At 37.9% G+C, this 72,089-nt stretch overlaps 1 protein-coding gene across 1 annotated transcript; it reads right to left on the bottom strand.

Moving 5' to 3' along the window:
- Positions 1–37,400: 37,400 nt before the first annotated feature.
- Positions 37,401–63,726, bottom strand: LOC107570786 (polypeptide N-acetylgalactosaminyltransferase 9-like). The gene is made up of 4 exons (XM_016257045.1): positions 62,696–63,726; positions 49,951–50,131; positions 38,349–38,515; positions 37,401–37,534 (listed from the first exon to the last, which is right to left on the bottom strand). Exons 1-4 carry the CDS (start codon positions 62,934–62,936, stop codon positions 37,401–37,403), a joined length of 723 nt encoding a protein of 240 aa, XP_016112531.1. The 5' UTR covers positions 62,937–63,726.
- Positions 63,727–72,089: the final 8,363 nt, after the last annotated feature.

Below are 72,089 nucleotides of genomic sequence, written 5' to 3'. Positions count from 1 at the left end.
GTGTGCACACACTTTGGATGCAGAGCACTAATTCCAAGTATGGGTCACCATACTTGGCCACATGTCACGACACTTTCACTTTCTGTAAACCACGGCTTCACGGGGCTTATTGCTTTTATAAAACAGTTATTCCATATACGTAGTACGGTTTCACAAAATAAAACAGAGCAAATCAAGTGTTATGATATTAATAAAAACAGTATTTTTCCACCAAACAATGTAGTTCCTCAGAAACAGTTGTGGTTGCAACAAAGGTGTATGTTTGTAGAGTAATTTACAACAGCTTCGAATGCGGCTCAACCAATCAGAATCAAGGAACGGAACTATATGTTTTATCCACCTTTTTCTTGCAGCAAAAATGGGCTAGAAATTTGTAAATTCTATGGGTCTAGATAGGCTTCCGGTCTCATCTGCCTATAGCGGCCAATGAACCGGAAGTCTCACCCATAAGCTTACTTCCGCTTTGAAGAAAAAGGTGGATAAAAAGTATTTTAAGCACAGCGCAAAGGCTAAATTAGTTTGGAATGATTCACTAATTAAGATCCTAAAGCTGTAGCTCATCTGGTGAGGCATGACGCTAGCAACACACAGGTCCTGAGTTCAATTCCCAAGGAACACACTTGCTGATTGATAACATTTATACCTTGAATGCACTTTGGATAAAAGCATCTGCCAATGTAAAAAAACTTTACTTTGACTTTAAAAGATGTTTTAGTACATAAAACATAGGTTGATTTAATTCTATCTATAATAAATGACAGTATATATGTGCAATATGTGCCTAATTTCTAAAAAGAAATCAGAACTTCAGTGATAGCGAACACACATCCAAAATTAAAAGTTTATCTTAAATGTCATACTTTTTGAGCTTTAATGACAATTAAATTCAGCTATACAAACAGTGCAAATGACTTACATTTCAGCTGTGATGGTGTTCGATTTGTGTTTCAAAAGAAAAAAATATACTGTACACAAGAATTTTTTTTGTTTTAGATGCTACGTGCTACATACTGTACACAAGACTTTAGGTACGGATAGCTATGAAAAGGAATGAGATCGCACTGGCTCTGCACATCAAAAGCTCTTAGGGTATTAGATATTACTGAAAAAAACAAAATAATAAAAACTTTGCAGTAGCCAATATGAGGCATCACAGGGATCAGCTCCAGTAATAGTGGGCTACAGGCCTAGTTTCTCTCTCCAAATAGCTATCAGTCAGAGGCATGAATAATGAATGGGATTTCTGCTGTCCTGAAACTCTCACACAATAGTGACCTTGACCAGATTTCATACGAAATGAAAAAGTCCACTCTCCTCCGGCAGGGTATATCCATTGCTCTCAGGGGTTTAGGACTGAGCTGTAACAAAGCTCATTTCACCAAGTTGGTTTTAAGCATAAAATGAGTATTTCACTGTAGAGGTTCATGATTTGAGAATTGCAGTGCGGTAGAGCTGGACAGCATCAAAATGTTGGGTGCTGTATGACACCAGCCTCTGCACCATGGTGTGAACTCTAAATCAATATCTTCCAATAATTTGTAATTAATCTCTTTTTTGTTGTTGTTGTTGATAATGCTTACTTATCTGCAATAACTTTACTGGCATTAAGTATTAGTGCACTTAAACATTTTTTTAATTGCACTGGAACAGTGGCATCTACAAACAAATAATGCTAGAGATAATGCTTTTCTCAGATGTAACACTATACTGATTTACATTTCATTTTATTAGTTAACATTAACTATAAACATGTTCCACAATGTTTGACAACTAACTAGAAAATGTCTAAATGTCGTCTTCATTTTGAACAATATACTGTATATCTATTGTTTCATATTTTGAAACCTAACACAATTCATCTTGTTTAGACTGAAAACCATGCGACATAAATATGCCAATTAGTTTGCTATTTAATGAATGTGCCACTTATTTTGGTATAAAACTACATTTTATATAGGTATGTTGTAATAACATTTAGAAATTGAAACTGTAGTTTGTATGTACAAATACTTTTTGGCATGCAATAAATATTTGAACAAAAATATGATATTTCATACTTGTAGAGCTGAAACTGAGACACAGACAAACAAGTGCTATTAAACATTATATTAGTACTGTTTCAGTTTTGGTTTGCACTGAGTGTCTATATACATTTTATTAGTTCATCTATTCCCTAGGGATCAAACCTTACCCATGATCATCTTGTTGTTACAACAGTTTGAACTAAAGTTCTGAGTAGCAGCACACTGTCGTCTAGGTCAGAAAACAAAAATATCCAAACCCTTTCTTGTGTTGGTGAAAAACAATACTAATCCAATCATGTGACAAGTAGAGCAACCACATAGAGAGCTCAGATACTACAGTAAAAAAATATGGAAGCTTGTTTCTGCAACATAATTAAAAAAAAAAGGCAATTGTGACTTTAACTTTGAATTGAAATATTTTGAACTGCAATAACTTTTTCTCTGAATTCTCCGAGTTTACATTTCACAATTAATTTTTTTCTTTATTTTTTTTTTAAAGACTATCTCACAATTCAGCCTGTTTTTCTAGCGATTGTGAGTTAATATCTCACAGTTCGGAGTATTGTTTTCTCAGAAATGTAAGTGCAATTCTGAGTTTATATCTCGCAATTCTGAATTGTGAGAAAAACAGTCCACATTGTGTGATATAAACTAACTGTGCAATATAAAAATGTCTGAATTGTAAGATAAAACTTTTGTTAATTCTGTTACCTTTTTAATTGTTTAATCCTGTGGCAGAGACAAGCTTCCATATTAAAATGGAAACTAAAACTATAAAAAAATTGATTAAAAGTTTAAATAACTTTTCAAAGTGAATAGCAACACGGGACATTCTACCAGAAATGTACATTATCTGTCCTTGACTTGTTACAGTGAATAAAAAGTATTACCTTCAGAAAAAATGTCTAAAACTGACTGATGGTTGATTTCTGTGAGTTGTCATTCATTAGGTTCTCAGATATTTTTTTAATTTTTCAAAACACTTTTGAAAATTACAAATCCTGTCCTTGTCCTCAGCCAAATTGGACCTACAGCTTTCATAGTTTTGTTATGCTAAAAACTGTTATTTAGAAAACAAACTCCATCAATAACAAGTTTAAGTTGTTATCATTCACATCAACTGATTAAAAACATGAAATTATACATAAATTCTACAAAAAAAATACTATTTTACAACAGTCCCCATGTTTTCGGTCAGTCCTGTCACGTTTACATAAAACTCAACATAAAATGTGTGTAATGCGCTTTTAAAGGTATGGCTCACAGGAAGTGACATCATCTGGCTGAGGTGAAGCGGACACTGATCAAGGGTGAGTTCTGTCATTGAATTGTAGGATTTTAAGCTTGTTTTTGTATGTTTTTTTTTTGAGGAGGACGAGCTAAAGGGTCAGGCCCTGTCACGGTAAAACATCCCAGAAAATAATGAAAATCTTTTAAATCCAAAACATGTCTAAAAAAGTTACTGAAATTCCTTGATTGCATGTTAACAGTCTTTATGCTAGCATGCTAGCAGGTTGAGTAATGGCAGTTTAAAATGGCCGACCGTCAGGCCCTGTCACATCCCTGTGTGACAGCCTGACAGTCCTGTGACACGGCCTTACAAATGAATGGCATTGTTTTTTTTATTAACTTTATTGCATATAATATGTATTTAATGCATGCCATAGTAAAACATTATTTGAATAAATAGACATTACACTGTAAATCTGAAGCTTTTTATGCTCATCGACAATTAAAAAAAAAAAATTGTATCCCTCTTTTACCTAGGCCTATGTAGCACTGCACGTTGTATATTAATTATATTTCAATACATATGAAGAGTTTATTTGCAAAAACAAATAAATCATGTTTTTTCATTGTGCATTTCAATTAATCTCAATCAAACTTTAGTTGGGTTATTTTGATTAGGTTAAAAAAGAACTACATTAAATAACATTAACATTAAATATGGTAATGAGGAAATACAGCATACAAATTAAGCAACCACATCAGCAGCACACAAAAGAAAATACGCTGCTGCTGCATTCATTATATCTTTTGTGAGCCTTTCACTGATTTTATCATCCTATTTTATAGTCTGACGTTATCACTGAGTGCTAATATGCACACCTACTGACTGCAAGCAGGAATATATATCTGTCAAACCAGTGCAATGAAAGGAAAGTTACAGCCCACGCTTGATTTACTCCAGGAAGTCACAAAAGAGAACAAAAACAAAAGAAAGAGGGAGGGGCAAAAATAAAAAACTTTACAGTATCACATTGTCAAGACACACACTGGAGAGCTACATAAGGCTCAGCTAAAAAACAACAACATATAAAGTGCCACAGTAGACAGTGTGAAGGGAGCAGACAGAAGGGGAAAAATAAGAAAAAAAAAAAAACTAACTTTGAGAATATAGACAGGAACATGGAAATGTAAAAAACAAAAAAACAAAACAAAACAAAAAAATGCTGCATTGCCTCAAAGCTGAATGTCAAATTTGTAAAACCCTGTCCCATTACTAACACAGCTTCCAGAAACTGCTGGGATTAATTACAAAAGGGACTCTCTTTGGTATATGAGACAGGGTGTGCGGAAGGGCAACAGTGATCAGTTCTTTCATTACCCACAGGATACGTCTGGATCTTTTCAAACAGATGAAAGTGCCAGACATAAAATCAGAAATGATAAAGGAAAATCTTGGTTGTTACTGCTGTATAACAGCCTTAGACTGACAACCATATACAATAAAGCAGCATCAATGCCACATTTAAAATGTCAGGTTTGACAATGTTAAATACATTTTTTATTTGTTTATTCCAAGACTATGTAAACTATGTATATTATGTATAGAATCTGCACGCATCTTAGAGTAAACAAACAGAGCAGTAACAAAGTCTCCAAGAATCTGGGATTCAGAAATGTGATTTAAACAAAACAGCAAAGAATATAAAAGTACGTTTTAGGATTTTTAACATTTTTAAACAAAGAAATCACAACAATAATAATTATTACTTTTTCAGATCAACTTTTCACTCAAATTGTAATGCCAATAATATAATTTATCAAGAAAAGTTCTGTGCTAAATATGAAAAATTTCACTTTTAGACATTTGGATTCTACAGTATATGTTATACTAAGTGTTGCTTTTGTTTATGTGTCATGTTCGCTACTGTGAGGGAGCGCGGAGCGAGGAACGAGGAGACGTGGAGTACATCAACAAGGAAACTTTAATAACATCAAGGGAACCAGGAAAACAGGAACCAGGAGTCTGACATTACTCCCCCCTCCCGGAAGGCCGTAACAATTCCACCAGGGAGGGGGGGAGCCCTGGAGGCTGGTGCAGGACTGGAACATGGGGAATACCTCCAGGGCAGATCAGGCAGTCCAGGGTGCCATGGAGGAGCAGGCAGACAAGGAAGCCATGACGGAGCAGGCAGACTAGGAAGCCATGGCAGAGCAGGCAGACTAGGAAGCCATGGCGGAGCAGGCAGTCCAGGAGGCCATGGTGGAACAGGGAGCTCAGGGAGCCTGGCCTCGGCACTCTGCCCGGTCTCCACGGATGGACCCCTACTACCCCCCACCAAAAAATCCTTAGAGGCCTAACTCGGGAACTGTGGCCCTCCCTGGGCTTGACATGGGGACTGAAGCCCTCCTTGGGCTAAACTCGGGGACTGAAACCCTCTCTGTGCCAAAGACGGGGACTGGGGCCCTCTCTGGGCGAAACTCGGGGACAGGAGCCCTCACTGGGCTAAACTCGGGGACAGGAGCCCTCACTGGGCTAAACTCGGGGGCTGGAACCCTCTCTGGGCTAAACTCGGGGTCTGGAGCCCTCACTGGGCTAAACTCAGGGGGCTGGAACCCTCTCTGGGCTAAACTCGGTGACAGGAGCCCTCACTGGGCTAAACTCGGGGACAGGAACCCTCCGTGGGCTAGACTCAGGAACAGGAGCCCTCCGTGGGCTATACTCAGGAACTGCAGCCCACTTTGGGCTGGATTCGGGGGCTGGAACCCACAATGGTGTGGGCTCTGGGGCTTGAGCCGACACTGTAGCAGGCTCTGGGGCTGGAGCCGACACTGGAGCGGGCTCTGGGGATGGAGCCGACACTGGAGCAAGCTCTGGGGCTGTAGCCGACACTGGAGCGAGTTCTGGGACTGGAGCCAACACTGGAGTGAGCTCTGGGGCTGGGATGAGGGTGGAAAACAGTCTTTTTCTCCTCATCCTCCTCCTTTGATTAGAGGACATAGGCGCGGCCAGCGGGCTGGAGAGAGCCACGGCCGGCGGGCTTGACTGAGGAACGGCCGGCGGGCTGGTTTTGGCTCGGGGCCGGACGCTCTCCAGACACCGGAGGATTCCTTCCCTCCAGCTTAGTCCCGTGGTGTCTGGGAGGTCCACGGGGCGATGGTAATTGGTCCTGTCCAAGAACAAAGAGTTGATGGTAGCGTCATCTAAAGCCGTCGCCGCGGCGAGCCTGCAGAACTTCCTGGCACACTCGACGAAGGGGAGATCTCTACAGGCTAGCGCCATCTCCATAATCGCGGAGGGAAAACACAAGAAAACAAAAGACTTTCAAAAACGGAAAAAAACTTGTGGAGAAGAGGCGCAGCTCACTTTATGTTTTGGTCCGGTATTCGGTCATGTTTGCTACTGTGAGAGAGCGCCTACATTTTTTGGAAGGTAATGGTACCTTTACTTGAGTATATTTTTTCAGTACTCTTTCCACCACTGATTATTATTTTTTAGCTTGGGTTAAACAAATAAATGTTGCTTGGTTGGAACAGCAGCTACGCTAATTATGTCTCTATTTGTTTCTCTGTTTTTGCCACGGGATGTAACTAGGATTTACACAAGCTTCAGTCTGGATCCAGAACACCTGAGAAGAGATGATGCAACCCCTCAGAGGACCTCAGATGGTGCCAACCCTGAAACAACATACAGAACTACCAAACTTTGCTATAAGTTTGATTGCATCATATAATAATTGCTGTTAATAGTGTTCATCGTCTGTTTGATTACGTCTTTAATTGATTTTTCCATACATTTCTGCCATATGTACATTAACTGACAGTCACCACTGATAAGCTACCACTAAATATTGTAGAAACTTAATTTTCTGTAAAGCTGCTTTGCAACGATTTGTATCGTAAAAAGTGCTATACAAATAAACTTGAATTGAATTGAATTGAATTGAATTGAACTGAACTTGGGAGCCCCAATCATCTCTGTCTTTAAGAGAAAACGCCAATGAAATTTGGCAAGAAATTTGGGCTGAGCCACTCCCCATGCTTACGGGTATAAATAGGCGACAAGTGAATCCACTCTTTTATGCTAAGGAGCCGAGAACTTGTCCCTGGCTGCCATGGAAAGCGCCACAACCTGAACCCCGTCACAACCCTATGTAGTGGTTCCATGGATCACAAATCTCACGGTTCGGATCACATTACGGTTTTTGACCCATGGATCGGATCATTTTTCGGATCAGCAAGAAAAGAAAAATATTTCAATTTAACTTGCTTTCCATGTATTACTTAAAGCGAAGTACTTCTTTGATACCACAGCAAATACTACTAGATTAACTAAGAAAGTTTAAACATGATTAAAGAGACAAGAGAACAGCCAGTAAAAATAAGAACAAATACACAAATTACAAGCATAGATAAATACAACAGAATATGTTACAAATAAGGTTGGTAGTATTCAAATACAGAAATTTAATAATTAGGGAAAATAACACTGCATAGTGTTCACTGTTTAAATTAAATATAGATTTTTATCACAGCTGTTTTGTGGTTTGATGCTCATTAATGACAACACCAGTATTTATACACCGCTGTCCCTTTAAGACCTGATGCACAGATCCGATATAATGATACACATGACATCCGATTTCTTTCTCAGATGTTTTCATTCACTTGAGACATAACTGACTGCATTTACCTGAATGATTGTCGAGATGGGTATTTTGTCATAATGTTATGTGTGTGTGTCTGTTCAGAGGATTCAGAAGAGGATTCAGTTCGGTGTTCGCGCTCCGTCTTAAATGTGTGTGCGCACTTCATGTGTGTGCGGTTGTGCACGTAGAGCACAGTGCATTAGTAACGAATCGAGTTCACTTTCGCCTTTTCTCTCTGGAATTGTTTAAAATTCGCTTGCTTGTGTAAATACGAACAAATGATAAACTTATATTCTATTATGGTTAAATTTTGCAATTAATCCGCGGCTCACATGCGTGCCGAACCGTGGGGCTTGGTCCATACGGATCATGGATCAACTACGGTCCGTTTAACCACTAACCCTATGGCATCACAAGTGTTGACAAGCAGCCACGTGTCAGACAAATGCCACGCAAAGGTTGTAACCTTCCCACCGCCCCAGCACAAATTCGCTACCCTTGGTACTCACAGGGACCATAGGGGAGTATAACGCTGCTGCTGATAGCCAAGCTACTGTTCCTTTCACCACTGGATAGTGGATGCCATTGCCTTGGTGTACCAATCCCAAGGCGAGCCATGCCCCCTGGGTGTGAGGGCTCACTCCACATGGAGTGTTGCCTGATCTAATGCGTTGTCACACGGCGCCTCTCTGACAGCCTTCCCTTTCTGCTGACCTCCATAGCAGACAAAGAGCTGCTTACAGCTTCTAAAGCTCCGGGTGCGGTCCACGTATATGCGCAGCGCTCTTACGGGACACATCAATGCCAAGGCTGGATCTGCCTCCTCCGAGGGCAGTGCTTGCAGGTTCACCACCTGATCACGAAAAGACGTGGTGGGAACCTTGGGCACGTATCCAGGCCGGGGTCTCAGGACAACGTGAGAGTAGGCCGGCCCGAACACAAGGCACACTTCGCTCACCGAAAATGCTTGGAGGTCCCCCCGGCCCTCTTGATGGAAGTGAGCATGGTCAAGAGCGCTGTCTTAGTAGACAGGAACTTAAGCTCAACTGATTCCAGAGGCTCAAAGGGACCCCTCTGAAGTCCAGCCAGGACGATAGAGAGGTCCCAGGAGGGCACCAGGGGTGGCCTAGGAGGATTTAACCTACTGGCACCCCTCAGGAACCTGATGATTAGATCGTGCTTTCCCAGGGACCGGCTGTCCACTGCATCGTGATGTGCTGCGATAGCAGCCACATACACTTTCAAGGTGGAGGGTGCGCTCCAACCTTTCTTGCAGGAAAGAAAGCACTACTCCAATCATGCATCTCCAGGGGTCTTCTCAGCGAGAAGAACACCAGTTTGTGAACAGACTCCACTTCAGTGCATAGGCTTGCCTCGTCGAGGGAGCTCTAGCCTGAGTGATGGTGTCCACCACTGCTTGTGGCAGACCACTCAAGTCCACTGCATCCCGTCCAGGAGCCACAAATGGAGGTTGTATAGATCTGGATGCGGGTGCCACATGGTGCTGAGCCCCTGAGAAAGGAGGTCCTTCCTCAGAGGGATGTGCCAGAGAGGGGCTGTCACAAGGAGCATGAGTTCTGGAAACCAGGTACGGTTGGGCCAGTACGGTGCAACCAGCAGGACCTCGTCCTTCCTGACCTTGCACAGTGTCTCTGCGAGCAGGCTCACTGGGGGAAACGCATACTTGTGTAGAGCCTGAGACCAGCTGTGTGCCAGCTATGCCGAGGGGGGCCTCGGTCAGGGAGCAATACAGCTTCAGCCGCATCTGACTCCAGAGGAGGAGATGGCGGGCAAGCTGTGACATGCAACTTGATCATAGTCCGCCCTGTCGGATGATGTATGAGACAGCCGTAGTGTTGTTCGTGCGGACCAACACGTGCTTGCCTAGCAGCAGTGGCCAGAACTGCCGCAAGGCCAGATGCACAGCCAACAGCTCTAGGCAGTTGATGTGCCAAATTAGTCGGGGCCCTGTCCAGAGCCCAGAGGCTGCCTGCCCATTGCATGTAGTGCCCCAGCCCGTACTGGAGGCATCTGTCGTGACGACAACATGCCGGGACACTTGTTCTAAGGGCACCCCGACCCGTAGTAAAGCAAGGTCCGACCAGGGGCTGAAAGAGCGGCGACACAACGGTGTGATGGTTGTGAGCTGCGTCCCGTGACGAAAAACCAATCACCCAGCCGCGAGGGCTCGGGACTGGGTGGTCGGTTGACCTTCAGCCCGATGCTCACGGCTACCCGGGCAAGCATGACAGTCAACTCCGGGTCCGATTCGGCGGCAGCCACTACACCCGAGGGGGGCAGCCCTGCCGAACCTTCATCCTCGGAGGACGATAGCCCATCCCCCGATGCTGTGATCGACAGCTGATCTTCCGGGGGCACACCGAATGAAATGCTGGCAGCCCCTCGAGGCGGACCAGTGAATTCACTTGGGAACGTGAATGGGACCTTCGCTGCGTGAGGAGTAAGAGGTCCTTGGGGACTCTTACTGTAACCCTCAGATCTCCCAGAGCACCAGTCGGCGGTCCTCTGTTCGAGCCAGAGAGACCGGGACAGGTAGCAGCAGAGGGTGCCACTTTTTTTACAAAAGAGAGGCGAGATCGCAGCGAAGCCATGCTCATACGCCCACAACAGGCACATGAGTCATCCACGAACGCAGCTTCAGCGCGTTGGATCCCCAGACAATGAACTGATGTCCGTCCCCAGAAGACAGGTAACGACTACAACCAAGAGGACACGGATGGACCGGCATCTTTAGAAATACGCGAGCCGTCTGTGATTTTCTCTTTTTGGAAATTTGCTCTTTCAGTTGAAGTGCCCAGGGAAATCCCTGCAGACAGGGACACGGCTTTTCGCACCGTAACGCCAACAAGAACAGTTCCAGAGATGAAATGGGCTTTGTGGAGATTCAGCACGTTCATCCACTCGGCTACGAAGCAAAAATCTGCACCTGTCACCTATTTATACCCGTATGCACTGGGAGTGGCTCAGGTATGCAAAATCCACTAGCCAAATTTCATTGGCGTTTTCTCTTAAAGTCAGAGATGATTGGCGTTCCCAAGTGAATCCCCTAATGTCGTCACGACATAACTCATAGTGACCAACAGATAGGGAACATTGTGGAACATGATGATAGTTAATATGATGATTACTCTGTGAGGCCTTTATAGATCCACAAAGAATGACCTTGTGGATGTACAGCATGAAAACCAATTGGTTAAAATAATCGAAAAAGTGCTCAGAAAAGTTAGTTCTGAGAAAAGTTCTAGCATCGATTTTTTTGAAGAAGAGACTTGGTTTGATATCTTATAGCTAAAGGAATATATTGATATTTTGTAGCTAATGCAATGAAATGAAGCCTCAACCATGCTAAAATACAGTGTATTGTACAGCATATATCAAAGCAATAAGCCCCGTGAAGCTGTGGTTTACAGTGAATTTATAACAGGAGTGTTGTTAGGCATGACACAGAGCCTAAAAACCCCTTAGCTGTTATAAAACTTCATGGTTTCATAAAATAAAACAAAGCTAATAAAATCTTATAATATAAAAAAAAATTATTCTTCCACCAAAAAATGTTGTTCCTCAGAAACAGTTGTACTTGCAACAAAGTGGTGCAGAAACAAAGACAGTGTGGAAAAGACTTGGATGTTTATTTTTATAGATCAATATTTGCCTATTTTTATAAATCAATATTTATATTGTACAATTGTTGAAGATCAGCAATCAGACATGTTTGCGCTCGTCTTTGCTGAAAGAGGAGTTTCTGATTCTGTACAGGTTAGCTTTATTCGCACATGCCAGAGGCAAGGATGCTGCTCCAGCATCTTCTTTCGTTGTAGTTGGAGTGCCAGTGAGATTGCAGGGGCGATTCACATTTATGCCCCGTCACTGACATGATTGCTCTCGCCGCTAGGCCGGCATCAGAGAGTTTTTGTACAGTCGTGCTTTGCAAGCAGTGGCTGATGTAGATCGTCTCAGTGCCAGCTGCTTTACAAATCCGTGGCAACACAGAGCCAAGAAAGCTCATCCCCATGGCCTCTCTAGTATACCTTACGTTGGGAGACACTATAACAAAAATATTGCTTGCAATGGATAACAGAAAGGGGAGCATAATATGCAGCAAAATAAAAATTTTAACTATCTAAAGTTAAATTAAGTTACCATTCATCCTTTGTGTATTTTGTCCGCTTTGGATGGAGATAGAAGGCCAGTGGATTGGGTGGCAGCAACGACATGTGTTTCTCCAGCTAAGCGACTTCGAACATGGCTCAACCAATCAGAATCAAGGACCAGAACTAACCGTTTTATACAATGTACAATATGTGTATAAGGATCAAATACAACCTGAACTAACTGCTGTGCCAAGAATGACTATGCTTCTTTTTTTGTTGTTTTTTTTTGCGGTACGGTGGTACCATTGATTGTGTAGTGGAGGCCTGGCAGTGAACCTCTCGCTGTGAGCTTTTAGCTGCGTTTTGTAAGTAGCCTACTGTGTTTGTACTTCCAATTGACTGACTTCAGAAATGCACATCCCTCATACTTCATTAGCTCTAATCACTACAAATATTTCATCTGCAATTCTTCATCAGCTTCCAGTAGATTAGTGTGGTAAAAGGTGAGTCAACAATTATGTAAAGCAGCTACAGAAAGTCTTCAATGGTGCATGCAAACTAATATAAAACTGCACAGGTCTTTAGTTCTGACAATATCACATCAAAGGCTCTAAAAGGCACCAAGAAAAGCATATTGACATATTTTACCAACATCACACACATTAATTTCTTCTTTTGTCACATACAGATGCTGTACATGTCAACACCTGTTTCAATAAAAACAGAACACTTTTAATTCACTCTCCTTTTCCATGTTCCATTAGCTTTCACTTGATTTCTTACCTTAGATCTTTAAAACAAATTAGAGTATGCCTGCACAAAAAATACTGACCCACACAATTCCTGACATTTGGCTGCAGATACAAATAATTAAACCATTTAGTGAACCACAGTTTTAAATTCATTTTAAAACTGTTAGTGATTTGGCCTAATGGTTAAAGATTCAATCTCATCTGACCCTGTACAAAGGGAAATCTATACACTATCACCATGTGCCCTTCAGCAAGTCACTTAACCTCTCATTGTTCATGTAATAACTGTACTGTGAGTTGTTTGGGATAAAAGTGTCAGCCGAATGACAAATTTTAAATAATTTTTATCCTGAGATTCACTTCCTGAGCTAATGTAAACATCTGAAAAACTATTGATTAAGCAAACGAAAGATGATTCCAATAGTGTAACTGAATGGTATACAGAAAGGCTTTCATTGGGAGGAACGAGGCCATGAATCCTTGGAGGTTTGCTTGAAATGTTCTCCTGGAGAGATCAGTCCAGTGAAAGCTGTGTATTGATTGATGTCTTCATTGAGACACTGAGGTCAGAGTAAATAGAAGTCAGTCTTTAAGTGATGACCCACTATCTATCTACAGTATCTATCTATCTATCTATCCGTCCATAAATAAACTTGGATAAATATGTTTAAAATTAATGTGATCAAAAGATATAGACTTAAGAGAGTGTGTCTTATTTAAAAGATTAATTGGAAATAAATGTGAATCCCATTATTCATTATTTAATAAGTGAGATCTCTGTCCATATTTAATTTGAACACTAATTATAAAATTTGTGTTTTATTGATTTTGAGAGTGCTTTTCTGAACAACTGTGTGATACATGTAGGATATTATCTCATGGAAATCACTCATTCACAACATCACCATGGTAACCACTAGGGGTGTAACGATTCAGTTGTTTTCTCGATGCATCGATTACAAACCCTGACGATGCATATGCATCGATCTTGAAACATGGATTTTGAATCGTGAATCGTCGATTTCGGACAGTAATCGGTTTAAAACGCTAAGAATCGTGAATCGTGAATCGCGATTTCTATAGCGATTCAATGCTTTCAAAATATATACACATTAAATTACTACAAGCACAAATTAATGGAGACCTTGAACAGTGTTCGTACCTTCGCATCTCTCCTTCACGCACTCCACTATTTACCGCCTGTGACTGTCACAGGATTGCGCTTGTCCTGGTTTTCTCCAAACATACCGCTTAGAATCAGACAGCATCATTAAACTAGCATCTAACAATGGACAAAAGTGTGTTTTTCTGTAACCTATGGTTCTCTAACCATAAATGCTGCTGTGTAATTTGCCCCCTGACTAAGCATTTAAAGAATTTAGGGGAAGCATTTAAATAATCCTGTGAATGCACTTAAAGAATGCAGGATTGAATCGTTAATCTAATCGAATCGAATTTAATTGTGAATCGAATCGAATTGCATCATTCTGAATTTGCAAAAATAGTTCTTGAATCGAATCGAAAACCTATGAATCGGTTCGCTGTCTACCCAAAGATTCACAGCCCTAGTAACCACCATTAATGCATTTCATTGTAATGAAATAATTAGATGTAGATTTAAACTGATCTGTGTCTCTCTGCATAATGTTTAGGGTGAATCCCAATTCACATACTATTCATTCTGTATAGTATGCAAGACTAGGATTACTGCATCCCAAACCGATGCAAGGTTTTTTTTGTAAAACACAGTTCCCTTTCATGGGAACTTCGAACTGCGTCCTCTAGGGGTCGCTATGGGGAACGCCTCGTCGTGACTCGTATCTGAAGCATACATTGAAAAAACACCAACTCGTTGGCCGGCGACAGCCATGACGTCACTACCGGTGCGACTACAGTATAAATCGGTGCCGGGAGCTACACATCGTTCTCTTCTTCGTCTTCATTGACTGTTCTGTTTGAAGCGTGCATTTTCAAGGAAAAAGTAAGAGCTATCTATTAATATTATGGCGAGCACTAGTAGAGCATTTAGAAGGTGTGTGCATCCGTGTCAGCGCTATTTGACACCAGATGACACACACGATCTATGTGTTGTTTGTTTGGGCGAGGAGCACTGCAGTGTCTCGTTCCCTACTCAGGGAACCATGGTTACATAAGTAACCCGAGACGTTTTGCAGTTTGTAACCCTGCATGTCTGTTAGGGTTATGTTTAGTTTTGTTCTGTTTTCATTGTGTTTTCAGTGTATCTGTTCCCCTGTGACCTAGTTTTACTTTGGCCCCTAATTGTCATTTCGTTCACCTGCGTTTCATTAATTAACTCATTAGTTCTTTTGTTTGCTCCCCTACAAATACTCTCAGTTTTCCCTTAGTCCGAGTCCGTTCTCGTTTATGAAATGTTGGTGTACTTGCCTGTCTCCTGGATTTGTTTATTAAAATACCTTTTGTTTATTTCCTTCGTCCTTGTGCGTGTGTCCTTCACCAACCCGTAACAATGTCATTGAGTCCCTACTTTTAGTGTGCAGTTTAAGTATGAGAACTGGGATTCAGCCATAATCATTAGACAAACCAAAGGTAACTAGTAAACATATCCGTCAACTATACTGAAAAAAACAAGTGAAATGTACTACAATTGACTTTTCTTTTGCAGGTTTTTGGACTTGTTTTCACATGGAATTAAAAAAATATAAATTTTTCATTAAAGAAAATTTAGTAAATAAGTACATACCTTTCTGACTTTCTAATTTTGTATAAGGCATGTGTTTAAACTAATCCCAATTTTAGAAATACATTTGTAGATTGTCCATGCACAATCATTACCGAAGCAACAAAAGCCATAAACATCCTACAACCAAACCATAAGCTCTACTCTTCAGCACAATGTTAACTACAAAAACTACAACAGAACCTCTTTTAAATGTCCAACATAACTGAATATAAGTCCAGCAGGACTTTGCCTTTGCTTAGTTATACAATTCAATGTAACAAAAAGGATTCATCCAGTCCCAACACAAATTAATTAAGTGAACTTCAATTTTACATTGTAGCTCTGCAACACACATCTAACAGTCAACTAAAACACACACATTTTCTGGCTCTGTAACACACACACACACACACACAGTTTTTTTTCACCCACTGTGAACAAGTGCAGCCAAGTCCAGCAACTTCAACAAGGTCACATTCTGGCCCACATAATCCATCTCAGTTATCAGTCTCTGCCATCCTATATTGCCTTAATATGAAGAATAGAATGTTTTGGCACCTTTGTTTATGAATATATTTATGGCTTCAGTTATCACATCCATTGAAGCAAAGGTGAAAGCACACAAATGGCCTGTTGTACACCATTTACATCCAATTCAGCAATCATCTCTGGGAGCTTTCGGTGCTTTTTTACATGAAAGGACAATAAATCGTTATAAGAAATTTGAAAGATGAAATTAAAAGCCTAAATAGCCATAACTCCTGTGTACATGCACACACACACACATTTGTTTTACTATATTAGTGAGGAACTGGTGATATTTTCTGTCCCCTAAAACTTGTCTGGTTCCTACAATACAGATGATTTCAGGTTTTATCTTCCTCTTGGGGACATTTGGTCTCCACAATGTACGCAAAACCTTCTACACACACACACAGCAAAAGACAAAATCGATAAAGCGGAAGTGTGTAATATGTGTGCCACTTATGAAACCAAAGGGAAGGGCAAAAATAATGATTTTCAGGATTTTTTGCAGGTCTTCCAAACACTCCTACCACCCCATTTCCATTATTTGGTCCCACTTCAAACTCTAAACTCTAAATTATACGGAAAATAGCTGTGACAACTCAAGCAATCACAGACACAGTGTTTACAGTCTTCAATAAGTCAACCTTAGGAATGGCTTACTTACAGTTCAGCACACTAAACTGCGACATAATGTATTTTTAAAACTGAAAAAAACACACACTTTAAAAACATATAAAAAGATCAAAGTATTACACTCACAGAAGAAGCTGATAAACAACTACTGCACACTTGTTCAATCTAGAACCACATTTACAATGAATTTCAGATTCTCTAATGTATCACTGTCTCCCTTTAAATCAAGCAGAGCTCCTCAGAATCCTGAGGCAGAGAAGAAATTGAAGGAGAGAGAAAAGGTGTTAGAGATAGAGATCAAGAGAGGGAGGCGTAGAGATGAGAGATCAGAGAATGAGCATGTCAAACACCGCGGTGAACAATGGGGACTGGAAGAATAGGACACAGGGCAAAAGGTTACAGCGGTGGAAGGTTGGACATACTTTTCGGAAAAACAAAAAACAAAAGCTGGCCTACAGATGACAATTATCAGTCAAGCATCCAATGACGCACACACACAAACACAAAGCATTTTAGAATTCAGCAGCAGATGATAAAAGACCTAAGTCATGAATAATCAATAATGCTCACCAGAGGCCTTCTCCTGTATTCATACAATCACAGCTAATCCTGCCAGTCCACAGAACACTGTGCTGGGCCACTCTATAAAGGTTAAACTTGTTTTATGAGTAATGAAATTCTGTCAGGAGCCTGATACTTTAATGCAGGCATGTATGTACAATGCATACTGAAATACACACCGATCGTGACTAGGAACGCAAAGGTAGATCTCGTTCATTTCAGGCAGCTGAAAAATTCTAAAAAAGAAACACCAAGATGCAAATAAAATTCACAGAATGTGCATAAAACAAGGTGGTGTGACATTGCGAATTAAATAGCTGAATTTTAATTGAAGCAGCAAATAAGATTCAGAATGGACATTCATACTGTAAGGAAGTGCAATTACAATTAATTTTAAAAACATAAAAAATCATTTAAACGTATTTTTTGAAAGAAAAGGGAAGATGGCATGAAAATATCGGGAGAAAGTATTTTTTTAAATATATTTTAACCATCCAAAAATTCAATTACACAGGTAAAGAAGTTATTATACAAAAGACATATCCACATATTTTCAAATACAAAAGCACACCATGTATATACATATCAATCAGTAGAGTGAGAGGTATCTAACGTTGCCTGTTCCCATATCTGCTTATTTTCCAGAAACAGTATAAACAGATTCAAATTTTTATGGTAGTTCTTCAGTTTGCCCTTTATACTGTAGCTTATTCTTTCCAATGCAATATACTGTAATGTGACAGATCTTTCAACCAGTGATCAATGGATGGGCCTTCTATGTTCTTCCAGTAAAATGCTATAAAACTGTCATTTTAACTAGAAAAGCTCATTTGGCAATGCAAACTTTGAATGCTGGCTTGACAAAGTCTTGTTTGAAAAGTTTTACACCGTTTCATTGCTGTCATTCCAATTCAACTTTGCCTCAACAAGTCATGAATAATGAATGAGTTTAGAACACTGTGCTCTATGCTGAAGAAAAGGTTTTGTGTAAGGCACAGTAGGTGCAATTTATGACCTACTGGACTGGCTGTACTGTAACTTCATGCCAAACACACACACACACACACACACACACACACAATACATCTTGAATCTGACAGGCCGACAAGCTCAAATTAGGGTGGAATTACAGGCTGTGGTATAATTTGTTATGTGCTGTCCACAAGTGTCACTCACACTGAAGACTGAAACACCTTAAGAAAATTACATAATTTGCAAGCTAGTGCATACAGACGACAAATTAAATTACACATATGCAACTGTAGCTATGTGGAGTAGACTGACTGCAAAATTCACCCATGCCAAAATCTGCTGTAATCAAAACTTATTTTACTTGTCCATGAAATATAACACAGAACGTGCAGAATTATAAGTAAATGCATACACTAGCATTCAAAAGTTTGAAAAAAAGAAAGTGAAAGAAGTCTCTGCATTTTTTTGATACAAAAATACAGTAAAAACATTTATATTGTAAATATTTTACAGTATAAAAATAAGTTGTTTTCATATTCTAAAACATGAATTTTCAAAAGCCATTACTCCAGTCTTCAGTGACACATGATTGGACTGGAGTAATGGTTGCTGAAATTCAGCTGTCATAACAGGAATCAATTACATTTTAAAATATATTAAAATTAAAAACAGGTATTTCAAAATGTAACAATATTTCACATTAATGCTGTTTTACTGCAATTGTGAAAAAAAAAATTAATGCAGCCTTTGTGAGCATAGGAGACTTCTTTTAAAAAAATATATACTACATAAAAAATATCCCTTGGCCATTGCAGTACAATGCGCAACATGACTTCCATACAACGACTGCCTATAATATTACTGATCCCCTCTGTGCATAAAACATGGCTTGAGTTGAAAAGATTTGCCAAACCTGTCGGGAGGTAGACATGAGGTTGAAAGATAACTCGTCAGACCATAATACCTTTTCCATTGCCCAGGGCTCCAGGTTTTACGCTCAATACACCAGGTTATGTCTTTGTGTGTTGGCCTTAGAAACAAGAGGATTCGGAACAGCAGCCCTGCCATAAATCTGAGCTTTGTAAAGCTCATGACATGCAGTGTTCTTTTTTTTCTAGTGAAGAGGATTGAGGTTTGTGGTCATATTTGAGGAGCGACTTTTCTGCCACTTAGCAACTGTCCTGTGAAACATCCATCGACTCCTCTTGGGAAAGGCAAAAACTTTAAGTAAGGAATTCACTGCACTTATGACAGCACTGCTTATCTGCACACTCCGTCTGGGTTGTTTCAGTTCCTGCTTTAATAAAGAAATTACTAAGTAACAGCAAAACACTGAAAAAAATCTGAGCTGAGCACAGTCTGCATGGCATTTGGGTATTGTATGCAAGGCACAGCACTATATGAACACCTAGTGAAAGGGACAATTCACTCACAAATGTCAAAAACCCTTATTAATTTCTATTTTTAGTGAATTTTGCTGAATTTATGCTACATTTGAAAAACGGTTGCCCTTAACACATGATATACTTTCAGTGTTTCTGTGACCGATGCTCTTGCAGTTAATTTATTGACTAATTTGCCTCTTTGGAATTCTGTTAGTTGCCTCCATTTGCTTTGAAACTAATATATCAAAGTGCTAATTGTCAAACCTCCAGCACAGTGTACTGCCAATATGAAATCAACTTTCCTTTGAGGCTGTGCTTGTAAGTGTGGTTATGTCAAGTTACTTCAAAGTTTAACATTTGATGTTTCTATAAATAGAAAAAAGTTATCAACTAAGCATAAAATGTGTGGGTTTTTTTTACAAAATAAACACGGGGGAACAACATGGGAATATAGTACAATACGATGTGAATTTAAAGTCTCGAGTCAATCTGACAACATTAGCGTAACGGCTGAAGGAATAGGGCAGTGCTGACATGTGGATGGTAGTTCATCATGATTCAGAAGAGATTTTATTTTTGAGCTAACAGTATGCTAAAGAGGTGATGAGGAATCACATTTTCCTTGATCGTTTTGACATACAAGACATTGGTGTGCATAACATATGCTAATTTCAAAACTTAAAAAAATGTTAAAGAGGGTGTTTCTTAAAAGCAGAATTCTAATCCAGAAAGAGGGTGGAAAATTGGCACGAAAAACAAAATAATGACACTAAAAAAACTTTTAATGGTAGGGAATGCTTAAGGGGGAATACAATCAATTATAATGTGACCCCTTTTAAATACAAAACTAAAATGCATTTAATTTCACCGTTTCAATTCACATCAGCTCACACAGAATGAAAACACATTTAAATGAAATAGCAATCCAAGTTTTGCACGAGGGAAGCGATAGTGAAACTCTAATTTTGGCTCCAAAATGAGGTATGCATCTCCTGTCTTTCCGACCGCTGATCTGGCATCATGCTCCTGAGACGGTGGCCCCATTCAGTGATCATCTCTCCATTAAATGTTTATGTTGTGGAACAAAGAGGAAAAGCTCATTAATGGTTAATCCATAATTCCCAAATGGAGGTCATACTACTCTAATGGGAGGCCTTAATGAGAACTCATTGCTGTTGAGTTGAAGGAGGTGACAGATGAAGGATGCTTGAGTTCATTTAAGGATTGAGAGAGCGGTGGGTAAAGCAAGTCTCAGCACATTAGAGTCATTTTGTGTTTTTTGAGGCAGCAAACAATGACTTTATTCTTCTGGACTGTGGTTTGAACGCCGGTTCTAACCAGACCAGAACTAAACAGCATGTACCAGCGTAAAAAAAATAAAGACTTCTCAGCAGGGAAGCCCATTACCATCAGAGAGGAAAAAGGTTATTTAATTTGGGGCACATCTGATTCATCCATTTCTGAGATCATTAATCTATCAGTTCATTTTTGACAGATGCTTTAGATAAAAATCCATCAGGCTGCTTTCCTCACTGAAGTCTAAGCTACCATTGATGTCATGATGAATATTCTATGTTAAATCAAGGCTTTGTCATGTGAAGCACGCCAGTGATATTCTGAGTGGCGAGACAATGCCTTATAAAATAATAAAAGACTGAATCCCACTTACCAGCCTGTGTTGAACTCCACGTGGGCGTCAAAGAAGCCCACAACAGGAGCAGTGGCTGCATTCCAGCCGTGAATCCTGGCTCGTATGAGTCCCTCTCTCTTACTGTTCCTCACGATCTTCACCAGGCCGGGATAACGCTTGTTCACGTATTGATCCAGATTGAACTTCAGCTCCACTACAAGAGAAAAACAGAGCATGTGAAGGGAGGAAATCCAAACCTCCTACATCAATAACAGGGACTTCGACATTTGATTTTTATTATATGAAGGTCACATTGTCTTGGAAACCCTTTTTTCATGCCACATTGTGCTTCTTTTGTTTTTGTTCCTTTTATGCATGGGTTTTATTGTGAAGGCATTGATTATAAATGGTTTTTGATCTTATAAATTCATCAAACACTATTGCAAAAATTATTGCATTTTAAAAATCATCTAATAATCTAAAAAAAAAAGAGTGAAATGAACCAAAATGTAAATAGTTGTGTTGCTTATATCTGTTTTTATGACAATTTTTAAGCGACAGCCGAAAACTCATCTCTTTCGTCATCCTAAAATAAAAAATAAAAAAATAGCTTTCTCTTTCCTTAATCTAGCTCTTTCCTTAACCTGTCTAGCTTGTTCTAATAAAAACAATGGGCCTCATTCATGAAACTTGCGTAAATATATCAGTAAATTCTGAGTAATTTGCACGTAAAACAGACCTTCCCGAAAACTCTCCTTCACTCTCTGATTCACAAACGCTTCGTAAACGTCCAATTTGATAGTTAAACATGTGTATGTTAATGAATTCCAGTCATTCTTGTGCACGCTCATTCACAATTAGCATAATCCCCGCTTATGAATTCCAGCTACACAAAATGCGTCTCCAGGAACGCAGAGGAATATTCTGGTCTACTTTCTCAGGTTTGGCTCCAGTATATTGCATAAATGCAAAAAAGACTAATAGGCCATATGACTAACAATCTCATATGCCTAGTATGCCATATGCATAGTATCTCATTTTTAAGAATTTTACTAAATATAAAAAAGCAGTAACCAGTAATATTGACTTCTCCATTGTTGTAGTTGTTGTACAAATAGGATGGTTGGTCGCTATTTGTCCCACCCATCCTCTATTTACGGCTGGGTAAATAGTGACAATGACGAGCGCTGCGTTTTACAGTTATCAACTAAGCTGCAAAACAATTTTAAAAATTAAAAAAGAGGGCAAAGGCAGATGAAGTTGTAATTATTAGTGCATCAAAATTCAGTGTCATCAGTTTGCCAAAAAGAACACAGAGCGTTTTACGCACCATTTACACGTGGTAGGTAGCAGGTGTACATTTCTTTCGTACCAACTAACATTTTGAAAATACGAACATTTTCATGAATTCGAAAGTTTGCATCAGAACGGCTTTACGAGCGATTTACACAAAAAGTCGCTGCTTGTGTTTCATGAATGAGGCCCAATGTCTGAAACTTTGTATCATGAGCATTTCCTGTGTTTATTTGCCTCTTTAAGATGAATCGCTTGTTGTATTTCCTCAATTGTAAGTCGCTTTGGATAAAAGCACCTTCTAAATTAATAAATCTAATATAAATGAGATGAGAAATGAAATGTGATGTTTAAAGAAAACAGAAAAAACCAAGACAAATACAAAGTAAAAATCTGATTCTTTTTATTTTGCGCTTTTTTTGTGTGTCATCCGGCTCCAAATTTGTTAAATTAAGCACTAAGTGTAAATATTCATTAATTTTGTATTTTTTTGGTTACATAAAATGCTAGCTATGAAATCTTGTCTATTAACGAGACACAATTGAGATGGGATGCAAATGTCCCCCAAACAAGACAAAACATTATATTGCGGTTGTAAATGTATCGGGTTACCATGAAACCAGGGTCTTGTTCTGGCGTCCTGGGGTGTTACAAAGTATTTGTGAAATCTAGCTAACAAAATATATATTGTGTGTTGGAGTGGTCCAGACGCTACAACAGTTATATGCACAGTGAGAGTGTGAAAAGCATGTTTTATGGCTAAAATCTGAAGAAACACCCCTGTAACACCCCTTTCCATTGCACAAATGCTCTTAATAGCGGAAAAGATTCTATAGATTTTTTTAAATGTTTTTTACACTTACAAAAAAAAAGGTTATTTTAAGAACGGTTTACTTAAAGGTTCTTTGTGGAACCAAAATAGTTCTTCTATGGCATCACTGCAAAAACAAACAAAAATATAGCTGCAAGCAGCAATCACGGGGCCAAGCACTCCAGAGGCAAATTGAGAAGCTAAGAATGGCATGGAGCATCAGACCAAATGCAACAATGAATAATAAAAGCAATTTTAGGATGATTGTAATTGAAATGGCTGAAAAATCATAAATACAACCACTAGTAATATGATTTATTGGCTTATCACTTTTGACCAATAGGTGGCGCTGTTACCAAAATAATGTTGCATGGTCAGTGTGAGGTGACAAATGCACTTACAAAGTTTGGTGTCAATATGTCAAATATTTGCAGAGATACAGCCTCAGATGCAGTTTGGCACTATGCCTAAAATTTGTAGTAGCGCTGTACAAAAACGGATTCGTTTATCGACACGAAATCCATAACTCTTTGTCAGCACAGTCTGAAGATCATCTGACTCGATTTTGGTAAAAATCGGACCAACGAGTGAGCGAGGAGTTAAAGAGCGAGGAGTTAAAAAAAGTAGATTTTCATCATAAATCAAAATGGCGGACAGGAAGTTCAGCTTACTCTGGCATATTTGGTATTTATGTTGTAGGTATAAGCCAAGGAATATTTTGATATCAGTTTCATTGCAATAGGCTAATGCAAAAAAAAGTTATTAGCATTTTTATGATTGTAATTATTAATGGTTAATGAATGGTTTATTACTCTTGACCAATAGGTGGCGCTGTTACCAAATTGATGTGGCATGGTCAGTGTGAGGTGTCAATGGCACATACAAAGTTTGGTGCAAATATGTCAAAGTTTTGCAGAGATACAGCCTGCAAAATGCATTTTGGCATCTTTCCAGCAAATTCGTTGATGCGCTAAACGAAAACCGTTTCGTATATCGACACGAAATCCATAACTTTTTACCAGCTTGGTCTGAAGATGATCCGAGTCAAATTTGGTGAACATTGGACTAACGGTCTAGGAGGAGTTCGAAAAAGTAAGTTTTCAACATGAATCAAAATGGCGGACAGGAAGTTCAGCCAATTATGGCAAAATTTGTATCGCTAATCTCAGCATGATCCAAGGAATCTATCAACATAAGTCTCATTACAATAGCCCAAATTTTTCAAACGTTATTAGCATTTATGTAAATTGCTTAATAACTTTTGACCACAAGGTGGCGCTGAACCCAAAATGTTTGTGTACTATCAGGGCACGGTGCCGAAGATGCATACCGATTTTCGTAATAACAAAGTCTAAGCGTTCTTAAAATATTGAATTTTTTGACTAAATTCAAAATGGCTGACGCCCAAAATTGCTGACATGGAAAAAATTGGTATGGATCGACTCGGCATGATGCACCGAATCTAAAGAGACCGGTTCTGTGATTTTTGGCCAAACCATTCAGAAGTTATAAGCAAAAATATGACCACTAGGTGGCACTGTGCCAAAACACTGCAGGTAGTCTCAGGTCATGCTCGTTATAACACACACCGAGTTTGGTCTCAATACGCCAATCCGTTGCGGAGATATAGCCTCACCTCCATTTTTCGTAGAATTCCTTCGTGCGTTATTTGAGAACGGTTGGACAAATCAACTTGAATTCCATAACTTTTGCCAGCATGGTCTGAAGATGATCTGAGCCAATTTTGGTGAGAATCAGACAAACCATCTAGGACGAGTTTGACAAAGTAATTTTACGAACAATTAAAAATAGCGAAAAAACCTAAACCTTGCGATTTTTGAATTTTGGTGTTCATTCGACTCAGCATGAGCCAAGGATTCACAGGAAACATTTCCATTTGTGCCTTACGGTTCAAAAGTTATTGGCATTCATAAATTGCAACTTTGGACAAGTGGTGGCACTAGAGAGTTGGAGTGGTTAATGTTGAGACTGTCCTCTATCAGTGTGCCAGATTTCACAACTTTCCCGCAAGCGGTTCTATGGGCTGCCATAGACTTGCAGCGGAAGCAGAATAATAATAATAAGAAACGGAACAAAAACAATAGGTGACTACGCACCTTCGGTGCTTGTCCCCTAAAAAACTTTTAGAACCTTTATTTTTAAGAGTGTATCCCCTTTCGCTCATGATTTTGAACGAAAAAAAGCATTCAGGTTCAAGGAAGAAGCTTGAGTTGAATTCTATACGATAAACTTAATAGCATAAATGAAAAATGAAGGTTTTCATGGCACTATAGATGACATGGCAAATAAATCTGCCTGAATCTCCCCACTCCTTTAGTCTCTCAGAGTTAGCTATCTGTCCTCATTCAATAAGAACTCTGGGAGGTAAACAAATGGAGTGCAAGGAGAACACGCACACACTCAAAGAGACGAACACACACATACACACACTCAAGGAAGATAGATGAGTGTTTGGGCTCTTTCCTGCAGGTTGCTGAGTGCTCTAGTTTCTATGGGGAGAGGAATAAGGAGGAACAGAGCACTCACACATCTACCTCCCCTCTCATTCATCAGCTTAGAAGAACGATTAACATTTCAGTGTGTCGGTGCAATGGAAAACCCTGGCACTGGATTTAATCACCAAAGAATATGATTAAAAATTATTTTACATAAAAGGTGAGATGTTTTTATGTTTACCCATAAAGATTCATAGTCCACATACATACTGTAAAGTTTCAGGAGTGACACCTGCATTTAAATACTAAACCACCATCAACAGAGCTGTCATGTTTTATGTTTGGAAGGCTACCTCACAGAGTGCGCTTGAAGGGTTGCCATGTCCACTCATTATAAGCGCTGCTTATCAAACGCCTTTGGGCTTGTTATTTATTGCAACATTATAGACCATAGAACAAGTATGACCATTTATTTTAACATTATATCTGCACTTTTCCCCCTAAATTGCCATTGTGTTCTGAAAAAAATCTCATTCTCATTACTATTATAAGCAAATATTATAAATATAAATGCAATTTAGTAAAATGAATATTACAATGATGTATACTGATTAGAGCCCGACCGATATGGGTTTTTTGGGGGCCGATACCGATATTAGGGAGTAAAAAAAGACAGATACCGATATATCGGCTGATATTCTTTATGTGTAGGCTATGTTATAGTATAGTCAAAAGTTTGGACATGTGTGCCATGATGCGCAGATCAGCTCTAGTCTCTAATGTCACTGAATCTGCTGTTAAAAATGAACCATCCATTCATCATATCATCATGCAAAACTAAGAATTAGAATCATTGTAATGTGACGATCAAATATAGGTGCGGGTGGGTGGCGGGCGGATAATTTTAAGCAGCGGACTCGGGTGAAGTTTGAGCTCATCCGCTCATCTCTACATTACACTGACCTGGGTCGCCAGTAGCAAACAATGGAGCGCGCTCTGCTGGACATACTAAGTAATTATACCATTCAGAAGCATTTAATCTGCGTTATATGTTCTGTAAAAAAATTTATATATATCATATCATCATGCAAAACTAAGAATTAGAATCATTGTAATGTGACGATCAAATATAGGTGCGGGTGGGTGGCGGGCGGATAATTTTAAGCAGCGGACTCGGGTGAAGTTTGAGCTCATCCGCTCATCTCTACATTACACTGACCTGGGTCGCCAGTAGCAAACAATGGAGCGCGCTCTGCTGGACATACTAAGTAATTATACCATTCAGAAGCATTTAATCTGCGTTATATGTTCTGTAAAAAAATGTATATATATTCATATCGGCGGCATATTCACTGATACCGATATATCGGCGACAGGCTCATATCGGCCGATAATATTGGCTAAACGATATATCGGTCGGGCTCTAATACTGGTATATACACATAATACACACAAAATACTGTCTTCTAACAGGCTCTCATCACAGTACACACACATTTTTTTAATTACTCAACTTAATTTTGTTTCTTGTTTTTGATTTTGGGGTGAAATGTAATTTTTTGAGAAACATTTCTTAAGCATTTTCCTGAAAATCACCCAAGTCCAATAAAAGTGTCTACTAAATTAATAAATATAATGTGAAAGTACAGTACATAAATATGTTAATAAATTATATTCACGCTGACTGCTTTTAATGTCAGCTCTGCTCCAGTTATTATAACACGGCCATATTAGGGCGGGCACAAAACGCAATTCAGTGTGTGTCGAACAGCGTGCACACACACACACAAATGTGCTGTTAGAAGTTATAGGATTCTCTCTGGTGCGTTCTGAATGAGATTGAATTAAGAATCATGAGGCAGAAATATTTTATAATCATTCACCAATCAATGACGAAGAAATATCCATCCATCATACTGTGAATAGAACAGCAGAAATAAGTTCTGGAACACAGCAGATCAAAATTGAGCATTATGAAAATATTTGAAATGCAAAGAAAGCCATTTTCCTCATGGATGCTCATGTATGTGTGTGCCATTGGGCTTCAGTAAAACAGGGATCATCCACAAATAAAAAAAAAAAGTTCAATTTGTGTTCCATAGAATTAAAAGAAGAAAGTGTCGAATGGTTTTGGAACAACATGGTGAGTAAATGATGATACCATTATTATTTTGTGACGAACACAAATTTTATCCACAGAATTTGGCCTAACGTATGAGGATTTAAATTGTGTAGCTTGCTATATACAGCCAGATGTCATTTACTAGCTGGAGACTCAAATAAAAGAACATCCTTGAAAAGTATTAAACAAACTCTTCATCTAAAGGGCCTACATTTCTTTTCATTTGGACTGAAACCCATTATTATCTGTTTACAAGCGACGTCTAAATGAATTGAATTTCAAGGGTGCAATACCACTCCGTGTCTGATGAGATGAGAAAAATAGACACGATGTCCCTTAATATTATTCACAAGGTGAGAATGAATGCTACCCTGCGTAACAGGATTCAGCTGAGATTAATCCAAACAGACAGGGATGATGGAGGGACAGAAAAGGAGGACAAAAACCTTATTGGCTTCAGTGAAAAGTGTAACACGAGAACGGCACTCTATTAAACGTCTTCATAATGGACAGAAGACTTAGAGAGACAGAAACACGCTCGCTAAGGTCAATTCATTATTCAAGTGGTGAGGGCGCCTGTACCTCCAGCCGTTTTTTGGGTGCGAGCGCTAAACCGGAGACGACAAGCTACAGCGCAGAGAAAAGGTCAAGTAGGCAACCTTTGCATGTTAACAGTTTAATGTCAGCTGGAAGAAGCTGATGCATCAGCAGGAAATTAGCATATGAAATTAGAAACGGTCAAGGCCACATCCAGAGAAGCTGAGCGTGTGAGATAACAGCAAATTGGGAAGATAGCGGTTCTGCAGTCATCTGTTCTCCACAACGCTCCACCTCTGTAGGTATCTCTTCTTTTTTTTGCAAACAAGATTGAGAAGTACTGGCGTTTTAAATTGATATCAAGTATATCTGCTAAAAGGGACATTTTAACAACATTCACTGGAATATTGAAATGTATCATTTTATAATGCATAATTAATACATTCAAAAGTTTGGAATCATTAAGAATTTTTTTTGCTGGTTAATTATTTACTTTTAAAAGAATCCTTGCCAAGGCTGCATTTATTTGATCAAACATACAGTAAAAACTGTGAAATATTATTATGATTTAAAATAACTTTTTTTTTTCTCAGTCTTCAGTGTCACATGATCCTTCATAAATTATTCAAATATGCTGATTTGGTGCTCAATTACTAATAACGTTTTGTATTATCAATGTTAAAAAACATTTTGCAGCTTAATATATTTGTGTCAAACCATGATAATATTCATAGGGTTCTTTGACAAATAGAAAGTTAAAAAGAACACCATTTATTTGAAATAAAAACATTATAACATTATGAATAAATAGCAATTAATAAAAATACTAAATGTAGCTATAAAAATGTTGTTTTTGATTCTAATAATATTTTACTACTATAATACTACTATAATACTACTGTTTTTACTGTATTTTTGATGAAATCCTTTATTTCGTAAAGGCTAAAAATAGAGTGCAACGATTTCCAGAAACTCTATTCAATCGAGGACTCCGAGAACTACTGAAAATCAGAGAAAATGTTTTTAAAAAGTTTAATTGTGATCAGAAGAAGAACCAATTCACTAAAATGAATTCCACATAGTACTTCAGAGAGTGGCCCTGTGTCAAATGGCACACTCGATGCGGACTTGCGGTCTCATGGCCTTCGTTCACGCGTGTCCATGAGGTCCACGAGCCTGTAGGGTATCCCATTTATCATTTTATGATTCAGAAGGTTGCTCATGAGCGCCCTCTTTGCAGCCTCTATGTGCCCTCAATCCCGAGCCAAACCTGCACTCACATGAACAAAACCCAACAGTGATGAAGTGGGTTCTAGAAGAGAGAATGGTTCATTATTGCTCCACCTTGCTTAGTTTTAAGGCTGTATGCAATAAATAACGTGACACAGAAAACATATTTTTATGTGACACCAAAAAAATAGTTCATTACCGAAAAAAGCTAAACTATTTTGAGAACAGCTGAGCTGCTGCTGTCACACTAATGAAAAATGTTCAGTTAGAAGCATCACTACTTTTAGTTAGTCCGATACTTCGGAGCAGTTTGACCAGATTAAAACGACTGCACAACATACAGCGTCAGTGGGAACTGTAAATAATGTCTCAAAGAAAAATGAACATCTGTCTTGCCTTTTAAAGCTTATTTATAAACCTTGAGTTGTGTGCAAGAGTACACACCTAAAGGTTTACTCTTGCGGTGTTTGTCTCTTGCTGTTTATTTTTCCTCTTTTTGTTAGTCTTTAAGCGCAGTCTCTAACCAAGCAACAAAAATGTTTGTTTGCTCAGACAAAACACAGACTGTTACGGCATACCAAAACAGGTTAGTCATACTTTATCTGAGGATGCCGTGCTCTGTTTATTCATTTTATGTACACTTTCTTTATAAAGGCTTTTACGTCTGGAGCAACAAGAGAAACCGGTAAGCAGCTGTATTGGTTTCAGTGAAAACAAAGCAATAAATCATTCATGGAAACATAAAGGGATGCGTCCTTACCGCTGTCACTGTTGTCGTCCACCAGTATGATTTCTTTGAGCAGGTGTGCCGGGGTATGGTTGACCACACTGTGTACAGACCGCAGGATGACAGACAGAGCTTCATTCACAAAGATGAAGACGACAGAGATCTGGGGAAGGTCATCAGAGTAGGTCAGCTGCTTACACCTGGACAGAAAACAGACATCAGTGTATCAGTCTGCAGCTTTATAGTCAGAACATTTAATATAGGAAAATAACATCTGACCATAATCATTTTTGTGGTATATTATGCAGGTTTTATTGTGTATGTCTCTACTTTTTTATTTGTATCATTATTATTTATAAATAATATTACTATTTTATTGTATAAATAATAATAAAAAAGAAAGTCTCAACCTTTAAATATTTCACGTAACACTTTCCCCACCACCATTTTTTTTTTAAGTTGCCAGTCACCGCCAGCATTTTTGATCATTTTCAGAAATATCATAACATGCAATACATCGACAGAGTCTCTGCTTTAAAAAAAACAGTTGTATAGCTTAATGCATTCTTTCTGATCAACACATGAATATAGGCAAGTTTCATACATTTTGGCTAAAAAGCTGAGAAAAGCATTTTTGTCAAAGACTACATCCAGATCGGATTCAGAGACCAGATTCAGATGACCAAAACATAGACAGAGTAGATCGCTTCTATCAACCCTGTACAGATTCCTGGGTCGACAATTAATTTGGTAATGTTCGGCAGTTTTGATTTATATTCTGTTTAAAGTTTGATGATCATGATATTTGATATCATGATATTAGCTTGTTTCTGCTTATTCTTCATCGTGCATTGATTCAGAGTTTCCGTACTCTTTCTGAAGATGTGCAATAGCGCACACTGCCATATAACAATGATCAAATTCCGTCAATGGCAGAGAAAGAGTTAAAAATTAAATGCAATGCAAATGCCAAAATGAAAAATGCCACACATAAAGGGAGAGGCATCATCTTTCTCCACACTGTGAGCAGGACTTGAATATGTTTACTAACTTGTTATCACAGCTCCAGTCATAACCATATTTCATGATATGACATAAGGCCCGTTCACACCGAGGACAATAACTGCAAAGATCACAGAGACATTCTGTTTATTATAAGCACAGGATGCACAAATGCTAGAGCTCTTTAAAGCAGGATGGATTCTGATTGGCTGTCAATTTGTTTATCAGCTAGAAACAAATGTTGAAAGTGATTCCAACAATATTGTTCCTCTGTGTCATTACAGTTGTGTTGTGGATGCTGCATTTAAAAAAAATTTTTTTAAGAATGATTATTAAAACTATATCCTGTTATCGTTAGTTATCGTCCATGTTATGAATGGGCCTTTGTAATCTTTTCTGAGAAAAGTCAGATTTTGTTGAAGCACCATTCTGGATTACTCTCAACTGCATGCGTTGCATGAATATATTTATTTTATAGAGGTATTATATTATAGCCGGAATGATGCTCTGGATGAGATGACAATTCTGGTGCAAAGCTACAGTATATTAGAAACATAAAGCATTTCATTACATTTAGGACCCCTAGAGGAGTTCCTATATTAGTACAAGACAACTAAAATACAACCTGACGTCTCAAAGCTAAAGATTGGTTGTCTTGCCACTAATAAATGTGTGCATATTTACTGTGTTGCACAAAACCTGACAAGCCACTAAAACCCTAAATTCATTCCCAGATTTACCCCTCTTCTTGTGGGGAAAATTGAGGCATGCCAACATAGCCTTTATTGCACATTGTAAATGCTGACTGGTTACTATGGCAACCATAAGTTCTTGATCAACATCTCACTGTGAAATCCCTCCCTCGGCCATCCAAAGCTCTGGAAAAACAGCATGAGGCTCCTGCCCGTATGGACTTACTCTCAGCTCTTTTAATATGGCTGAGGATTATAGGGCTCAGGAATAGGTTATATTTCATAAAATACGATTACAGAGACTAGGTTTGGCATTTAGCAGATTAAAATTCTCTAGGCAATCACATTACTGAGTTGTCTGCTCACAAAAAGGTATACTCAACAAATAAGTAATCAAATTATATACAACCACGAGAATAAAAGTACATATGTGCATCAATATTGCATAAACTCATTTTAAGCTGGAGAATGAACTTGTTACAGTATATACAATTGTGACAGAATTGTAACTATTTTTTTTGAAGGAGCAAAAACAGACACTCCTATTTGTTTAAAATGTAAGTTACTAACTTCTTGTTTGTTGAACTACTGTTTAAAAGCAATATCACGTTTTTAATGGAGCTGATATTTAGGGAAAATGGCAATTGTGCTTGTGATAATGCTTTAACTATAACATATGTTGCAAAATATAAAAATCAGAAACCTATTATTGGGACATTTTTACCCCATAGCTTGAATTGAGGACATTTTTGTCTCAATCTCCCATTGATTTCAGACCCAGCATGGTGTGCTTCAATCAAAAAAACCAGACTAATCCCAATTTGAGGATGAAAACACTTTAGTAAGAACACATTACAGTTAAATTCCTTACATAAGTTTTACTGATTTTAAATGTATTAATTTCATCATATAAAGAATGTGCTGCGTTTACAAAAAGAGGGTGCTGCAGCCCTGTTACAAAGCAAAAAAAAAAAACTCTTGAATACAATAGATACAGATAACATGTTTATTTACTTACATAAAAATATTTATGATCCCTTTATATATTTATATTAAGGGTTAAATGGATCCGTAGTTGATCCAGGCCCCACGGTTTGACATGCATGTGATTCGCGGATTAACTGCAAAATGTAACCATCATAGAGTGAACGTTTATTTTAGTTATTTATTTATTAGCAGAACTATCTGTATATGTAAAGCATTCAGTACACTGATAGCATTCAGTCTTACCCAATAATGAGGACCTTTTTCATTCATACTGCAAAACAACAATTACTGATTACAGATGACTAATGGTCCACTAAAATAATGACTGTGGCAATTTATGCATGGACATTTCCTTCATTATAATCTCCATAAATTATTTTCTGTAACGATTTGAGGAGAGAAGGTAATTGTGCCTAGTCTAACACAATCATACTATCCCGCTAACACAAATACTAGCTGTTTATGCTGAATCCTGAATATGGTAATGCATTTTTTGGAATAACAAGCATAAAATCCCTATCTGATAGATATCACTGAAATACTGTAGGTGTCCTGAGAAATCACACAAGTCTCTGTTTTAGCCCAAGGCTCTGTAAACAGCAAAAAGCATCTGAATGTGGTGTGTTATAGCCCATCAGAAATCCTAGAGTCGTGCCTTTGCCTGTCAGTCATACTACGCACTGGGGTTTGCTGCATTGTCTTTGAAGGACGGAGATTTGGAGAGGAGGGATACGGTTGATGGGATGGGAGGCGGTCTAATTCAATGGCACAGTCTAAAATAGAGAAGTTAGCAAGATGCCTATTAGGCTAACATTGTTTACAGCAGCTATAAATTGTCCTCTATAGTAACATCTAAGGACCTAAATCAGCAGAATGAGTCCAGTGTAAATCGATGTAAAAAACATTCTTACATAAAATGCTAGCTTCAGTGCAACAGTCTATGCAAGAATGCATTTATGGGTTTCATCATGAATAAGGCCCGATGAGACCATCAAAAACGTTTGAATTATATAAAAAATACAGACAATCAAGTCTAAAAAGGACAAATCTAAAAAAAAAAAATTGACTTTTTTCCCCCTCTCGGACATGGATAATGTTCATTGAACCCCCTGCTGCCAGTCAATAATATTTAATGGCTCTATTCCCCTCAGTGAAAATCCCCTCCTCAGCCAATCTGGAGCAAGAGCTTTCCCTGTGTGAATGCACAGTACAGTACACACTTGCACCCACACACTCACATGTGTGAAAGAGCCACATACTGTAGTCTTTGTGAGTCATAATGGTGATGTTTAGTGTTTTAACTGCAGGTGGAGAACAGTCAGCCTGAAATGATGCAACACTACCAAAACACAAAGCACATTAGGTGTTAAAAAACGTTTTCAAATCCCAGCTTGATCTATAAAAGTACATGCAAAGTGCACTAAGTAAAATAAACAAAAATACACCTCTAAAACGGCTAAAATCAATTAAACTAATAAAAAAATCAATTAAACTAAAACTGATGTAAACAGTGATGATTATACTTCACCTTAAATTACATTTGCTCATTTAGCAGGCACTTTTATCCAAACTACAGTCTAAAGAAAAGTCTAACTATATCCAATTGATCAATTCTAGGACTAAATCGTGGGCAATAGGGCATGGGGGAAAAAAGAAAGCAAGCATATTTATGGAGCATTGCTTATGTCAGCTAGACTGTGCTAAAGCAAGCATGAAGCTATGGCTAACATCCAGTGCATAAAAACAAAATATTATGATAGTTTTAACAGTGACAGCTGTGCAAATATCATTCAAAGCTATTTATAACAGTCCTCTAATACCGTGCGGTTCTGCAGCCATAGCAGCATAAGGAAGGTTTGATTGATCAGGCCATTGAAGCATTTTTTCTTTGCTTCCCAGCAGGTTGCTGTTTTTCCAATCCCTTCTTTTTTTCTTCCTCAACTGCTCATGCAAAGCACCATGAATACAAAGCTGACGTCACCAGCAGTATTTTTCCACAAAATGTGCATGAATACATCAAATAAATCCAAGTAAATCCTTCTACGCGTTATCACAGGAGCATTCCGGTAAAACAGCCAAAAAAACAATGCAACGTCACGTCAACACTTTTTAAACTTTGACTTGTTTGAGTAATATTTATAAACATTCAAAAAGATAATTTTACCTTAGAAGCTTTAACCTAGTAAAAAAAAGAAAAAGTAATATATTTAAAATCCATTTATTTCATACCAAGTAAAGTTCAAATCTATTAACATATTTACTGACATATCACTCAACACTGATATAAAAATTGTCAACTTTATTTGGAGTATTATTTGAGTAGTATTTGGTACTACTTGTGCATTTCTTAAGCCTAAAACTTAAGCCTAAAATGTGCAGTTATTATAACACGGCCATATTAGGGCGGGCACAAAACGCAATTCAGTGTGTGTCGAACAGCGTGCACACACACACACAAATGTGCTGTTAGAAGTTATAGGATTCTCTCTGGTGCGTTCTGAATGAGATTGAATTAAGAATCATGAGGCAGAAATATTTTATAATCATTCACCAATCAATGACGAAGAAATATCCATCCATCATACTGTGAATAGAACAGCAGAAATAAGTTCTGGAACACAGCAGATCAAAATTGAGCATTATGAAAATATTTGAAATGCAAAGAAAGCCATTTTCCTCATGGATGCTCATGTATGTGTGTGCCATTGGGCTTCAGTAAAACAGGGATCATCCACAAATAAAAAAAAAAAGTTCAATTTGTGTTCCATAGAATTAAAAGAAGAAAGTGTCGAATGGTTTTGGAACAACATGGTGAGTAAATGATGATACCATTATTATTTTGTGACGAACACAAATTTTATCCACAGAATTTGGCCTAACGTATGAGGATTTAAATTGTGTAGCTTGCTATATACAGCCAGATGTCATTTACTAGCTGGAGACTCAAATAAAAGAACATCCTTGAAAAGTATTAAACAAACTCTTCATCTAAAGGGCCTACATTTCTTTTCATTTGGACTGAAACCCATTATTATCTGTTTACAAGCGACGTCTAAATGAATTGAATTTCAAGGGTGCAATACCACTCCGTGTCTGATGAGATGAGAAAAATAGACACGATGTCCCTTAATATTATTCACAAGGTGAGAATGAATGCTACCCTGCGTAACAGGATTCAGCTGAGATTAATCCAAACAGACAGGGATGATGGAGGGACAGAAAAGGAGGACAAAAACCTTATTGGCTTCAGTGAAAAGTGTAACACGAGAACGGCACTCTATTAAACGTCTTCATAATGGACAGAAGACTTAGAGAGACAGAAACACGCTCGCTAAGGTCAATTCATTATTCAAGTGGTGAGGGCGCCTGTACCTCCAGCCGTTTTTTGGGTGCGAGCGCTAAACCGGAGACGACAAGCTACAGCGCAGAGAAAAGGTCAAGTAGGCAACCTTTGCATGTTAACAGTTTAATGTCAGCTGGAAGAAGCTGATGCATCAGCAGGAAATTAGCATATGAAATTAGAAACGGTCAAGGCCACATCCAGAGAAGCTGAGCGTGTGAGATAACAGCAAATTGGGAAGATAGCGGTTCTGCAGTCATCTGTTCTCCACAACGCTCCACCTCTGTAGGTATCTCTTCTTTTTTTTGCAAACAAGATTGAGAAGTACTGGCGTTTTAAATTGATATCAAGTATATCTGCTAAAAGGGACATTTTAACAACATTCACTGGAATATTGAAATGTATCATTTTATAATGCATAATTAATACATTCAAAAGTTTGGAATCATTAAGAATTTTTTTTGCTGGTTAATTATTTACTTTTAAAAGAATCCTTGCCAAGGCTGCATTTATTTGATCAAACATACAGTAAAAACTGTGAAATATTATTATGATTTAAAATAACTTTTTTTTTTCTCAGTCTTCAGTGTCACATGATCCTTCATAAATTATTCAAATATGCTGATTTGGTGCTCAATTACTAATAACGTTTTGTATTATCAATGTTAAAAAACATTTTGCAGCTTAATATATTTGTGTCAAACCATGATAATATTCATAGGGTTCTTTGACAAATAGAAAGTTAAAAAGAACACCATTTATTTGAAATAAAAACATTATAACATTATGAATAAATAGCAATTAATAAAAATACTAAATGTAGCTATAAAAATGTTGTTTTTGATTCTAATAATATTTTACTACTATAATACTACTATAATACTACTGTTTTTACTGTATTTTTGATGAAATCCTTTATTTCGTAAAGGCTAAAAATAGAGTGCAACGATTTCCAGAAACTCTATTCAATCGAGGACTCCGAGAACTACTGAAAATCAGAGAAAATGTTTTTAAAAAGTTTAATTGTGATCAGAAGAAGAACCAATTCACTAAAATGAATTCCACATAGTACTTCAGAGAGTGGCCCTGTGTCAAATGGCACACTCGATGCGGACTTGCGGTCTCATGGCCTTCGTTCACGCGTGTCCATGAGGTCCACGAGCCTGTAGGGTATCCCATTTATCATTTTATGATTCAGAAGGTTGCTCATGAGCGCCCTCTTTGCAGCCTCTATGTGCCCTCAATCCCGAGCCAAACCTGCACTCACATGAACAAAACCCAACAGTGATGAAGTGGGTTCTAGAAGAGAGAATGGTTCATTATTGCTCCACCTTGCTTAGTTTTAAGGCTGTATGCAATAAATAACGTGACACAGAAAACATATTTTTATGTGACACCAAAAAAATAGTTCATTACCGAAAAAAGCTAAACTATTTTGAGAACAGCTGAGCTGCTGCTGTCACACTAATGCAAAATGTTCAGTTAGAAGCATCACTACTTTTAGTTAGTCCGATACTTCGGAGCAGTTTGACCAGATTAAAACGACTGCACAACATACAGCGTCAGTGGGAACTGTAAATAATGTCTCAAAGAAAAATGAACATCTGTCTTGCCTTTTAAAGCTTATTTATAAACCTTGAGTTGTGTGCAAGAGTACACACCTAAAGGTTTACTCTTGCGGTGTTTGTCTCTTGCTGTTTATTTTTCCTCTTTTTGTTAGTCTTTAAGCGCAGTCTCTAACCAAGCAACAAAAATGTTTGTTTGCTCAGACAAAACACAGACTGTTACGGCATACCAAAACAGGTTAGTCATACTTTATCTGAGGATGCCGTGCTCTGTTTATTCATTTTATGTACACTTTCTTTATAAAGGCTTTTACGTCTGGAGCAACAAGAGAAACCGGTAAGCAGCTGTATTGGTTTCAGTGAAAACAAAGCAATAAATCATTCATGGAAACATAAAGGGATGCGTCCTTACCGCTGTCACTGTTGTCGTCCACCAGTATGATTTCTTTGAGCAGGTGTGCCGGGGTATGGTTGACCACACTGTGTACAGACCGCAGGATGACAGACAGAGCTTCATTCACAAAGATGAAGACGACAGAGATCTGGGGAAGGTCATCAGAGTAGGTCAGCTGCTTACACCTGGACAGAAAACAGACATCAGTGTATCAGTCTGCAGCTTTATAGTCAGAACATTTAATATAGGAAAATAACATCTGACCATAATCATTTTTGTGGTATATTATGCAGGTTTTATTGTGTATGTCTCTACTTTTTTATTTGTATCATTATTATTTATAAATAATATTACTATTTTATTGTATAAATAATAATAAAAAAGAAAGTCTCAACCTTTAAATATTTCACGTAACACTTTCCCCACCACCATTTTTTTTTTAAGTTGCCAGTCACCGCCAGCATTTTTGATCATTTTCAGAAATATCATAACATGCAATACATCGACAGAGTCTCTGCTTTAAAAAAAACAGTTGTATAGCTTAATGCATTCTTTCTGATCAACACATGAATATAGGCAAGTTTCATACATTTTGGCTAAAAAGCTGAGAAAAGCATTTTTGTCAAAGACTACATCCAGATCGGATTCAGAGACCAGATTCAGATGACCAAAACATAGACAGAGTAGATCGCTTCTATCAACCCTGTACAGATTCCTGGGTCGACAATTAATTTGGTAATGTTCGGCAGTTTTGATTTATATTCTGTTTAAAGTTTGATGATCATGATATTTGATATCATGATATTAGCTTGTTTCTGCTTATTCTTCATCGTGCATTGATTCAGAGTTTCCGTACTCTTTCTGAAGATGTGCAATAGCGCACACTGCCATATAACAATGATCAAATTCCGTCAATGGCAGAGAAAGAGTTAAAAATTAAATGCAATGCAAATGCCAAAATGAAAAATGCCACACATAAAGGGAGAGGCATCATCTTTCTCCACACTGTGAGCAGGACTTGAATATGTTTACTAACTTGTTATCACAGCTCCAGTCATAACCATATTTCATGATATGACATAAGGCCCGTTCACACCGAGGACAATAACTGCAAAGATCACAGAGACATTCTGTTTATTATAAGCACAGGATGCACAAATGCTAGAGCTCTTTAAAGCAGGATGGATTCTGATTGGCTGTCAATTTGTTTATCAGCTAGAAACAAATGTTGAAAGTGATTCCAACAATATTGTTCCTCTGTGTCATTACAGTTGTGTTGTGGATGCTGCATTTAAAAAAAATTTTTTTAAGAATGATTATTAAAACTATATCCTGTTATCGTTAGTTATCGTCCATGTTATGAATGGGCCTTTGTAATCTTTTCTGAGAAAAGTCAGATTTTGTTGAAGCACCATTCTGGATTACTCTCAACTGCATGCGTTGCATGAATATATTTATTTTATAGAGGTATTATATTATAGCCGGAATGATGCTCTGGATGAGATGACAATTCTGGTGCAAAGCTACAGTATATTAGAAACATAAAGCATTTCATTACATTTAGGACCCCTAGAGGAGTTCCTATATTAGTACAAGACAACTAAAATACAACCTGACGTCTCAAAGCTAAAGATTGGTTGTCTTGCCACTAATAAATGTGTGCATATTTACTGTGTTGCACAAAACCTGACAAGCCACTAAAACCCTAAATTCATTCCCAGATTTACCCCTCTTCTTGTGGGGAAAATTGAGGCATGCCAACATAGCCTTTATTGCACATTGTAAATGCTGACTGGTTACTATGGCAACCATAAGTTCTTGATCAACATCTCACTGTGAAATCCCTCCCTCGGCCATCCAAAGCTCTGGAAAAACAGCATGAGGCTCCTGCCCGTATGGACTTACTCTCAGCTCTTTTAATATGGCTGAGGATTATAGGGCTCAGGAATAGGTTATATTTCATAAAATACGATTACAGAGACTAGGTTTGGCATTTAGCAGATTAAAATTCTCTAGGCAATCACATTACTGAGTTGTCTGCTCACAAAAAGGTATACTCAACAAATAAGTAATCAAATTATATACAACCACGAGAATAAAAGTACATATGTGCATCAATATTGCATAAACTCATTTTAAGCTGGAGAATGAACTTGTTACAGTATATACAATTGTGACAGAATTGTAACTATTTTTTTTGAAGGAGCAAAAACAGACACTCCTATTTGTTTAAAATGTAAGTTACTAACTTCTTGTTTGTTGAACTACTGTTTAAAAGCAATATCACGTTTTTAATGGAGCTGATATTTAGGGAAAATGGCAATTGTGCTTGTGATAATGCTTTAACTATAACATATGTTGCAAAATATAAAAATCAGAAACCTATTATTGGGACATTTTTACCCCATAGCTTGAATTGAGGACATTTTTGTCTCAATCTCCCATTGATTTCAGACCCAGCATGGTGTGCTTCAATCAAAAAAACCAGACTAATCCCAATTTGAGGATGAAAACACTTTAGTAAGAACACATTACAGTTAAATTCCTTACATAAGTTTTACTGATTTTAAATGTATTAATTTCATCATATAAAGAATGTGCTGCGTTTACAAAAAGAGGGTGCTGCAGCCCTGTTACAAAGCAAAAAAAAAAAAACTCTTGAATACAATAGATACAGATAACATGTTTATTTACTTACATAAAAATATTTATGATCCCTTTATATATTTATATTAAGGGTTAAATGGATCCGTAGTTGATCCAGGCCCCACGGTTTGACATGCATGTGATTCGCGGATTAACTGCAAAATGTAACCATCATAGAGTGAACGTTTATTTTAGTTATTTATTTATTAGCAGAACTATCTGTATATGTAAAGCATTCAGTACACTGATAGCATTCAGTCTTACCCAATAATGAGGACCTTTTTCATTCATACTGCAAAACAACAATTACTGATTACAGATGACTAATGGTCCACTAAAATAATGACTGTGGCAATTTATGCATGGACATTTCCTTCATTATAATCTCCATAAATTATTTTCTGTAACGATTTGAGGAGAGAAGGTAATTGTGCCTAGTCTAACACAATCATACTATCCCGCTAACACAAATACTAGCTGTTTATGCTGAATCCTGAATATGGTAATGCATTTTTTGGAATAACAAGCATAAAATCCCTATCTGATAGATATCACTGAAATACTGTAGGTGTCCTGAGAAATCACACAAGTCTCTGTTTTAGCCCAAGGCTCTGTAAACAGCAAAAAGCATCTGAATGTGGTGTGTTATAGCCCATCAGAAATCCTAGAGTCGTGCCTTTGCCTGTCAGTCATACTACGCACTGGGGTTTGCTGCATTGTCTTTGAAGGACGGAGATTTGGAGAGGAGGGATACGGTTGATGGGATGGGAGGCGGTCTAATTCAATGGCACAGTCTAAAATAGAGAAGTTAGCAAGATGCCTATTAGGCTAACATTGTTTACAGCAGCTATAAATTGTCCTCTATAGTAACATCTAAGGACCTAAATCAGCAGAATGAGTCCAGTGTAAATCGATGTAAAAAACATTCTTACATAAAATGCTAGCTTCAGTGCAACAGTCTATGCAAGAATGCATTTATGGGTTTCATCATGAATAAGGCCCGATGAGACCATCAAAAACGTTTGAATTATATAAAAAATACAGACAATCAAGTCTAAAAAGGACAAATCTAAAAAAAAAAAATTGACTTTTTTCCCCCTCTCGGACATGGATAATGTTCATTGAACCCCCTGCTGCCAGTCAATAATATTTAATGGCTCTATTCCCCTCAGTGAAAATCCCCTCCTCAGCCAATCTGGAGCAAGAGCTTTCCCTGTGTGAATGCACAGTACAGTACACACTTGCACCCACACACTCACATGTGTGAAAGAGCCACATACTGTAGTCTTTGTGAGTCATAATGGTGATGTTTAGTGTTTTAACTGCAGGTGGAGAACAGTCAGCCTGAAATGATGCAACACTACCAAAACACAAAGCACATTAGGTGTTAAAAAACGTTTTCAAATCCCAGCTTGATCTATAAAAGTACATGCAAAGTGCACTAAGTAAAATAAACAAAAATACACCTCTAAAACGGCTAAAATCAATTAAACTAATAAAAAAATCAATTAAACTAAAACTGATGTAAACAGTGATGATTATACTTCACCTTAAATTACATTTGCTCATTTAGCAGGCACTTTTATCCAAACTACAGTCTAAAGAAAAGTCTAACTATATCCAATTGATCAATTCTAGGACTAAATCGTGGGCAATAGGGCATGGGGGAAAAAAGAAAGCAAGCATATTTATGGAGCATTGCTTATGTCAGCTAGACTGTGCTAAAGCAAGCATGAAGCTATGGCTAACATCCAGTGCATAAAAACAAAATATTATGATAGTTTTAACAGTGACAGCTGTGCAAATATCATTCAAAGCTATTTATAACAGTCCTCTAATACCGTGCGGTTCTGCAGCCATAGCAGCATAAGGAAGGTTTGATTGATCAGGCCATTAAAGCATTTTTTCTTTGCTTCCCAGCAGGTTGCTGTTTTTCCAATCCCTTCTTTTTTTCTTCCTCAACTGCTCATGCAAAGCACCATGAATACAAAGCTGACGTCACCAGCAGTATTTTTCCACAAAATGTGCATGAATACATCAAATAAATCCAAGTAAATCCTTCTACGCGTTATCACAGGAGCATTCCGGTAAAACAGCCAAAAAAACAATGCAACGTCACGTCAACACTTTTTAAACTTTGACTTGTTTGAGTAATATTTATAAACATTCAAAAAGATAATTTTACCTTAGAAGCTTTAACCTAGTAAAAAAAAGAAAAAGTAATATATTTAAAATCCATTTATTTCATACCAAGTAAAGTTCAAATCTATTAACATATTTACTGACATATCACTCAACACTGATATAAAAATGGTCAACTTTATTTGGAGTATTATTTGAGTAGTATTTGGTACTACTTGTGCATTTCTTAAGCCTAAAATGTGCTTTAATGTCACTATTGATGAGGATTGTATGATCTTTGAATACTATCGGTCTTTATATTTAAAGTGTACCTGAAGTATACTTGCAATAGTTCCACTTCAGCACAATCAAATGTGTTTCAGTATGTATTTAGTTGCACTACTTGTGCATAATTAAGTGCATTAAGCACAAAATTAACTGTTCAAATTTAGCGGATACCAGTTTAATATACCAAAAGTACAAATACAGGGTATTTTGTATTAAGTACTTAAATATGAAAATGTATTTGTAGTATACTTAGCATGAAATAAATCTATTTCAAATACATTTTAGTATATTTATTTTTTCACTAAGGTGATTTGTTTCTTTTTTTCTATTTTTGATTACACATTTTCACATTAACAAAAAATTACACAAGATTAAAAATTGTAAAAATGTATACAAGCATATAATATTACATTATTTTACACATACAACACATAGATATAAATCAGCATATTAGAATGATTTCTGAAGGATTATGTGACACTAAAAACTGGAGTAATGGCTGCTTTGCCAACAAAGGAATAAATTACATTTGAAAATATATTCAAACAGAACACAGTTTTTTAAAATTGTAGTAATATTTCATATTAAATGTGGTCTGAGAGACCATCTCATATGATTGTAAGCGCTTTGGGTGTACAGTAGTACATAGTAAAGCACTATATAAATGCCTCATTCATTCATTCTTACTGTATTTTTGATTAAATAAATCCAGTCCAGAGCATAAGAGACTTCTGTAAGTACAATCATTTCCACTACGATACAAAATTATTATTTTATGTCCTCTAACAACTATTAATGTAATATTTATATTAATTTACAGTTGACTTATCAAATCAAAAGAATCTGTAAGCGCATGTCAGAGATGTTTTTCCCATACACACAGTGTGTGCCGGCTATTCATTTAGCTTCACGACCATAAGTAATTTTACACTTTTATTGCTCTAGTTACTACCTGCAATCTAGGCCATTGCTCAAATCTGAATTTGTACGGCTAGACAGGGGCAGGCAGCTAGAGGCTGTAGCAGGATGAGAGATGGACTCATCCGTGTGAAATAGAGCCAAAGCTGGCTGTCCAGTTATCATAATTTGACCTGGAACAAAGCTTGACAGAAACAGACACTCAGATTAAGATGTATTCCTATCTCTCTCTCGCTCTTCTCTCTCCGGCTCTCCCTGAATCATTTCTCTCTATAAGACTTCACATTAACCTCTAACACTGCCTCTGCATTCTGGTTTCAGTCTAGAAGCAACTTGCTGATTGCGATCATATATACCTCTGCTAAAAAAATCATAACTTGGCTTGTCACTTCACCATGTTTTCAATGAAAACATCTCATCGCTACAAGAAGGAGTGTTGATAGATCTCAACACCCTTTTGATCTCATTCCCACTAAATAAAGGCTCACAAAAAACAATCCATCTATTCTTTTATATACAGTATGTCGACTCGAAACGTAAACACTTTCCTGATGCCAATTCATTTCATTCACTTGTGAATGTTCAATCTCCTTGCATACAGTTTCCTCCTCCATCCCTCCAGTCAATAATAAAATGGCTTCTTGATGTAGTTATATCGATTTGTATTCTTCGCTTGGTGGTAAATTAATTTGCGTCAATTACTTTGAGCTAAGGTCAGCTTGACCTTTTTAAGAGACTACTTTTCTTGTGGCTGCATAAAAATATGCTGCCTTTGTTTGAGAAAGCACATCAATTAGGCCTTCGACCAGAGAGAGTGAAGAAGCAAGTATCCCGGAGATCTGCAATTAAACATGCATTAAAGAGAAACGGCTGAAAAAAGGAGAAAAAGACCCAAAGACCTTTAGTGAATGACTCCTCAATTAGCCAAGAAACACATCAACAACTGTTTGCAAGGCATCAGCGTCAGAAGTGGTTGTTGACATCCTATCTAAAACGTGATTTAGCCAAAAACAACAACAATAACGTTACCACTTTAATACGTCTTGCAATATCAGTGCATGCAAAGGTTCTGCACGATCCTCTTGCTCAATATTCTCGGGGTCTGAATCCGGCTCAAATTGATTTGGCAATATTGACGCCATCTTTAACTATACCGGAGCAGACGGAACTTGCTGCTATGGGGCAGTACTGAAACACCGTCTAAGCTGTTCGCCAATCACAACGCACGGGGACAGCTAACCAATCACAACACATTTCGTTTTTCGGAAGGCGGGCCTTCATCAAACCCGGTATTCTTCGCTTGGTGGTAAATTAATTTGCGTCAATTACTTTGAGCTAAGGTCAGCTTGACCTTTTTAAGAGACTACTTTTCTTGTGGCTGCATAAAAATATGCTGCCTTTGTTTGAGAAAGCACATCAATTAGGCCTTCGACCAGAGAGAGTGAAGAAGCAAGTATCCCGGAGATCTGCAATTAAACATGCATTAAAGAGAAACGGCTGAAAAAAGGAGAAAAAGACCCAAAGACCTTTAGTGAATGACTCCTCAATTAGCCAAGAAACACATCAACAACTGTTTGCAAGGCATCAGCGTCAGAAGTGGTTGTTGACATCCTATCTAAAACGTGATTTAGCCAAAAACAACAACAATAACGTTACCACTTTAATACGTCTTGCAATATCAGTGCATGCAAAGGTTCTGCACGATCCTCTTGCTCAATATTCTCGGGGTCTGAATCCGGCTCAAATTGATTTGGCAATATTGACGCCATCTTTAACTATACCGGAGCAGACGGAACTTGCTGCTATGGGGCAGTACTGAAACACCGTCTAAGCTGTTCGCCAATCACAACGCACGGGGACAGCTAACCAATCACAACACATTTCGTTTTTCGGAAGGCGGGCCTTCATCAAACCCGGAACTAATCGAGCCGTTTGTGCCAGGCTGGGGAGAAAGGTATTTTGTAAATTATGTGAAAAATAATACGTTTTTCGAATCACCGAGCATGAGAGCATGTTCTAGTACACCCCCAAAACAAAATCAAGACTTTGTAAAAGAGCATAATAGGACCCCTTTAATATTAAGAAATGTGCATTGTGCACAAATAATACTCCAAACAAAGTTTAATTATAGTTTTTATATCAGTAAAGTCTTGAGTGATATGTCAGTAAATATGTTGATAGATCTGAACTGTACTTAGTATAAAATAAATGGATTTTAAATATAATACTTTTTATTAGGATGTATTTGATTAAAAATACAGTAAAAACAGTAATATTGTAAAATAGTATTACAAATTTAAACATCTGTTTTCTATTTTAATATACTTTAAAATGTAATTCATTCCTGTGATGCAAAGCTGAATTCTCAGCATCATTACTCCAGTCTTCAGTGTCACATGACCCTTCAGAAATCATTCTAATATGTGACCCTGCAGCACAAAACTAGTCTTAAGTCGCTGGGGGATATTTGTAGCAATAGCCAAAAATACATTGTATGGGTCAAAATTATAGATTTTTCTTTTATGCCAAAAATCATTAGGATATTAAGTAAAGATCATGTTCCATGAAGACATTTTGTCAATTTTGTACCGTAAATATATCAAAACTTAAATTTTGTATTTATAATATGCATCGCTAAGAACTTCATTTGAACAACTTTAAAGATGATTTTCTCAATATTCAGATTTTTTTGCACCCTCAGATTCCAGATTTTCAAATAGTTGTATCTCGACCAAATATTGTCCTCCTATCCTAACAAACCATATATCAATGGAAAGCTTATTTATTCAGCTTTCATATGATGTATAAATCTCAATTTCAAAAAAATTGACCCTTATGACTGGTTTTGTGATCCAGGGTCACATATGCTTATTCGTATTATTAATGCTGCTGAATATTTTTATGGAAATACCTTTTTCAGGATTCTTTGGTGAGTAGAAAGTTCAAAAGAACAGCATTTATTTGAAATAGAAATATTTTTTTAAAAAGCCTTTGCTGTCACTTTTGACCAATTTATTGGATCCTTGCTGATTAAAACCATTAAAAATCTTACTGTCTACAAAGTTGTGAATGGTATAGTGTACGTCCCTCATTTTCGGTTTGCTCCTGGGTCAGATAAGATACTGAATGAAGTTGTGAAGAACAGATTTCCACTATTATGGAAAAGCCACCTAGTAAGAAGGATCTGGTCACACATTTAATGAGAATGAATGTCCACTTTTGGAAACAAACAGCCACAATTCCAATGCTCCAAGCGAGGTATTGTTTCAAATCAAAGGTTCTTCATCTGGTGCAGATCATTTATATTAACAATTCAAAATATCTACTATCATTTGTTATGGTGCAGTAACATCTAAAAGAATAATTTTTTATTTTGTAAGCAATTCATAGTTTCATGTTAGACATTGTTGCCTCCTGTTCAGGAAACTGTATTTTGATCAAATAAATGCAGCCTTAAGCATAAGAGATAACACATTGAAAAAATCCTACCAACTTTCAATCGGTAGTGTATATGTATTTTAGCACTGCACAAGAGATGAGGCAAACACATTTTACAGTGTTAAATGCAAAACTGTGACAGTGAGGACTGTGAGCAGACATGTTCAGTTTAATTTTTCATGTTTCTTACCAAACAAGGAGTCTTACCGTGATTCTACCATGTTCTACCTACGTGTTAAAGAAATCATTGCAATTATGTTTCCATATAAAAGGCGTATAACAGGGCCTTCCCCTCATGCAGCATGAGAGTCAGATTTGTGATGCCTTGGATTGTGCAAGTTACACGGAGATATCTTAGGTAACACATGTTTGTGTACAGGAGCGTGAATGATTGTGTTCATCAGGGATGCAAGCGGAAGCATTACTGCCAAGACGAATGCACACAATGAATCATGATTTACACACAGTTTGAATCACAACAACTTCAAGAGGCTTCAGAATAGCAACTGCAAGACAACCTCCGTCATCTGCAATGGCCTAAAAGTAGACCCATCAGTGTGAAAAAAGTATGTTTTGTCCAGTATATTTTTTTAAAGTTCACATTTTAGCTTTAGTTTTTTGGTAGCTGACCACCATTAACCACAACAAACCACACTAAGTTTCAAAAGAAAAGCTGGATAAGGTTATCTCGTCTCAATCACTGGATCTGTGCTTTGGGTTATGTTCTAAACATTACCAGTTAATAAGAATTAACAATTATTCATTATTATTATAATCTTATTAACAATTAATAAGAATAACTTCTTATGAATGACCATTAATATTCCAGTGCTGTTTCTAAGGTTGTTTCCCCCCCATATAAAATGCCCCTGCACTGTTGCTGCATTATTAACATTACTACCATTAACACTATCCTAGTGGGCCGGGATACTAGTCCACATAGTAATATTTTCAAAACACAATGCTTTTTCACTGCTAGCTATTGACTCTATTAATGTGATTCTCTCCTGAAGGGCATTGTAATGCTAAAATGTGGGAAGTGATTCAGCCACTGGGCTATTTATAAACCCATTTCCTTTGTATAACGCCGTCTGAAAATCAACCCTGCAGTGTGGTTGGTTTTAAAGGGCCATGACATTTATGGCAGGACAAATCAAAGTAGCAAATAAGGTCGCAGCTTGATGCGTACCACCCCAAATTTTCCTTTTCCTCCAGAAAATATCAAATAACAGAGTGAATGTTTTCAAATATCTTGTGAACATTTTTCTGTAAATAATTAAAGGAATTGTTCCCCCCAAAATGAAAATTCAGTCATGATTTATACTTATTTTGTTCTATATGTTTCTTTTTTATGTTGAACATGGTAAAAGACGCTGTTTTTTATCCATAAAATGAAAGTTAAACTTTCATTGTAGAACACAGGGTTCTTATATTTAACTAAAACAAAAGGCATTTAAAAATTGTTACTTGAAATTAAAAAAGGGGGGTTACTAAAATAACATAAAACATTTAAATTGTTTACATAAAACGCAATATTAACATTTAGTCTAACTTGATGCATAAAACTGAAACTGAAATAAAAAGAATGTAAAAAATAGAATAATAAATAATAATCATATAACAAAAAAAATAATATATAAACAAATTTATATAAAAATAAATTATATAAACATAAAAACAAAACAATAAAAATGACAAAAACTCAAAATTACTAAAACTTTAACAAAAATTGTAATTAAAACAGATAATATAATATAGAACAAAACAAAATAGAATAGAATAGAACACTGGCAAAAGCCAAATACATCAGGCAGAAATAAAAACATCAACCTAACTTTATGTATAACTCAAATTAAAACTGAAATAATAATTGCTAAAAACTATATAAACATTAAAAAACACATCAACTTAATAAAAATAATGATAACATACAACAAAATTACTCAAACTTTAACAAAAATTCAACTTCACATGTTCATGGATGCAATAATATGATATGATATGATATGATATGATATGATATGATATGATATAAAGATAAGACTGGCAGAAACCAAATGCATCAGACAGAAGTTAAATTGCAGCTTTTTTTAAATAGGAGTATGAGACAGACTAGAACAAATGCCTTAGCACACTGCGGCTCAACGTCTATTCTTATCTCAACCTCCAAGGGCATGTTCTGTGTTTAAAGTCACTGCAGCACACTCACTTTTTGGGCCTGTAGTCCGGAATGTTCCTGTCCAAGGAAATGCGGTCGCTCAGCTGGGCGTTGTAGCCGTACTCCTCGTACCTTCCTTCGCTCTCTCGGCTGTCCTCCCCCAACGTGGCAGCTGCACCGCCCTCTCCCAGACCTCCAGGACCCTCCACCAGACCCATGGGCTTGGCTAGACCTGCCAAGCAATGTGGGGAAAAACAGGTTTGACTTCGGTTAACATGACAAAGGTCAGGATATCCCATAAGAGTGGTGAAGCAAAACTGGGTTCATGCAGGAGAACCCACCGGTGACACGCAAATCAAAACGGCTGAACAAGAGTACAGAGCGATAATTGGATGTTGGACACCAAGACACCACCTTCGCCTTTTGTCACCTCTTTCATACAGACCTCCCGGGGGGAAAAGGTGGAAAGCAAGTGAACTGTGTCTAAAGGGTTGTCAGTACAGAGTTAGACTTCTTTCCCTTTGGAAATACACCTAAAACGTCTAATCTGTTCTCTGGCTCTATGCTAATTAGAATGGGACTGATGCGGGGGTTGTTTCCGGCACATCAAATGCTGTGCAGTTTGACACCCAAAGAATATGACAAAAAAGAATAAATCCACTATATCCGATAGTGAGCGCCATACGGTTGTTCTTAATTACAATAATTAGTCTTTCCGTTCAATATTCGTGAACTGCTGAAATTTTTGGTCGGAATAATTGACATGTTATTTGAAAGCCAGGATTTAAGCCTTTGCTGTGCTCTTTAAAAGAGATGAAACAAGTGTAACAGACTTATTAGAGATGCCGTTTCATTTTGACATTTAAAAGAGCAAAATTATGTGTTTCACTGCATTATTAATGACTACATAAAATTTCTATCACGTTTCTGAAATAAGTGCATGATCCAAGGATGTTCATTTTAAAGCCTTGAACTACAAAAAGCTTTTATCACATGTTTCTAAGATGATTCTGCATTAAAAGACAGAAATACCTTGTAGTTGATTATATTTGACTTGCTCTTTTCCTAAACTGTGCAATTGCACTTCAGAATATTAACCTGCATTAAAAAAGGATTTAATAATAGTTTAAATGTGGCATGTTTGAAGATGCCAAGCAAAGCATGTATGCGACTGTACATTCTATATTAATGTTAATACTCAGCTTGGCAACCAGCCTACAGTTATCTAATACTTGGCCGATATTTTTTAGCTAATCAATATTATTATTAGACATTTATATAATAACATCTGAGTCTTATCATTATGCTTCTGTTGTCATATTTTTAAAAGCAATATGCAATAAATGTATTCTCAAAGACAGTGTGTATATAATACATACAGTAAATGCAGTTTAGAACTACCCAAAATAATGCATAAAAACCATTACGTAATCAGTGAAGTATTCAGAAAAGTTTTAGTAGCAATCAAAACAAAACTATTAAAAGTAATTTTCGTCACATAACATATTGCAAAAATGCTGTTTTATTACAAATAACGTTAGATAAAAAAACTAGATGAAAATTAGAAATGTTTTCTTGGCAAGCAAATAAGTTTAAGTACTAAAATTACTTTATTACTAAAAGTATAAAAAATTAGTTAAATATAATTTTTTTTAAATATAGTAATCATGGTTTATAATTATACTAAAACATTTCATTTTATTGTGCTCAGGAAATTATATTTCATGAATCTCTCTCATCGTGACTCCGAATGTCCATGTTTCTCAAGACCACACAGTTGAAATCCAGTCCACCAGGCAAAGACCTTCTTTGATCGTGAGGTTATCCTTTCACAAACATCATTAGAATTTATATGTTGAGAAGGTCTGCTTGGATAGTACTGCTCTGGGGGGTAACCATGCTTTGCAACCGAACGTAGAAATTGTGTCTTGGAATCTAAACCGGTCGGTTCCACAAACAGCAGTTGGTGCAGCATTAAAGGAACACTCCACTATTTTTGAAAATAGGCTCATTTTCCAACTCCCCTATTTAAACAGTTGAGTTTTACCATTTTATAATTCATTCAGCCAGTCTGGTGGTAGCACTTTTAGCTGTAGCTTAGCATAGATCATTGAATCTGGTTAGACCGTTAGCATCTCGCTCAAAAATGACCAAAGAGTTTCTATATTTTTCCTATTTAAAACTTGACTCTTCTGTAGTTACATCATGTACTAAGACTGACGGAAAATGAAAAGTTGCAATTTTCTAGGCCGATATGGCTAGGAACTATACTCTCATTTTGGAGTAATAATCAAGGAACTTTGCTGCCGTACCATGGGTGCAGCAGGCGCAATGATATTACACAGAGCCTGAAAATAGCCCCCAGCACGCTCCCTGTGCAAGCAGGTGGTCACGTTGGTTATGTTGACAGAAGTTAGCCCATTTTCAGGCACTGTGTAATATCACTGTGCCTGCTGCACCCGTGGTACGGCAGCAAAGTTCCTTGATTATTACTCCAAAATGAGAGTATAGTTCCTAGCCATATCGGCCTAGAAAATTGCAACTTTTCATTTTCCGTCAGTCTTAGTACATGATGTAACTACAGAAGAGTCAAGTTTTAAATAGGAAAAATATAGAAACTCTTTGGTCATTTTTGAGCGAGATGCTAACGGTCTAATCAGATTCAATGATCTATGCTGAGCTACAGCTAAAAGTGCTACCGCCAGACCCGGAGATCGGCTGAATGGATTCGAAAACGGTAAAACTCAACTGTTTAACTCTAGGGGAGTTGGAAAATGAGCCTATTTTCAAAAATAGTGGAGTGTTCCTTTAAAGCCTATTCCACCCTCAACCCTATAAACCAGACTTGCACCACAAATGGCTCCGTCCCAGCTGATCTACATAAAGCACCTCTACTCCTGGCAGTCGTGACCTCCCAGAGTGTTGACTTGTCTTGGAGGCTGAGTTCTTGGATCATGAGGGTTTTCTCGCAAGCTGGAGCTGAAATGGTAATGTCTCTCTGTGAGGGTTTGTGTCTCTTTCACTGTCATTGTTATTGCCATTGTCTCGAAGGCTGCCTCTGTTGGCTGTTTTGAGAGAATTCTATTACATAGAGGCCTGTCATTTTGACACTAATCCCTAAGAGCCAGCTGTCTATGGCAGAGAGAAACTGCATATCACACTGACTTAATGCAGCTATTCTGCTAATACAACACAAAATGTTGAGGAGAAACATCATTTTCATGAACATACAGTTCGAAAAGTTATCAAATAACATTTTCTCCAACAATCTCTATAACAAAAAAACAAAACAGTCTAAACTGGTTTAGAGGGTTTTGGCCAATTGTCAAGTGCTGGCCAACCAACTAAGCCAGCTGAAAACCAACTTGGTTGGGTTTTCTAAACCAAAGATGTCCAGTCATGCTTCTGATGGGCTGATGTTCTGCAGAGTTTAACTCCAACCAGCTTGCATGGAAGTTTGTGGTTGTTGTGTCTCATTTCGAAGGCCGCGTCCTTTGGAGGTTGCAGTTTTTTAATTAATATCAAAGACTTATGCACTCTCTCTGTATATATTATGAAAACTGGTAAATCAAACAAAAAATATTACAAGAGCGAAATTCCTAATAGAAGCCTAATTCCAATGATTCCAAATTGCAATAATGTTTCTCTGTTAAAACAACAGCGGCTGAGTAAGTGTATTTATTCAGCAACCACAATCGCAAACAATATAGTCGAGATCTCATGATCTCACTGTTGGCACTTTCGTAATGAAGAGCGAGCATGTGCGCAAAAAACACTGGGCAGAAAATGAATCCTTTAAACAGAGAAGCTCTGATTTGGGGATTTGAACTCTTGATGTCTGGCAACCGCACACAAAAAAGCTGGCATAGTAGAGGTAAGTACAGCAGTCCACAATAATATTTTGTCTCCTTTTTTTGACGAAAATAAAAAGATTTTGGTAAAGTTTTTATTTTTTAAAATACATGTTAGTCTCGTCTTTTATCGTCAATGATATTGCATGTTAATATAGTCACAGTTATCATCCATCAACCTAATTTTTGTCTCATCATTGTCTCGTTTTAGCCAGGAAAAAAGCTCATCAACATACATTTTTCATCATAGTTTTTGTTAACAGAATTAACACTAAATGACAATCATTTATGCCTCAAATGAACTAAGAGCATATTTTATATTGGCTACTTTTCTAAAATGAGACATCCTTGATGACGTACACGGCGAGTATAATGCAACCTCCAGAGGACGCAGACTACAAAATTAAGCCACAACTACAAACTTCCTGGCAAGTGCATTCGAGCTGGAGCTAAACTCTGGTTCAGGTGGGTTTAATTGGGGTTCACGCCATGTCATAATTACCGTAATTTGGAGATAACACGTGATATTCTAGTTGGAGCTGTCCAAGTCCTCAGACTCAGAATTCTGTGTTTCTATGGTACCATCAACGCCTAAGAAGCACCTAAATGAATCTGCAGTAGTCAGGTGGTTCAGCGGTCACATGGTCCAAGTCATCTGTAAGTTGTAATTACAAGTTCTATGTGTATGTGAATGCTTTGGCATTCACATACACATTTGGTGTTGCCGCTATAGATGCATAATTCCAAGTCTGAGACTCTGTTATTATCTCGAAATTATAATATAATTACGATATGACGTGAACACAGCTTAAACTCTGCAGCACAGTGGACACCCCTGATCTAGACCATCTGAACACCAATTTATCCAGGCTGGGAGACCATCTAAACCATCTTAAACCAACTAAGACCAAAAAAAAAAAAAACGGCTGGTTTAAGCAGGGCTGGAAATATAACAAATGCCTCTACAATCTTAAAAACAAAAGTATCTTTATTGGCAAAGATGATTCCACAGAGAACCTTTTGGAACCATTCCATGCACAAAAGGTTCTTTATAGTAGAAAATGGTTATTTAGATGATTTAAATGTCCTTCAACAAAAAAAATATATAGTTTATTTTAAAGAAATGTTCTTTGGGCAACCAAAAAAAGGTTCTTTGGGCAACCAAAAAACTTTTGGAACCTTTCTTTTTAAGAGAGTATGAAAGTAGATTTAGGGATTTTCAACCTCCAAACTAACTAGCTAACTGGCTTCCTCAGATTATTTTAGTGGCTGCTAATAAATTTGGCAAAGGAGATTTTTTCCCCCTGCTGTTCAGCTCAAAGTCGCTACTTAATCTCCGTCTATGTAAATGTGAGTGTGCATGCATGTGTACGCTGATAATAATACACTTTGAAGGCTGTAAAGAGACAGCAGTGATTACAGTGAGCCATAGAAATTAAGCAACAAAGACCAAAGGAAACAGGCTCTGTTTGTGGATGAGCAATTACTCTGTTTTCTTCCATTTAAAAGAAAATCTGCAGTACTCTTGCCATTATTTCAACCTCCAAACGAAAAGAGCATGATAGAGACTGGTGATTTGGAAGCTTCTAGTTTACAAATCCCCAGGAATAAGATAAACAGGAAAGTCTAGAAACTAATCAGCAGCTGCTTCTAAACCATTAGCACTGCTCTACATGAAGATTGACATAAATACATCAATTTATGAAATGCAGGTCACTAAAAAAAGCAACAACCAAGTAACATTGTTTAACCCTTTAACTGTCACTCACATTTTTGAACATAGACGGGAAAGTGCACGATCCAAACTTACATTTTTATAATTCATGACCCATTTTCAATGGTAATGCAATGTTTGATTTTAAAATGGGTTTCAAAGAATGAATTTTGAGATTAAAATTTTTCAGTTGATTTATAATTTCTGATGATTTCTAAAGTGTGATAGAGAAAAAGGCAACAAAGAAGACTTTTTTTGACAAAGGTCAGAAGTCCTGTTATGATGTAGATTTTTGAGGTGCACTCTTGTCATAAATTAATCTATTACTTTTCCTACATAGATATTTTACCAATGTTTTTGTAAAAAGTTATTTAGGAGTCTTAGACCTTTATATAGTTTGTCATGATTAGATTAGGATTTAATTGTAATCTAGTGAAGTAAACTTAGGCGTCCCACAGAGGGGACGGGTGACAGTTAAAGGGTTAATGATGTTGCCGATCTGCACACAATCACAATTCAAAGTGAACACCTCTTAAAGATCCCATGCTATAATATTAAAATATATGTTAGTTTTAAGGTCATCCGCATACTACTCCTATAAGAGAAATAAAATAGTATACAAAAAATAAAATAATAATCTAAAATAATAAAATAAAATGTATAATTATTTATTTTAGGACATATATAAAATTTACAGGAAAAAATGGAGTAAAAAACTGATAATTTGGTTTGCCCTTAGAAATATACAAATTTATGTCATGTTTAAATCATGGTTTTGTTTGGCTGCGACATAAACTAAATGCTAAGAGATATTGTAACTCTCTGATGCATCATCATTCATTCAACTCACCTTTGATGATGACCTTTTACATTTCACATGATTCTATACGACTTCCTTCTTTATATGAAATGTTGCTTTTGATGAAAATATGAATTCAACATGGCTGACTGAAAATGTTCTATAGCAATGGCAAGACAAGTAATTCAAAATACACGATTTTAATAAAAAGAAAGAAAATGGGAATTATCATTATTATTGTTTTGAATAACAGTTATTTTCCCTGTCATTCATGCATCAGATGTTAATTAAAAAAAAAATGCCCTGACCCAACATTCTGTTATACAACAGCACTGGAATTGTAATTTTGCTCCCTTCCTTTCTGCATCAAGCAGTCAATAAAAACACATTTGCTCATATTAACAAAGTAAAAAATCATTTATAGTTAGGTCTCAAAATTTGTACTTTGTCTGCTAAAAATATAGGACACCTTTTTTTCTGAAAAAGTGACTGATGTGTGTCTAAACTTCATGATCTTTGATTAGAGGGATAGAGTAACTCTCTCTCTCTGTGACATTCTCTCTCTTACAGTAATGGACTGGGCTTTCCAGACTCATTATTTTAACAGGCTGCTCGGCAGTCTGTCTTTGAGAAACGGCTTATGAACACATCCTGTTAGCTACTTTGTGCAAAAGCTTTGAATTTCTTGACAGATAGCTTCAATTCAGATAGCTCACTTTCTTTAAAAGCGCATTCTGTGCATGTGTACTTAGGCAGTTCAAAAACATGAACACTTCACTCATGATAAGCTATTACCGTCCTGAAAGCCAAGATACAGATCCAAGCCCAGAGTAACTTCGAGGTTACTGTTTTATAGCTCACAAGACTTAACTAAGTCTGAAGTTTAAGTTTAAATCTGGGAACTGGGAAACATTTTTCGCTCCATTTAATCTCATAGCTGTCAGAGAATTTATTATAAACAAATCTATAAAAAATGATATTAAAACAATATTATATTGCATTAATTATATATGGTTTTCTACAATATTGTAAAATATAATATAATATACATATAATGTAAAGGTTTTTTTTTTGTTTTTTTAGAAAATATTCACATTCGGTCATATCCATTTAATTATAATACAATTTCTAAACCTGTCTGAACAAAACACTATAAAAACACCTTTTACCATGCATGCACGTTGTTTGTGAACAATGTACTATAAACAACATCAACAACCGACACAGGTCACGACCCCTTCAGCCACTGCCTCGACCAATGCGGTTTAATCCGCTCTGTGTTTGTGAAGGTCTTTCAGCCATCCGTTCCTGATCTAGCCGTGATCCTACGAGTCATGTTTATCTCCTACTTTCTCGTAAAGTGCTCTGACAGCATTCAGGCCCGCTGCACTTCACTCAGAATTGCTTTAAATTATGTAACCCGATTTGAAAAGAAAATAAATGTTCTTACTGACCCTCTATGAATTGTGGGATAAGAGATACTCCTTTCTGAGGTGATTTAGGGGCTGAATGAATACAAAAATGCGTGTCAAAACTGATGCTAGTGCAGCATAAATATTCATGAGGAAAATGCGTTTAAGGGGACTGAATGGCAGGATTGGACAGTCCCCTTAGAGTCCACTGTGAATGCATCAGACACTAAAATGTGCTGGGCCATAAAGCATCGATGGTAGTGAAATATCTACTCAGAAGCCAGATTTATAACCAAAATGCATAAAGTACGACAAGACAATCAAAATGTCTGAGTTGGAACCTAGAAATTATGAAAAATATTTTTTAAATGTATTTAAATACAGTGCCAATTATGTAATGCATTAATTTGGGAGCAATTATTGATATTGACATTTCAAATTCCACTGAATTTCATTTATTCCTCTAAAGTACTAGAGGCAGAGAAATTACATTATCTATAGTACCAGCTCACTGTATCAGAACAATGTCGGGGCGGTTGTACTTTTTATAGATGTATGGCAAACGGGACACCTACACAGCCTCAACCCTACAGGGGGTTCCTGCATGGTGTGATAAGCCAAATATATACTGCCTAAACTTGTCTTTGAACACTACATTGAAGCTTCATCTAAGTGTCATGTGGGTTTGCTGTGAGGCACACTGACGTGATGTGATTTTTTTTACTTCATTTAAAAGTTAAACCAAAAAGACAATTCTGTCCTCCTTTACTCACCTCGTGTCATTTCTTGTTTTCTGAAGAACATAAAAGAAGACACGTTAGGAACAATATTGGACCCAATTGATGTTCACGGAAAAAAAACCAAAAAAACATTACGGAGCATTTTCATTCGTGAAAGTCGTTAAAACGTGGGTGAGTAAATTAGACAGAAATTTTAAACCTATGTCAAAAAATTTAGAAACTTTTTAAAAGTCAATGATGTAATTTAGCAAACAGTGTGCTATCTTTATAATACCACATTTATACATTTAGTACATCATATTTGGGAATCTTTAGCATCAAAAGTTTTGAAAACCATTCAGTTTTGGGTCAGTAAGATTTTTTAAAGAAATAAATACTTTTATTCAGCAAGGATGCATTAAACTGATCAAAAGTGAAAGTAATAGCACATTACTATTAATATTTACATAAATACATAAATACTTCTATTGTCAAATAAATGTTGTTCTAAATAATAGATAGCTCAAAAGAAAAAGTTTCCACAAAATTAAGCAGCAGTTTTCAACATTGATAATAATAAGAAATGTTTCTTGGGCACCAAATTGATATATTACAATGATTTCTGAAGAATGATGTGACACTGAAGACTGGAGTAATGATGCTGAAAATTAAGCATTTTCATTCGTGAAAGTCGTTAAAACGTGGGTGAGTAAATTAGACAGAAATTTTAAACCTATGTCAAAAAATTTAGAAACTTTTTAAAAGTCAATGATGTAATTTAGCAAACAGTGTGCTATCTTTATAATACCACATTTATACATTTAGTACATCATATTTGGGAATCTTTAGCATCAAAAGTTTTGAAAACCATTCAGTTTTGGGTCAGTAAGATTTTTTAAAGAAATAAATACTTTTATTCAGCAAGGATGCATTAAACTGATCAAAAGTGAAAGTAATAGCACATTACTATTAATATTTACATAAATACATAAATACTTCTATTGTCAAATAAATGCTGTTCTAAAAAATAGATAGTTCAAAAGACAAAGTTTCCACAAAATTAAGCAGCAGTTTTCAACATTGATAATAATAAGAAATGTTTCTTGGGCACCGAATTGATATATTAGAATGATTTCTGAAGAATGATGTGACACTGAAGACTGGAGTAATGATGCTGAAAATTAAAGGAAAATGTATTCAAAGAAAATACATTTTTACATTAATAATATTGCACAATATTACTGTTTTTACTTTATTTTTGATCAAATAAATGCAGACTTGGTGAGCAGAAGAGACTTCTTTTAAAAACATAAAAAAATCTTATCCTAACCCAAAGTTTTGATTGGTAATGTAGGTTTACATCACTTCCAAGGTAGGAATCTGTTCAGTCTGCATCTGTGTTTGCGGAGAAAAACCGAACTACAGTTGTAGAAATTAAGCACACTTTAACAATAATGCTCACGGTAGATCTGCTGCCTAATCAGGGGGCTAATTGCACATTCTCATAGCTCTGCATTTTTAATAGCATTCAGATAAAGGGTCTTTTCACAATAATCCAGCATTTCTAAACAACTGTGTCAGAGATGACCCACTGTCTGTCCCTGAATGGCTCTTTGCACTTTGCTTTTCACTGTTAAATTCACTTGTTAAGTTTGTCCAAATGGTAAATGGCATTACACGTCCTGCACTGATTACCTTAATCCATGCTGTCGTAGTTTACTGTACTGTGTAGCTTTGTACATTGGAAATTAATTTGACTCCTGTGACTCACCAATGGATCCTCTGCAGTGAATGGGTGCCGTCAGAATGAGAGTCCAAACAGCTGATAAAAACCTCACAATAATCCACAGGTAATCCACACCACTCCAGTCCATCAGTTAACTTCTTCTTAAGTGAAAAGTTGTTTACTAAAGTTGTTCACCCATTTACTAAATAGGATCCACTGGTAAGCAAGTGATGTAACGCTAAATTTATTAAAATCTGCTCCAATGAAGAAACAAACTCATCTACATTTTGGATGGCCTGAGGGCGAGTACATTTTTAACAAATTTTCAACTATACTCAAACTCATGTACAAACTGGCCATGAACTTGTCTGTAAATCCAGAGTAAACGAGAGACTATATAAGAATATTTACGCTACTGAGAAAAAAAAAATCTAAATTCTAAATGACTGAGAAAAGAACATTTAAATCGCATGTATACACAGACATCATGCCCATTCAAGCTAGGGTGGAATGTGCTTGTAATTTAAAAAATAAAAAGTTTGTTTGTTTGTTTATTTACTTTAATGATTACTGTAGGTTAAAACATTTTTTTGTCTAAAACGATGTGGTAAAGATCATCCATTCATGTCTAAATATTGTCCATTCAGTCAGGTCACACCTTGTTGTATATACTGCAAGCAATACAGTGCATAGTGATCACTGGCTGTCAAGTTGAACTGCAATTTTGCCAGGCCCACCACTGATGCCCACTCATTTGTCCATCTCCAACCAGAATCATTGTGTGTGATAATGTTTTATATGTTCTCTGGGAAATTATTCATCAAAGTAATGGTCATACAAACATTCACAGCATATTTGCTATGATCTTTCAAGGGACGAGGGCACCATCAACAACCAAACAATCACTGCTTTCTTGTAAAACTTGCTGTGTCCTAGAAATGCAATTGGACCTTGGCATAATCCTCTGGGTCTCATTCTCAGGACAATAAACAACTGAAAAATGGACAATTACCTCAAACCACCATTGGAAGCAAAAACGGCAACAGAAATGTGAAAAGCTCAAGGAAAAACCAATTCCAGTCTCAATATCACATACAATTGGCGAGTGCCAAGTACAAGTTTCATGTGCATCAGATAAATATGTGGCGAAATAAAATTTATAACGGCCTCAACATCAAGAAGATTTGTGACAGACTGATGAATTCTACAGAGTGGAAAAGCCTCCGGGGGAAATATGTGGTGGCTCTTGTGCAGAATGAAAGCCCTCTCAATCAGTAGGGCACATTAGAGAGCTTTTTGTGAAGCAGTGCCTCTTGGCTTTCTTCCAAATGCAAGAAGGATAATTCAAACTGACAGAGTGACCCCCTTCATACACAAATGGTGCTGGTCTTACAGAATAACAATCAGATCAAACAGATGCACTAAGAAAAGCAAACAGGGAGCGTGAGGTCTTCTAACAGACATTTAAAGGAAAGATAGCACATCACGTGAACTATGACCTTCACATGTTCTCCAGATGAAAATGTTCTATGGTCTAGTAGGAACATAATGATTGAAGAAATGGGCTCTAATATTCTAAGAAAAGAACTCAGAAGAGGGAGCACAAGTGTGGTTAAGGCAAGGACGAGTGCATGGGAAGCTAGATTTCTTTTTACAGGCCCGGATAGAAGCTGCTGATTATTTTCTGCACTGATTTTGAGCTAAAAATCTTTGGGACTTTGTGGAATAGACTTAAAAATGGTAAAACGTACTAAACAAATCTGACATGCGTATTGGCAGCCGAAAGCGTGATCAAATTGCGTGATCAAATTAGCCAAAAATATGACCATTTGTTGAATGACAGCACGTAAAATTCTGTGGAAATATATGTTGATTTTATGTGAACATGCATTTTCTTTCCAACCAAACAATTGCGATATTTAATTGCTTTAATTATGATTCACTGCTGCCATTTCTTGCATTATATTTTGCTTGTAAAAACAAGGAAACAGCCTATAGATAAAAACGATTCTCTTCTACTTATTAAATGATGTCTACAAGTTCACAAGTATTCAACAAGCATGTAACATTGCACATTAATTTGATATTAATTCAACTGACTCAAAGAATTAATACACATGTGGAAAGACATGACAATGCATACTTTGTTTTCATAATGTAACAAAACTTTCAGACCAACACCCTCAAATTAGAGACCCAGGACAAATGCATTACACTGTTACAATCAGGCATTGCTATTATACTGTCCTTTCTCTAATTTCTCTGACAGCACTTAATAGTTCATCAATAACGTTATGAAACCATATAACGCTTAACAAATCATTACATTTAATCCGTTTGATTGATATATTTTGATAGGTCAAATTAGTATTAAGCGCACCTAATCCTATCTTGCTCTTCTTGACATGTTTATTGCCTGGATGCTTGACATGTGTTAAAGCATTAGACAATGACAATCTCAGTAAAATCCAAAGTGTGAAACTAGATGAAATCATATCCAAATGCCCATAAAACACTGATCTGTCATGCATTATATAATGCCTGTGAACGTCAAAGATGCTTAAAGCCCACATACCATTTAACTGGTTATAGACCACATCTTCTAGTCGCTCGAGCCTTTTGAGAATGGACTGTCTGTCCATGGAGTTCGTAACTTTGGCATTCCTGCCTCGCAGTCTCTGATCCGAGAGCCTCCCGATCTGCACGAGCTCTTCGGATCGGTCCTGGATCCTGCAGTAGACGGAGAACAAGATGATCCCGACGAACACCAGAATGTTGACCGTCAGCAGAGTTTTGATCTTGCGTGCCACAGCCATTAAAGCCCGAGAGCGACACTGCCAGACCCCTAATATTGATCCATATGATCCGCTGTGGAGGGAGCTGTCCTTTCAGCACCACGCACAACAACCCGCGCGCGCCGCAGTTTCACAAGCCTAACAGCTGATCAGCGAGCATAAACGATGATGCATATACGATATATAAGCGAGAACACCTAATAGAGGTCGCAATCAAATCCCACCGCCTCGGGTTCCTGCGTTGACCCCATAACAAACGTTTTGAAATGTGTCAGAGCAGCCTACGGAGATTACGCTCCGATTAAAAGCACGCGTTTAATCACGCTGTGCACTCAGGAGTCGAAGAGCAGGAGATGTGCACAGTTCAGAAGGCTCATTTTAAATGTCAGTGCATGTCAAACAACGATCCTCCGTGGGCATCATCCTTCGCGGGACTCCGTCTATCTGTTAAAGCAAAGATGCATCGCGCTCGGGATCGAAGTAGGACGCTTTTTCAGATGAAATCCACAATCTTTATGCGACGAACGCAGGTGGAAGTGAAAAAGACGCTGTCAAGCGACGCTTTGCATGGCAGCGTTCTTCTCTCGCGCTCCCCGCATGCTCCCTCCCTCACATCCCGCTTTTCACGCGCTGCTCAGCGCTCCCGTGACGTCGCAAACTCATAAATATTCAACAGACTGTGTGAGGGGATGAAAGGCTGGAATATGATAGATGATGAGCATAGCAGGTGGATTACATTCTAATGTTTTGACGCAGATTGGCCAATTGAATTACAACTCTGAGAGTTTGTAGAAGAAAATTGTTTTGCAATTATACCCTCAAGTGCAAATGTGGCATTTCAAATGTATAGTGAGCAATCAGTGGGTCGTTGACAAATTAATAAACACAGGAGCTGTTACTTTGAGCTGAAATTACTTATTTTATCTCAATGTGTGTGGCGGTCTTTACATTGCAGACCGGTGTTTATTTTCATATTCTTTAAATTTTTATCATAAGTATAAATACACTGGTTTGTAACAATAATAGTTTTAACTTTAAAGGGCACCTATTATTAAGGGCACCCTTTTTACAAGATGTCTCAGGTGTCCCCAGAATGTGTCTGTGAGGTTTCAGCTGAAAATACTCCACAGATCATTTACTGTATCATTTTGAAATGTAAGCAGAAACACGTTGTTTTTATGAAAGTATCTTTAAATGCAAAAGCATTTTGCTCCCGCCCAGTTTTCCAGAATAGGGCTGTGCCTTTACAGCTCTTTACACCTTTACACCTCAGATACTCTGCCAAAAAACATCTGTTTGATTTTGATTATCATGTCTATTGTGCTGCAATCATGTGTTTTAAAGCCATATCAGTTTAAACTTATGATATAGGGTTTTCTAAGCCACACATTCGGGGCACACGCACAGAAAGCAGCTGTCAGAGGGCATGTAAGTCCTAAAATTCTCTTTCATGTCTCATTGCGCTTAAACGGAAAAATACTCACAAGTTTATGTTAAAAACACACATAAGCTACAAAAACAGTCGGTTATGTCTGTGAAGGTAAACAGCTGGGAAAGAAATCGCTTGCATGTTTATATTAGATGACAGCAGCGTAATATACAGTACCTACTGCTGTCTATGCTGTTAATATGACACAAACAATAAAATAAAAACAGAAAATCACTCACTGCTCTTGAATTAATAATTCCGGTAGCTCTAATAAGAAGACATTTGTTACTTGAACACTGTTTTTAAATGCTCTAGCATGAAAATAAACATGGCGGATTGTGGTATACCGCTAAAACCGGAAGCTAACAATGCATTTTATTTTCTACCTATTAGATTGTGTTTTATTAACCTCTACACCTACCCCAACCCTAAACCTACCACGATTTACATTCAAATAGACTACAGAAATGAGTTTTATTTTCTTTAGAATGTATTTTAAATAGTTGACTAAATAGCTAATCATACTCAGGGTGCCAAAAGACAACTATGATGAGGCAGATAACCTATTGTGTGTGATAATACCGAAAGTCAGACTAGGCTGTTCTTCATACAAAGCTTTCCTATGACTTCAGAAGATCTGGAATATAGGACAAGTCGCATGGACCACCTTTACAAAGGTTTATTGGCAAAAAAAGTCCATTGTCTATTGTCAATATTGTAGCAACTAGCAATATAGGAAGCATACCAACCAAGCAGCTTTCTGTTGGTCAACATGGTTGGGCATTGGGCAAGCTAGCCTTTTATATATAGTGAGCAATCTCATTTACATGAGCAGACCGGACACGTGTATACAGCAGCGGGCAATTTTAGCACCATGCTAACTTGAATGCTTGCCATGGGAACTGCCTGACCAGTGATTCAATCTAAATAATGAATCCGGTAAGTTGCAGCGGGAACAGATGGAGACAGAGAGAGGAAAAAAGAGACAGGAGAAGAGAATGGAAATGTCAGCTATAGCATATCAACATACTATGCATGCTATTTTTGCACTATAAATACTGCATACATACCATTTTTCTGTATTCATAGATACACAGATGAGATAACTTACTACATTAGCAACAATGTGCAGTATTCAGCAAATGCACACACAATAAATATCCCGTTATGCAACATGACCTTCCATTTCAGTGTGAAAAGTGAACCAGAAATTATAAAATGTGACCGGTCTCTTCAATTATTATCGGATTAGAATGACAAAAGTTAAAAAACAATTTTAAAAACACACACACACACACACACACATACACACACACACACACACACACACACACACACACACACAAAATAGGATTATAAAACATAACCACTTTGTGTTTCCTAGATGAAAACTAAATGCCACTGTGTAGCATATCATGTGAAATGTTTGGCTAAGTTTGAGATATATCATGCACACTACATAGATTTGTTTGTAAAAATGCACTGTACTATTTAAAAAAAACACTATGCAGTTTTCAATTTATAATGTGCAGTACACTACAGTTGAGTAAAAGTATAGTAAAAGAAAAATTTTTGTTACTTAATATAACCGGGGGAAAAATATATGTTTTCATGTCAGCTAGTTGCCAAGGCATAATTTAATTTCAAATGAAATTCATTAAAATTGTATTTAACTTGGTGTGCTAAAACAACTAAAACTAAAACTGAAATAGAAATGAATAAAAGGTTTATAAACGTATACGAAAAAACTAAATGACAAAACACATAACAAAACTAAAATTAAAATTAAAATAGAAACTATAAAAATAAAAACTGAATAAAAATATTAATAAAAACAAAAATAGTGCAAAACATACAACATACGGTGAACACAAAACACAAAAACAGCAATTAAACAGCAATGATAATAACAGCAATGAAAATAAACAGTGATGACCATCTGACAATAATAGTATAGTATTCAAGTAATACTAGCATGCATAATAATAATAATAATACTAAAGATGGTGATGATAATAATACCTTGTGATGACGGCAACAGTAATATCAATAATAATAAAAGTAATGATAACAAAAATAGTATCTTAATGATACTAAAATAACACTGCAGTACACAGTATACTAAAATTTGATTCTAAACATTGCCAATATGTGTGTGAGCACCGTAAAATGGGCCACCAAATTAATTTTCATTTCCACAGATGTAGTGCGTTAGAGCATTTGAAATGATCCTGGTTAACTGTATTAAATCCATGCAGATTGTAATAGATTCAATGCATGCAGAGGAGCGTACCCTCTTTTAAGTACAGAGCAGCTAGGTGTCAGACATGTGCTCCCTGTGACCCAGTTTCTCCCTCACGTTGATTCTTCATTGATGTCAGGTGTGTCTTGTCTGGTCCCTCGTTATCCTGTGTATTTACATCCAGTCTGTGCTTGTCGGGTCTACTTGTTGGATTACATGTGTTTACCCTGTTCCTGTTGTGGATTTATTAACCCTGAGATTCTCTTATAAAAATACAGTTTATGTTATCCACGTCTCCATCGTTCCTTCCAGCAGCGTATCATGACAGAAGACCCGAACAACAAACAGTATTACTTTGTGTTCCCCCTCCGTTTTGTTTCCTTGTTTTATTCAGTGTTTTTTGTTTCCATAGTTCCTCATGGATCCGCTTGCTGCCAAATTCACCAACCTAGCACACAAGGACCTTTCCCTGTTAGAGTATGAGGTTGAGTTCTCACTTTTCTGAATTACCACAGCCCCGTCGACCTCCCAGACACCACTGAACTAAGCTGGAGAGAAGCTATCATCCGGTGTCTGGAAAGCATCTATCTCAGATCCAGAACACAGCCAGACCCAGAGCCCAGCCCACCATCTCCCAGCTGCGCGGAGCTTCAGCCCGAGCCCACTGATGACGGAGAGCCAGAGCTCGCTGCGACTGATGAGCCATCGCCAGAGAGAGCGACAGTGCTGAGGATCTCCCCGGAGCCCGAGCCTGTGACGTCAGACCAGGTGCGAGAGCCAGCTACAGAGCTCGCCATGGGGGACATCGTCATGGACAGTGAGAGCGCGGAGAGGAGCTCCGCACCCTTCACCGTGGCTGAGGGTGAGCAATTAATGGATCTGGGAATGTGGAAGGCTGACAGGGCTCCTGTTCCTGAGTTTAGCCCGGAGGCTCACAAAAAGCCGCCCACCCACCCGCTCCTGCCTCCTCCACCGCTGTCGTCTGGCAGCCCCTCTGCTCGTCCTCAACCCCCCATCTGTACAGTGCGAGCTCCGCGCGTCTGCCAGACGACATCACCGAGGCTGGAGGATCCCCCATCTCTGCCTCCAGCCTCTGAATCCCAGACCCCGTGGGTGAGCAATTAATGGATCTGGGAATGTGGAAGGCTGACAGGGCTCCTGTTCCTGAGTTTAGCCCGGAGGCTCACAAAAAGCCGCCCACCCACCCGCTCCTGCCTCCTCCACCGCTGTCGTCTGGCAGCCCCTCTGCTCGCCCTCAACCCCCCATCTGTACAGTGCGAGCTCCGCGCGTCTGCCAGATGACATCACCGAGGCTGGAGGATCCCCCATCTCTGCCTCCAGCCTCTGAATCCCAGACCCCGTCGGCTCCACCATGGCTCCAAGCTCCCTCCTCTCCGCCGTGGCCCATCAGTCCACTGGCTCCACCGGGCGCCCTCATCCCTCCGGCTCCGCCTTGGTCTGTCGTCAACCATCCGTCGCCTCGGGACTCCACTCCTCCGGCTGCACCTCGTCCCTCCTTCCCTTCGGCTCCTCCTCAGTCCTCTGTTGCTCCGGCTCCACCGTGGCCTTCTGGTCCCCCGCCTCCGCCTCGGTCGCCGGCGCCATCTGCTCTGCCTTGGCCCTCCGGATCCTCCCAGTCACCCTGGCTCATCGGCTCTCCGCCTCGGGCTCCTCCACCACCTGCTCTGCCGCAGTCGGTTAGCCCCCTGGAGTCGTCAGCCCTTCCTCCTCCATGGCTCCTCCCTCCATCGGCTCCACAGTGGGTCATTATCATGGCTGTGGCCTGGGTCCCACGAATCCGCCACGGCCCATCGACCCGTCGGCTCCACCATGCCTCTTCTCTGCCACCATCAGTCCACTGGCTCCACCGGGCTCCCTCGTTCCTCCGGCTCCGCCTTGGTCTGTCATCGACCATCTGTCGCCTCGGGACTCCACTCCTCCGGCTGCGCCTCGTCCCTCTGGCTCTGTCAGGCTCCTCCTTCCCTTCGGCTCCTCCTTGGTCCTCTGTCACTATGGCTGCACTGCGGCCTTCTGGATCTCCGCCTCCATATCGGTCGCCTGAGCCATGTGTTCCGCCTTGGCCCTCTGGATCCTCAGTGTCGCCTTGGCCCATTGGCTCTCTGTCTCCACCTCGGGCTCCTCTGCCACCTGCTCCGCCGCCATTGGTCGGCCCCCTGGAGTCGTCAGCCCTTCCTCCACCATGGCTCCTCCCTCCGTCGGCTCCACCGTGGGTTGATGTTTCGGCTGTGCCCTGGGTCCCACCTGGCACTGCCTGCTCCAAGTCCCTCCTGTCTCTGCCCTGGCTCCTCCCTCCTTTGTCACCTCCCTGGACTCTGTCTGCCGGCCTCCTCCCTGGTGTCCGTCCTCCTCCTGAGCCTCCTCCCAAGTTCCCTCCCTCTGTTGTTGCTGCGGCGCAAGGACGCGCCTTCCGGGAGGGGGCGAAATGTCAGACATTTGCTCCCTATGGCCCAGTTTCTCCCTCACGTTGATTGTTCATGGATGTCAGGTGTGTCTCGTCTGGTCCCAGTGTTGCCAAGTCCGCGTTTTTCCCGCTGAATTGGGCTACTTTAACACTGTTGCCGCGGTTTGTTTTTCATGTCCGCGGGTTGAAGCGACTCCAATAACATGATATTTATCCCCTGAAATGCAGATTTTAGCAGGGGAACCCCGCCAAAAAAATGTGTATTTTATCCCCCGGAACGTAATTTTTAACTGGGAACCCTCTCAAAACGCCATTGGGCTAGTTTTAGGCTAGTTTTGAATAGCGATTGGGCAGCTTTTCTTGTGAAAACCTGGCAACCCTGTCTGGTTCCTCGTTATCCTGTGTATTTAGCTGTGTATTTAGCCCCAGTCTGTGCAGTCTGTGTTTGTCGGGTCTACTTGTTGGATTATGTGTGTTTACCCATGTTCCTGTTGTGGATTTACCCCTGTGATTCTCTTATTAAATACCATTTATGTTATCCATGTCTCCATTGTTCCTTCCAGCAGTGTACCATGACACTAAGAAGGGAACTGATGAAGACACATTTTACCGTCTTGTAAGTATTTCACACTTCAAACTGCTGTTAAGATAGTACAGTATCAACAAATATAGTGCCCATGGGCAACATCTGTATATCTAGACTAATCAAATAAGCCATAAGTCAAGCAGTTAAAGAGGTATCCCACAATATGAATCCTAAAAAATCGTTTAAAATACACTGTTAAGGAAAACATTGCACCCTGATTGTGTTAAACTCAGATTTGTTCAGCCAGTCTGGCAGCGAAACGGAAACTGCAAACGCTCACACAAATTGTGCGATGAGCACACCTCGCCTGGAGGTGTTGGAGTTTAATCCTGTTAAAGCAACCCATGCAGCCTCTGTTACATGGCATCCTCAAAATAAAATAATAAATACAGAATAAAGATAGGAAAACTCAGGAGAATTCACTCAAAAACATCTTAATGCATGCACATGCTGTTAGAAAGAGTTGGCCGGGATTTGACTTCAAAAGCCAAACTGAAACAATGGTTCCCATGATGCTTTAAAAAAAATAATATCCTGTAGTTTTACCTGTTTCCCCCAGTTCTTTCATTTTTATTTCCATTTCACTTTCCTCAAAGCTACCATAGTCCTCTAACTACAAATAATGGAGTTCGACATGAAAGACAGGAGGAATGTGTTTATCTATTCCTGTCAATCACAATTCAACTTGTGGGTATATAAACTGTCGCTTGCCACACGCCTGTGACTCTACCTAAAATCTGTTTTAAATATTATAATCTTTATTAAAGTTACACTACATAACTTTTGATTAAGGTTAAGGCAAAACACTGTTTAGAAAATGCTTTTATGATGTACTTATTTTGTTTAACAATTAAAATTTGGGGTGACAAAGTGAAGAAGTGTATCGTTGAACATGGGAGAAATGTAGAGTTTGGGTCTGAGTTTGAGTTAAGTCTCCATTTTGAACAGAAAGCCAAATATATTTATTTTACCTCATTTAAGTATTATATAAAAATATGCACTCTTAAATTAAGTTGTATATGTCTTCTTCTTACTGTAGCTTAAAACACACATGTCATTTGTTCTCATATGCGTAACAGCAAGAACTGGCTGTCTTTGCCGAATTTAATTAGTTTTCCTGTCTAATGTGAATTGCATTACAGAAGATGCTGATTGGGTTTGTTAAGACGTGTGCTAAAACAGATGGGACTGGGAAATGCTTGCATTTACTCCAAAACAATAGAAAGAACATGATTGCTGCTGATCGACTTTAGCTGATGTAGTAATTATAATGTTAACAACAGTTTTCAGTTCCTGAACAAATTCGAAAGAAACTGTGTAAAATATTGAAGCTTTTTAAATATTGACCTTTTTTTTTTGAGCCACAGTTTTGTTCACAGGTACATGACAAAGTCTCAAATTTTCTTGATGTTTGCATTAAATGGAAACTACAAGCGTCGTCTCTATATTTGAGTAAAATAGCTTCTGGAATGAGAAAAATGTAGGGCGGGACTTTTTTCTCCATTGGGAACTGTTTGGATCACTGTTGTTTGCTAACTGCTGCAATCGAGTGACAGTTTGCTGAAGGGTTTATTCCTTTCATTCAAGATTAGAAGAGCACATGCCTTGAAAAATAACAATGTCCACAAATCATTTTTAATAATCAGTGCAATATTCCAGAAAAATAAGAACCGAAAAGTAAATAATGAAGAAAAAAGCTATTGACAAAATTTCTTCATGTGGGATTGTTGTTGCTTAAAGTTTGTATTTTTCTGAATATCAACTCCACCGAGATTAAAAATGGAAATATAGCTGCACCAAGCTGATCTTCAGTGACATGCTTTATTTGTGCTTTTACTCCACACAGAAGCTAAGAGCCGATGCCACTTGCCTTTCAGGGCTTTTAGCAGTATTAGCTCAAGGGAAGCCAGTCTTTCCTTGTGCACCTAGTTGTCAGACACCAATCTCGCCAGACCTGAAAAGAAGAGTGAGTGAGTGAGAAGGAGTAAGAGTACTTAAGGGAGAGTTGAAGTAATGCGTCTGCCCAGCAGCTTGGCTGTAATTCAGACCACCGGCCTCTCCAACCCACAGCCGTTCCCAATTAACAAGCATATCATTAATCAGCAAACTGAGTAAGTGCTACTTATCAGTTACTTAAGGTGCTTAACCAGCAAGCCACTTTATTATTTTATTTCTTGGTTCTATTTCTGTGTCAGAGGATGCCTTTCAAATGAACCGAAGTGAAATTATGTGACTAAACGAAACATGCTGTATTCAGAATCAGAATCAGATTTGCTTAAAAGAAATACATACTCCCACAAAGGATTTATGAATTTTTGAACATTTACTTGGATAATATCATGATTTCTTTGACATTTAACATACATATTGTTTGATGAATACAAAATGATAGTATAATATTATATATTTAGGTTTATTTCCATTTACAAGACCCTTCTAGCCTGCACTCTAAAAAATGTTGGGTTAAATATAACCCAGCGCTGGGTTAAAAAGGG

This window comes from Sinocyclocheilus grahami, unplaced genomic scaffold (assembly GCF_001515645.1).
Source record: "Sinocyclocheilus grahami isolate Dianchi unplaced genomic scaffold, SAMN03320097.WGS_v1.1 scaffold1506.1, whole genome shotgun sequence".
Classification (NCBI taxonomy): domain Eukaryota; kingdom Metazoa; phylum Chordata; class Actinopteri; order Cypriniformes; family Cyprinidae; genus Sinocyclocheilus; species Sinocyclocheilus grahami.
Note: the sequence above shows the minus strand (reverse complement) of the source record. Positions and strands in the feature narration are given on the sequence as shown.

What these genes read in the sequence shown, in the direction of transcription:
- LOC107570786 (XM_016257045.1), bottom strand. Translation starts at nt 62,936, where the DNA reads ATGGCTGTGGCACGCAAGATCAAAACTCTGCTGACGGTCAACATTCTG. An exon ending in GGTCTATAACCAGTTAAATG is followed by an intron (nt 50,132 to 62,695) that starts GTATGTGGGCTT and finishes ATTGCTTGGCAG; the next exon opens with GTCTAGCCAAGCCCATGGGT. An exon ending in GGACGACAACAGTGACAGCG is followed by an intron (nt 37,535 to 38,348) that starts GTAAGGACGCAT and finishes GATACCCTACAG; the next exon opens with GCTCGTGGACCTCATGGACA.